Below are 60948 nucleotides of genomic sequence, written 5' to 3' on the forward strand. Positions count from 1 at the left end.
TTCTTGATAAAATAGCCCTTACACAGCCTGGAGGTGTGTTGGGTCATTGTCCTGTTGAAAAACAAATGATAGTCCCACTAAGCCCAAACCAGATGGGATGGAGTATTGCTGCAGAAGCCATGCTGGTAGCCATGCTGGTTAAGTGTCATGTATTGTCATGTTATGTCTTGTTCCTGTTCTTTCTCTTCACTTCGTTTCCCCCTGCTGGTCGTATTAGGTTACCTTCTCTCCCTTTCCTTCCCCCAGCTGTTCCTCATCTCCTCTAACTACCTCGTTTACTCTCTCCCACCTGTTCCCTTTTTTTCCCTCTGATTAGGTCTCTATTTCTCTCTCTGTTTCTGCTTCTGTCTTTGTCAGATTCTCGTTTGCTTCACCCTTGTCCCGTTCTGTCGTAATCTGCCTCTTCATCAGATGCTACGTGTGATCAGGTACCTCTGTCCTCTACAACCCGCGCCTACCCGGAGAGACCAGCAGTCTGTTGCCGCTAACCCTGCTATTCTCCTCTGCTGCTAGAAGGGGACTCTCCTGTAAAGATCAGAGGACTTTATGATTTATTTGTCGCCCTCTCTGCGGGTTGTCTATTTTGTCAACAGATACATCTGAAGAGGATTTATGTCTTCCCTGTGTTTGGACATTAAAAGACTCTGTTTCTGTTAAACCGCTTTTGGGTCCTCACTCACCTGCATAACAGAAGAATCTGACCAAGAATGGACCCAGCGACTTCGGATCCTCTCCACTCAGCCGTCGAGATCCAGGGAGCGATGCTAGGCAGACACGAGCAGGAATTGTCTGCTGCTCGACATGCCGTTGAGACCCTGGCCGCCCAAGTCTCCGACCTCTCGAAACATATTCACCATCTCCGCCTCGATCCACCGGCTACTTCCAGGGCTTCCGAGTCTCCGGAGCCCAGAATTAATAACCCGCCGTGTTACTCTGGGGAGCCCACTGAATGCCGCTCGTTCCTCACCCAGTGTGATATTGTGTTTTCTCTCCAGCCCAACACGTACTCCAGGGGCACAGCTCGTATCGCCTACGTCATATCTCTCCTTACTGGACGGGCTCGTGAGTGGGGCACGGCAATCTGGGAGGCGAGGGCTGAGTGTACTAACCAGTATCAGAACTTTAAGGAGGAGATGATACGGGTTTTTGATCATTCTGTTTTTGGGGAAGAAGCTTCCAGGGCCCTGTCTTCCCTATGTCAAGGTAATCGATCCATAACTGATTACTCTATAGAGTTTCGCACTCTTGCTGCCTCCAGTGACTGGAACGAGCCAGCTTTGCTCGCTCGTTTTCTGGAGGGTCTCCGCGCGGAGGTAAAGGATGAGATTCTCTCCCGGGAGGTTCCTTCCAGCGTGGATTCCTTGATTGAACTCGCTATTCGCATAGAACGACGGGTTGATCTTCGTCACCGAGCTCGTGGAAGGGAGCTCGCGTTATCCGTTGCCCCCCTCTCCGCATCACTACCATCTTCCTCCACTGGCTCAGGTGCTGAGCCTATGCAGCTGGGGGGTATTCGCATCTCGACTAAGGAGAGGGAACAGAGAATCACCAACCGCCTCTGTCTCTATTGCGGTTCCGCTGGTCATTTTGTCATTTCATGTCCAGTAAAAGCCAGAGCTCATCAGTAAGCGGAGGGCTACTGGTGAGCGCTACTACTCAGGTCTCTCCTTCAAGATCCTGTACTACCTTGTCGGTCCATCTACGCTGGACCGGTTCGGCAGCTTCCTGCAGTGCCTTGATAGACTCTGGGGCGGAGGGCTGTTTTATGGACGAAGCCTGGGCTCGGGAACATGACATTCCTCTCAGACAGTTAGGGGAGCCCACGGCCTTGTTCGCCTTGGATGGTAGTCCTCTCCCCAGGATTCAGCGTGAAATGCTACCTTTAACCTGTTAAGACTCTAGGGGCAGTATTTCATTTTTGGATAAAAAGACGTGCCCGTTTTAAGCGCAATATTTTGTCACGAAAAGATGCTTGAATATGCTTGGAATTGATAGTTTTGGAAAGAAGACAGTCTTACGTTTCCAGAAATGCAAAGATTTTCACTGTGAGTCCCTTAGAACAAATGCTTCGGGCAAAACCAAGATGTATGACCGACCAGGAAATGCACAGGATTTCTGAGGCTACGTTTTCCATGATCGCCTTATATGGCTGTGAATGCGACAGGAATGAACGGACTCTTTCTCTTGTTTCCCCAAGGTCTTTGCAGCATTGTGACGTATTTGTAGGGATATCATTGGAAGATTGACCATAAGGGACTACATTTACCAGGTGTCCCGCTTGGTGTCTGCGTTGCAATCGGTGCGCAAAAGTCAGGTCCCGGTATTTTTCCATTCAAATCTCAGAACAAACCAGGCTACAAGGACGGTGCTTTCAATGGAGAGAAATATGACAAACCACCTTCAGGATTGATTCAAACAACGTTTTCCATGTTTCAGTCGATATTATGGAGTTAATTCGGAAAAAAGTTCGACATGTAGGTGACTGAATTTTCGGTTAGTTTCGGTAGCCAAATGCATAGTAACAAAACAGAACGATGTGTCCTACACAATAATCTTTCAGGAAAAACTGGACATCTGCTATGTAACTGAGAGTCTCCTCATTGAAACATCTGAAGTTCTTCAAAGGTAAATTATTTTATTTGATTCCTTGGCTGGTTTTTGTGAATATGTTGCGTGCTAAATGCTAACGCTAATGCTAAGCTAGCTATCACCACTCTTACACAAATTAGTGATTTTCTCTGGTTCTAAAGCATATTTTGAAAATCTGAGACGACAGGATTGTTAAGAAAAGGATAAGCTTGAGAACAGGCATATTTATTTCATTTCATTTGCGATTTTTAGAAATCGCTAACGTTGCGTTATGCTAATGAGCTTGAGGCTGTAGTTACGCTACCGCATACGGGTTTGGTCGGACTATGAGGTTAACCCTCACTGTCTCTGGTAATCATAGCGAAACCATTTCTTTTGTAATTTTTCGTTCACCTTTTACACCTGTTGTTTTGGGCCATCCCTGGCTAGTGTGTCATAATCCTTCTATTAATTGGTCTAGTAATTCTATCCTCTCCTGGAACGTCTCTTGTCATGTGAAGTGTTTAATGTCTGCTATCCCTCCTGTTTCCTCTGTCTCTTCTTCACAGGAGGAGCCTGGTGATTTGACAGGGGTGCCGGAGGAATATCACGATCTGCGCACGGTGTTCAGTCGGTCCAGGGCCACCTCCCTTCCTCCGCACCGGTCGTATGATTGTAGTATTGATCTCCTTCCGGGAACCACTCCCCCGGGGTAGACTATACTCTCTGTCGGCTCCCGAACGTAAGGCTCTCGAAGATTATTTGTCTGTAGCTCTCGACGCCGGTACCGTAGTCCCTTCCTCCTCTCCCGCCGGAGCGGGGTTTTTTGTTAAGAAAAAGGACGGGACCTTGCGCCCCTGCGTGATTATCGAGGGCTGAATGACATAACGGTTAAGAATCGTTATCCGCTTCCCCTTATGTCTTCAGCCTTCGAGATCCTGCAGGGAGCCAGGTTTTTCACTAAGTTGGACCTTCGTAACGCTTACCATCTCGTGCGCATCAGGGAGGGGGACGAGTGGAAAACGGCGTTTAACACTCCGTTAGGGCACTTTGAATACCGGGTTCTGCCGTTCGGCCTCGCTAACGCTCCAGCTGTCTTTCAGGCATTAGTGAATGATGTACTGAGAGACATGCTGAACATCTTTGTTTTCGTTTACCTTGACGATATCCTGATTTTTTCACCGTCACTCCAGATTCATGTTCAGCACGTTCGACGTGTCCTCCAGCGCCTTTTAGAGAATTGTCTTTATGTGAAGGCTGAGAAGTGCTCTTTTCATGCCTCCTCCGTCACATTTCTCGGTTCTGTTATTTCCGCTGAAGGCATTAAGATGGATCCCGCTAAGGTCCAAGCTGTCAGCGATTGGCCCATCCCTAAGTCACGTGTCGAGCTGCAGCGCTTTCTCGGCTTCGCGAATTTCTATCGTCGTTTCATCCGTAATTTCGGTCAGGTGGCAGCTCCTCTCACAGCCCTTACTTCTGTCAAGACGTGCTTTAAGTGGTCCGTTTCTGCCCAGGGAGCTTTTGATCTCCTCAAGAAGCGTTTTACATCCGCACCTATCCTTGTTACACCTGACGTCTCTAGACAGTTCATTGTCGAGGTTGACGCGTCAGAGGTGGGCGTGGGAGCCATTCTTTCCCAGCGCTCCCATTCTGACGACAAGGTCCACCCTTGCGCGTATTTTTCTCATCGCCTGTCGCCGTCGGAACGTAACTATGATGTGGGAAACCGCGAACTGCTCGCCATCCGCTTAGCCCTAGGCGAATGGCGACAGTGGTTGGAGGGGGCGACCGTTCCTTTTGTCGTTTGGACTGACCATAGGAACCTTGAGTACATCCGTTCTGCCAAACAACTTCATGCGCGTCAGGCTCGTTGGGCGCTGTTTTTCGCTCGTTTCGAGTTCGTTATTTCTTATCGTCCGGGCTCTAAGAACACCAAGCCTGATGCTTTATCCCGTCTCTTCAGTTCTTCAGTAGCCTCCACCGACCCCGAGGGGATTCTCCCTGAGGGGCGTGTTGTCGGGTTGACTGTCTGGGGAATTGAGAGGCAGGTAAAGCAAGCACTCACCACACTCCGTCGCCGCGCGCTTGTCCTAGGAACCTTCTTTTCGTTCCCGTTCCTACTCGTCTGGCCGTTCTTCAGTGGGCTCACTCTGCCAAGTTAGCCGGCCACCCCGGCGTTCGGGGTACGCTTGCTTCTATTCGCCAGCGTTTTTGGTGGCCCACTCAGGAGCGTGACACGCGTCGTTTCGTGGCTGCTTGTTCGGACTGCGCGCAGACTAAGTCCGGTAACTCCCCTCCTGCCGGCCGTCTCAGACCGCTTCCATTCCCTCTCGACCGTGGTCTCACATCGCCTTAGACTTTATTACCGGACTGCCTTCGTCAGCGGGAAGACTGTTATTCTAACGGTTGTCGATAGGTTCTCTAAGGCGGCTCATTTTATTCCCTCGCTAAGCTTCCTTCTGCTAAAGAGACGGCGAGAATGTTTTCAGAATTCATGGCCTTCCATCAGACGCCGTTTCGGACAGGGGTCCGCAATTCACGTCTCAATTTTGAGGGAGTTTTGCCGTTTGATTGGGGCTTCCGTCAGTCTCTCTTCCGGTTTTCACCCCCAGTCTAACGGTCAAGCAGAACGGGCCAATCAGACTATTGGTCGCATCTTATGCAGTCTTTCTTTTCGTAACCCTGCGTCTTGGGCAGAACAGCTCCCCTGGGCAGAATACGCTCACAACTCGCTTCCTTCGTCTGCGACCGGGCTATCTCCTTTTCAGAGTAGCCTCGGGTACCAGCCTCCTCTGTTCTCGTCCCAGCTCGCCGAGTCCAGCGTCCCCTCCGCTCAGGCTTTTGTCCAACGTTGTGAGCGCACCTGGAAGAGGGTCAGGTCTGCACTTTGCCGTTATAGGGCGCAGACTGTGAGAGCCGCTAACAAGCGTAGGACTAAGAGTCCTAGATATTGTCGCGGTCAGAGAGTATGGCTCTCCACTCAAAACCTTCCCCTTAAGACAGCTTCTCGCAAGTTGACCCCGCGGTTCATTGGTCCGTTCCGTATTTCTCAGGTCATTAATCGTGTCGCAGTGCGACTTCTTCTTCCGCGACATCTTCGTCGCGTCCACCCGGTCTTCCATGTCTCCTGTGTTAAGCCCTTTCTTCGCGCCCCGTTCGTCTCCCCCCCATCCTTGTGGAGGGCGCACCTATCTACAGGGTCCGTAAGATTTTGGACATGCGTCCTCGGGGCCGTGGTCATCAGTACCTAGTGGATTGGGAGGGGTACGGTCCTGAGGAAAGGAGTTGGGTTCCATCTCGGGACGTGCTGGACCGTTCGCTGATCGATGATTTCCTCCGTTGCCGCCAGGTTTCCTCCTCGAGTGCGCCAGGAGGCGCTCGGTGAGTGGGGGGGTACTGTCATGTATTGTCATATTATGTCTTGTTCCTGTTCTTTCTCTTCACTTCGTTTCCCCCTGCTGGTCGTATTAGGTTACCTTATCTCCCTTTCCTTCCCCCAGCTGTTCCTCATCTCCTCTAACTACCTCGTTTACTCTCTCCCACCTGTTCCCTTTTTTCCCTCTGATTAGGTCTCTATTTCTCTCTCTGTTTCTGCTTCTGTCTTTGTCAGATTCTCGTTTGCTTCACCCTTGTCCCGTCCTGTCGTAATCTGCCTCTTCATCAGATGCTACGTGTGATCAGGTACCTCTGTCCTCTACAACCCGCGCCTACCCGGAGAGACCAGCAGTCTGTTGCCGCTAACCCTGCTATTCTCCTCTGCTGCTAGAAGGGGACTCTCCTGTAAAGATCAGAGGACTTTATGATTTATTTGTCGCCCTCTCTGCGGGTTGTCTATTTTGTCAACCGATACATCTGAAGAGGATTTATGTCTTCCCTGTGTTTGGACATTAAAAGACTCTGTTTCTGTTAAACCGCTTTTGGGTCCTCACTCACCTGCATAACAGTTAAGTGTGCCTTGAATTCTAAATAAATCACAGAGACTGTCACCAGCAAAGCACTCCCAAATCATAACATATCCTCCTCCATGCTTTACGTTGGGAAATAAACATGCGAAAATCATCCGTTCACCCACACCGCGTCTCACTAAGACACACATTTCTCCAATTTGGACACCAGACCAAAGGACAAATTTCCACGGTTTAATGTCCATTCCTCGTGTTTCTTGGCCCAAACTAGTCTCTTATTATTATTGGTGTCATTTAGTAGTGGTTTCTTTGCAGAAATTCGACCATGAAGACCTGATTCACACAATCTCCTCTGAACAGTTAACTTCTGTTACTTGAACTCTGTGAAGCATTTATTTGGGCTGCAATTTCTGAGGATGGTAACTCTAATGAACGTATCCTCTCCAGCAGAGGTAACTCTGGGTCTTCCATTCCTGTGGATCTCCTCATGAGAGCCAGTTTCATCGTAGCGCTTGTTGGTTTTTGCGACTGCGACTGCACTTGAAGTTCTTGAAATTGTCCATATTGACTGACCTTCATGTCTTAAAGTAAGGACGGACTGGCGTTTCTCTTTGCTGATTTGAGCTATTCTTGCCATAATATGGACTTGGTATTTTACCAAATTGGGCTTTCTTTGGAATCTGGGATCATCAGTGACCGAACTGAAATTTGTGATATTTTTAATAAGCAATTTATTTCTGCTAGTTTCTTTTTGAAAGAGAAAATGGCCAACATGATCCTGAACGGTCTATTGTTTCAGCCCCTCGGCCTTCAGCTGATGTGGAAAACAGTAAGCCGGTTTTTAATTTCCAAAAGTCACAGAAGATGAGGTCTTATCTGCACTAGCTGCTATAGATTCTAACAAATTGTTAGGCACTGACAATCTGGAGCCATATTTACTCAAGTGTGCAGCACCTGTCAACGCTAGTGCAGTGGCGTACATCTTCAATCAAACATTAGTCGTAGGAAAGATTCCTAAAGCTTGGAAAACCAGATATAATTTAATTTCTAAATGTGGGAACTAATTATTGTTAATATTACAGTTATCTAGGTACTCCATTCCTAAACCTGAAGCCCTCTGTCCCCAGAAGGAAAGACCAGGAAAAAGTGTTGGCTTAAGGTACAACGTCCTAGTTTAGTTTAGTTTATTTTATTTTTACAGGGACAGTGCACATTAATCAACGTTTCAGTAAAAGTGCCGGTTTTAGCCAGCCGGCTAATTTTCAACCGCAGTCCCTGGGCAGGTTATTAAAAACAATTACAATATAGACAATAGCACCATAGAACAAGCAAGACATAGCAACATAGGACAAGCAAGACATAGCATACAGACAGAGCAACATAGAACAAAAAGCAGCAAGACAAAATTCATAAAAGCAACAAAGTGTTTCCACACCTCACAAGCTACAGACAACAGACAACATGGAAAGCGGCAACACACAGCTAGGGACCATGTTCACAAATCTGATTGACCTTCAGCCAGGTCTTCAAGCATTTTGTGAAAGTGTGATATGTGGTGCAGTTATGTGTGTCTGATGGCAGTGTATTCCAGACATGGGAAGCTCTCACAGAGAATGCAGATTTACTAAAGGTGCTTTTCCTTAGGGGAACTATACAGTCACCTCTCATGGCAGACCTTGTGGATCTGCTGCCATATGTCTGGGTTTTCTGTTTAACAAAAATATTGAGTGGAGGGGGAGCCAGGCCATTAAGGATCTTGAATACAAGACATGCGTCGGTGTATTGCACAAGATTTTCCCAACTCAAGAGCTCATGCTTTCTAAGGATGTGACAATTATGATGGCTATTGGGCTTCCTATCAAGCACTTTGAGAGCCTGTTTGTAGACAGACTGAATAGGTTTTAATGTTGTACAGCAAGCTTGGGCCCAACTAGTCAAGCAGTATGTTAAGTGGGGAGTATCATAGATTTGAAGTACAGTTTTGCTACCTCTGTAGTTAAACAATTTTGTATAAATCGGAAATTAGCTAGATTGAATTTAGTTATTTGAATTACCTTTTTCACATGCTTTTTAAAAGAGAGGTTGGAATCAAGTATGATGCCAAGGTACTTAAAATTGGATACCACCTGGAGCTTCTCCCCTGACACATAGACATCTGGCTCAGTAGCATCTGTTGCCCTCTTTGTGAAGAACATGCAAACAGTTTTTTTCACATTGAGATGCAAACACGAGTCACTGAGCCACTTTGTAACCTGGACCATTACAGTAGTGAGTTCTTGTGCAGCTTGTTGTTTTCTCTTTGCATGCACATATATCACTGTATCATCTGCATACATTTGAACTTCAGACCCAGTACAGACAGAAGGCAGATCATTAATGTACAGGCTGAACAGGAGGGGCCCCAGTATTGACCCTTGGGGCACGCCCACATCATAGCTACGAGTGGGCGACAGCTCATTGCTCACTCTGACACACTGAGTTCTGCCTTCAAGGTATGATTTCATCCATCTCAAGGCATCAGGGGAAAAGTTGAACTTGGACAATTTTGTGATGAGAATCTCATGGTTAACAGTATCAAAAGCCTTCCTTAGGTCCAGAAACACAGCCCCAACAGCACCCCCTTTGTCCATCTTGGACTTCACATTTTCCAGAAGAAAGCAGTTGGCCGTTTCTGTGGAGTGTTTCGCTCTGAAGCCAAACTGCATGGAGTGTAATGTGAAGGGGCTGTTGTTGAGGTGGGCAATCAGTTGTTCTGCTACACACTTTTCCTCCTATTGAGGAAATGTAAGATAACTCAATGTCGTATTTAGAGTTACTGACATGAATACAAGCATATACAAGCAATCAATCAAATGTATTTTATAAAGCCCCTTTTACATCAGCAGTTGTCACAATGTGCTTATAGAGATACCCAGCCTAAAACACAGAAGAGCAAGCAATGCAGATGTACAAGCACAGTGACTAGGAAAAACTCCCTAGAAAGGCAGGAACCTAGGAAGAAACCCAGAGCCAGGCTCTGAAGGATTGCCATTCTTCTTCTAGCTGTGCTGGTGGAGATTATAAAAAAGGTACAGCCATTTAGGCCAGATCATTCTTCAAGACATTTAAATGCTCATAGATGACCGACAGGGTCAAATAATAATCACAGTTGTTGTAGAGGGTGCAATAGTTCAGCAGCTCAGGAGTAAATGCCAGTTGGCTCTTCATAGCTGAGAATTTAGAGGTTGAGATAGTGGGTCCGGTAGAGAGAGACAGGATCAAACAGAAGGTCTGGGACAAGGTAGCACTTTCGGTTATCCCTGAGCAGGTCCGCGTCCCATAGCCGCAGCAGACAAAAACAGCAGAGACTGGATCAACAGCATGACCAGTTGGACTGGGGACAGGGACAGCCAGGAGTCATCAGGACAGATATTCCTGAGGCATGTTCCTAGAGCTCAGGTCGTGCATCCTTTATTAGTCCATGTCCTTAGTAGAGTGACCTTCAAATGTAATATTTTACACTTGTTCTCTGTGTATGTAAACCATTATTGTATGGCAAAACAGCTGTCACCTAAGTGTAACATACAGTGGGGCAAAAAAATATTTAGTCAGCCACCAATTGTGCAAGTTCTCCCACTTAAGAAGATGAGAGAGGCCTGTAATTTTCATCATAGGTACAGAAAATCACATTGTAGGATTTTTTATGAATTTATTTGCAAATTATGGTGGAAAATAAGTATTTGGTCACCTACAAACAAGCAAGATTTCTGGCTCTCACAGACCTGTAACCTCTTCTTTAAGAGGCTCCTCTGTCCTCCACTCGTTACCTGTATTAATGGCACCTGTTTGAATTTGTTATCAGTATAAAAGACACCTGTCCACAACCTCAAACAGTCACACTCCAAACTCCACTATGGCCAAGACCAAAGAGCTGTCAAAGGACACCAGAAACAAAATTGTAGACCTGCACCAGGCTGGGAAGACTGAATCTGTAATAGGTAAGCAGCTTGGTTTGAAGAAATCAACTGTGGGAGCAATTATTAGGAAATGGAAGACATACAAGACCACTGATAATCTCCCTCGATCTGGGGCTCCACACAAGATCTCACCCCGTGGGATCAAAATGATCACAAGAACAGTGAGCAAAAATCTCAGAACCACACGGGGGGACCTAGTGAATGACCTGCAGAGAGCTGGGACCAAAGTAACAAAGCCTACCATCAGTAGCACACTACACCACCAGGGACTCAAATCCTGCAGTGCCAGACGTGTCCCCCTGCTTAAGCCAGTACATGTCCAGGCCCGTCTGATGTTTGCTAGAGAGCATTTGGATGATCCAGAGAAGATTGGGAGAATGTCATATGGGTAGATGAAACCAAAATATAACTTTTTGGTAAAAACTAAACTCGTCGTGTTTGGAGGACAAAGAATGCTGAGTTGCATCCAAAGAACGAAGGAAGGAATTTATGGGGCCATGTCCAGCATGACAATGATCCCAAACATACCGCCCGGGCAACGAAGGAATGGCTTCGTAAGAAGCATTTCAAGGTCCTGGAGTGGCCTAGCCAGTCTCCAGATCTCAACCCCATAGAAAATCTTTGGAGGAGTTGAAAATCCGTGTTGCCCAGCAACAGCCCCAAAACATCACTGCTCTAGAGGAGATCTGCATGGAGGAATGGGCCAAAATACCAGCAACAGTGTGTGAAAACTTGTGAAGACTTACAGAAAACTTTTGCCCTCTGTCATTGCCAACAAAGGGTATATAACAAAGTATTGAGATAAACTTTGTTATTGACCAAATACTTGTTTTCCACCATAATTTGCAAATGAATTCATAAAAATCCTACAATGTGATTTTCTGGATTTTTTTCTCATTTTGTCTGTCATAGTTGAAGTGTACCTTTGATGAAAATTACAGGCCTCTCTCATCTTTTACGTGGGAGAACTTGCACATTTGGTGGCTGACTAAAGACTTTTTGCCCCACTCTATGGATGAATGGGCAATAATTGTGCACTTCACAATGACATTTAAATTACTCCCAACTGAATGATGAGGGTGAAGAGGTTGATTTAAAACAACAATAGTTTAAGAACCGACACTTGGAGATGAGAAGCAGGTACGGAGAGGTGAACATTTAATTAGAACAGACATAGAACAGGACAGGAACAGTGTCAGAACCGGGTAATACAGGCAAATTACAAGAAATGCAGAAGCAGGGAACAGAGCTGGGGAACAGACAGACATAGGGGAGGAAAGACATAGGTGATTGAGTCCAGGTGAGTCCAATAAATCGCTGATATGTGTGACGAGGGAAGCAGGTGTGCGTAATGATGGTGGCAGAAGTGCGTAGTTGCCAGCGAGTGTATAAGAGGCGAAGTCAAGTGCAGGAGAATAGTGTGATGTAAACAGGCTCACTTTTATTTTAGTTCCATAACGAGAGCACAACATAAATCAAATGCGCTCAAAACACGGATCATAACAAAAGTAAAGTGCGTAATAAAACACCACAAGAACATGAAACAATTACACACAAAACATGATGGGAAACAGGGTTAAATACAAGTAGATTGATTGGGGAAATGAAAACCAGTTGTGTATGGAAACAAGACAAGACAAATGGATATATGAAAAATGGAGCAGCGATGGCTAGAAAGCCGGTGACGTCAATCGCCTAACGCCGCCCGAACAAGGAGAGGAGTGACAGTACCCCCCCCCCTTGACGAGCGGCTCCAGCGACTCGCCGACACCGGCCTCGAGACGACCTGAGGACGAGGCGCAGGGTGATCCGGCCGGCGACGGTGAAACTGTCATGTATTGTCATGTTATGTCTTGTCCCTGTGCTTTCTCTTCTCTTCGTTTCCCCCTGCTGGTCGTATTAGGTTACTATCTCTCTCTCTCTCTATCGTTCCGTTCCTGCTCCCAGCTGTTCCCCATTCTCCTAACGACCTCGTTTACTCTCTCACACCTGTCTCCTCTTTTGCCCTCTGATTAAGTCTCTATTTCTCTCTCTGTTTCTGCTTCTGTCCTTGTCGGATTCTTGTTTGCTTTGCCCTTGTCCCGTCCTGTCATCCTATCTGCCTCTTCATCAGATGCTGCGTGTGAGCAGGTGTCTCTGTCCTCTACGGCCCGCGCCTACCCAGAGGGACCTGCAGTCTGTTGCCGCTAGCCCTGCAATTCTCCTCTACTACTAGAAGGAGGACTCTCCTGCAAAGATAGAGGATTTATGTTTTCCCTGTTTGGACATCTCCTGTAAAGATTGAGGATTTATGTTTTCCCTGTTTGGACATTAAAAGACTCTGTTTCTGTTGAATCGCTGTTGGGTCCTCACTCACCTGCATAACAGAAACTCCTGCAGTAGTTCAGGATCCAAAACATCTGCAACCGGAACCCAGCACCTCTCCTCCGGCCCGTATCACTCCCACTCCACGAGGTACTGAAGGCCCCCCACCTGACGCCCGAATCCAGGATGGAACAAACTATGTTTGCCGGGGCTCAATCGATCTCCAAAGGGGCGGAGGGACCTCCCGCACCTCAGATTCCTGAGAGGACCAGCCACCACCGGCCTGAAGAGACACATGGAACGAGGGGTTAATACGATAATCAGAGGGAAGCTGTAATCTATAGCATACCTCGTTCACCCTCCTCAGGACTTTAAATGGCCCCAAAAACAGCGGACACAGCTTCCGGCAGGGCAGGCGGAGGGGCAGGTGACGGGTCGAGAGCCAGACCCGGTCTGCGAACCCCGGGGTCTCACTGCGGTGACAGTCCGCGCTGGCTTTCTGGCGACGCGCAGCTCGCTGGAGATGGACACGGGCGGTCTCCCATGTCTCCTCTGCATGCCTAAACCAGTCGTCCACCGTAGGAGTCTCGGTCTGACCCTGATGCCACGGTGCCAGAACCGGCTGGTACCCCAATACACACTGAAAGGGGGAGAGGTTAGTGGAGGAGTGGCGAAGCGAGTTCTGTGCCATCTCGGCCCAGGGCACAAACGCTGCCCACTCTCCCGGCAGGTCCTGGCAATAGGACCACAGAAACCTGGCCACATCCTAGTTGACTCTCTCTACCTGCCTGTTTCTCTCGGGGTGAAAACCTGAGGTAAGGCTAATCGAGACCCCCAGACATTCCATGAATGCCTTCCAAACTCTTGACGTGAACTGGGGACCCCGATCCGACACTATATCCTCAGGCACCCCGTAGTGACGGAAGACGTGTGTAAACAGGGCATCCACAGTCTGTAGGGCCTTAGGGAGACCAGGCAGAGGGATGAGACGACAGGACAAGATCCGTTAGGAAATCCACTGACAGATGTGACCAAGGTCGTTGTGGGATGGGTAAGGGATGTAACTTACCTCTGGGCAGGTGTCTCGGAGCCTTACACTGGGCACACACTGAACAGGAGGAGACCTAAACCCTCACGTCCTTAGCCAAAGTGGGCTACCAGTACTTCCCAGTCAGACAGCGCACCGTCCCACCAATCCCCGGATGACCAGAGGAGGAAGACGTGTGGACCCAAGAGATCAACTGCTCATGGACAGCAGACGGAACGTACATACACCCAATGGGACAATGGAGGGGAGCGGATTCTGCATGCAACGCCTGCTCAATGTCCGCATCCAGATCCCACACGACCGGCGCTACCAGTCGGGAGGCCGGGAGTATGGGAGTCTGATCCACGGGCTGCTCCTCTGTGTCATACAGCCGGGATAGTGCGTCTGCTTTCTTATTCTGGGAACCTGGTCTGTAGGGTAAACACAAAATGGGTAAAGAACATGGCCCACCTTGCCTGAAGAGGATTCAGTCTCCTCGCTGCCCGGATGTACTCCAGGTTGCGGTGGTCAGTCCAGATGAGAAAAGGGTGTTTAGCCCCCTCAAGCCAATGTCTCCACACTTTCAACGCTTTAACAACTTTGGGACTGGGGGGCAGTATTGAGTATTGAGGCCCAGAAGCAAAAATATGCATATAATTAGATTTGGATAGAAAACACTCCGAAGTTTCTAAAACTGTTTTAATGATGTCTGTGAGTATAACAGAACTCATATGGCAGGCAAAAACCTGAGACAAAATCCAACCAGAAAGTGGGAAATCTGAGGTTTGTAGTTTTCAAGTGATTGCCTATCCAATATTGTCACGTCCGTTGTAAGGAGGAGACAAGGCGCAGCGTGGTATATGTACATTCTTCTTTTATTAAAGAAAGAACACTGAACAAACCAACAAAACAACAAAACAAACTAAACGTGAAGCTATACGAATAGTGCAGACAGGCAACTAAACATAGAATAAGAACCCACAAACACAAAAGGGAAAATGGCCACCTAAATATAATCCCCAATCAGAGACAATGATAAACAGCTGCCTCTGTTTGGGAACCATATCAGGCCACCATAGACATATAAATACCTAGATCTACAAAACCCCTAGACATACAAAAACCCTAGACATACAAAAACCCTAGACATTACAAAAACTAGCATACCCACCCTCGTCACACCCTGACCTAACCAAAATATAAAGAAAACAGAGATATTAAAGGTCAGAGCGTGACAAATATACAGTGTCTATGGGGTCATATTGCATTTCCTAAGGCTTCCACTCGATGTCAACAGTCTCTAGAACATTGTTTCAGGCTTCAACTATGAAGGGGGAGCGAATAAGAGTTGTTTGAATCAGGGGTCTGGCAGGATGCCATTAGTTTAGTCACGCATGCGGCCGTGAGAGCGAGCTTCGTTCCCTTTCATACCTAAAGAAGGAATTGTCCGGTTGGAATATTATTGAAGATTTATGATAAAAACATCCTAAAGATTGATTATATACATTGTTTGACATGTTACTACAAACTGTAATGGAACTGTTTTTACTTTTCGTCTGGACTAAGTGCCCGCGCCTTGTGAATTTGGATTTCTGAACTAAACGCGCGAACAAAAAGGAGGTATTTGGACATAAATGATGGACAAAACAAACATTTATTGTGGAACTGGGATTCCAGGGAGTGCATTCCGATGAAGATCATTAAAGGTAAGTAAATATTTATAATGCTATTTCTGACTTTTGTGACACCTCTCCTTGGTTGGAAAATGGCTGTATGTTTTTCTGTGGCTAGGCACTGACCTAAGATAATTTCATGGTGTGCTTTTACCGTAAAGTTTTTTTGAAATCTGACACAGCAGTTGCATTAAAGAGAAGTTTATCTTTAATCCTATGAATAGATGATCTTTATCGAACAAAACACACATTTATTGTCCAACATGGAGTCCTGGGAGTGCCATCCGGTGAAGATCATCAAAGGTTAGTGATTCATTTTAACGCTATTTCTGTCTTTTGTGACACCTCTCCTTCTTTGGAAAATGGCTGTATGGTTTTCTGTGGTTAGGAGCTGACCTAACATAATCGCAAGGTGTGCTTTCGCCGTAAAGCCTTTTTGAAATCAGACACTGTGGCTGGATTAACTTCTTGGTGACAGGGGCAGTATTTTCACGTCCGGATGAAATGCATGCCCAAATTCAATTGCCTGCTACTCATCCCCAGAAGATAAGATATGCATATTATTAGTAGATTTGGATAGAAAACACTCTGACGTTTCTAAAACTGTTTGAATCATGTCTGTGAGTATAACAGAATTGATTTAGCAGGCAAAACCCCGAGGACAAACTCAGATTTTTGTGGTCACTCTTTTCAATGGTGATTTCATTGGGAATCCAGATTTCTAAGGGACCTTCTTGCAGTTCCTACCGTAAAGCCTATTTGAAATCGGACACTGTGGTGGGATTAACAACAAGATTACCCTTAAAACGGTATAAGATACTTGTATGTTTGAGGAATTTAAAGTATGAGGTTTCTGTTGTTTTGAATTTGGCACCCTGCACTTTCACTGGCTGTTGTCATATCGATCCCGTTAACGGGATTTCAGCCCTAAGAATTTTTAATGTCAATTGGGCACATGATCTAACATTGTAAAATATAATTACCTGCCAGATCTCCAGGTAGTGGACAATGTTCTTTTATTTATGGGTGGCTACCACACAGTCAGAGCAAAATATTTTCTAAGTCCCACAGTCAGTGCATATTCTTTCTGGCTCGATCCCACAAATGGAGCAGATGGATTTTACTGGGGGAGCCATGTTCTCCTCAATATGTTGTGCAGCTGCTAAATGTTCTCTCTCCATGCAGCCACTGTATCCCCGTCCCTCCTCTGAGCACTGATAGTCTAGTTATCACTTGTAGCCAGACTGTGGTCCTCCCTTTGGGGCTTGAGGTGTCATGATTCCTCCTGGTACCAGAGGGCGGTAGAGACCGCCCAAGAGACATTTATTGGACTCAGATGTGTCTTAACCCTGTTAAAAGAGGTGTGTTTTCTGTGGTCCTTTGCAGAAGTTGAAATTGTTTACTGTGTGACCGTTTGTTTCCTGAGTGAGTTTGAGACTTAGTGTTTGTTGTTTTTCAAGTGTACTGTGATTCTCCGGCCACCATATCTCAGTAAAGTATTATCCTTAACCTTTCGACAACATTCCGCTGAAAAGGCAATGTAACTTTCACACATTAACAAGTCCAATACAGCAAATGAAAGATAAACATCTTGATTCCAAAACATCCGGTGATTTTGCAGAAATATTCATAATAAACATTGATAAAAGATACTAGTGCTATTCACAGAATTAAAGATAGACTTCTCCTTAACCTCTAGTGACACCCCATCCCGTGAACGGGACCGTTGTCATCATCTGACACTAATTAGCATAATGCAACGGACATAAATCTTCCTAGAAAATATTCCTATTCATGAAAATCACAAGTGAAATATATTGGAACACAGCTTAGCCTTTTGTTAATCACCCTGTCATCTCAGATTTTCAAAATATGCTTTACAGCCAAAGCTAGACAAGCATTTATGTAAGTTTATCGATAGCCTAGCATAGCATTATGCCCCTTGCTAGCAGCAGGCAACCTTGTCACGAAAATCAGAAAAGAAATCTAATTAAATCGTTTACCTTTGATGAACTTCGGATGTTTTCACTCACGAGACTCCCAGGTAGATAGCCAAAGTTCATTTTTTCCCAAAATATAATTTTTGTAGGCGAAATAGCTCCGTTTGTTCTTCACGTTTGGCTGAGAAATCGACCGAAAATTGCGGTCACGACAACACCGAAAAATATTCAAAATTAGCTCCATAATATCAGCATCAGGTGACCACTTGCGCAATGAAGCCGCCTACAGGTATTCTTCAACATAAATGCGTAAAACTACGTCACAATGCTGTAGACACCTTGGGGAATACGTAGAAAGCGTAATCTGGTTGATAGGGCATTCACAGCTCAATAGGGATGCATCGGAACGCAGGGCTTTCAAAAGATGAGTCACTTCCGGATTGGATTTTTCCCAGGCTTTCGCCTGTAACATCAGTTCTGTTATACTCACAGACAATATTTTTACAGTTTTGAAAACTTTAGAGTGTTTTCTATTTATATGCATATTCTAGCATCTTGTCCTGACAAAATATCCCATTCAATTTGGGAAAGTTATTTTTCCAAAAATGAAAATACTGCCCCCTAGTACCAACAGGTTAATGCAACCGCTGTGTCAGATTTCGAAAAAACGTTTTGATGCCCAAAACAGCCAGAGGAATATCCGCCATTTTGGAATCAAAAAAGTTAGAAACATCACCATAAATATTCACTTATCTTTGATGATCTTCATCAGAAGGCACTCTGACAATTAATGACTGATTTGTTCCATAAAGTTCCATCATTTATGTCCAAATAGCCACTTGTTGTTAGCGTGTTGAGCCCAGTAATCCATCTTCATGAGGCGCAGGCACTTCATCCAGACAAAACTCGAAAAGATCCTTTAGAAACATGTCAAACAATGTATGGAATCAATCGTTAGGATGTTTTTAACATAAAACATCAATAATGTTCCAACCGGAGAATTCCTTTGTCTTCAGAAAAAGCACTGGGACGCGAGGTAACCCTGTCGGGAGCGCGTGTCAAGAGACCAAGGCTCTCTGCCAGACCACTGACTCAAAGAGGTCTCATGAGCCCCTCCTTTATAGTAGATTCTTCATTCAAGTTTCAAAAGACGGTTGACATCTAGTGGAAGCGCTAGGAAATGCAACCTCATCCATATCTCAATGTGTATTCAGTAGGCCAAGCTTTGAAAAACTACAAACCTCAGATGTCCCACCTCCTGGTTGGATTTTTCTCAGGTTTTCGCCTGCCATATGAGTTCTGTTATACTCACAGACATCATTCAAACATTTTTAGAAACTTCAGAGTGTTTTCAATCCAATACTAATACAAATATGCATATATTAGCATCTGGGACAGAGTAGGAGGCAGTTCACTCTGGGCACGCTATTCATCCAAAAGTGAAAATGCTGTCCCCTATTCCAAAAAAACGTTAACCACTAATTCCTTGTCTGGTCTCTTCTCTGCACCTGGGTCCAACCTTACCACATCACAGCAAGCTTATGCCTCCACATGGACCAAGCAGAGTTTACCTAGATCCGAAAAGTGGTAGCCCTCCAAGGAGTATTACCTTTGAAGATCTTCCTCTGTTTGCAATTCCAAGGGTCCCAGAGTTACACTGTTAGCACTGAGGTGGTGTGCCCTAGTAGGAAGACCACTTTGTGCAGCTCACCCTGCACTATCAAGTCTACTTCTGATAAGCTTCCCAGTAAAGCATGGTTTTTAATCAAGCAACCCAGAAAATATCTAAAACTGCTCATATTAACATATGCAACCTGAGAAACAAGGTCCATGAAGTCAATAATTTGACATTCATATTCTGATCTCTGAAACTCACTTAGATAATACCTTTTATACAGTGGTAGCAATGCATGGTTATAACATTTACAGACGGGGGTGGTGTTGCGGTCTATATATAGAACCACATTCCTGTAAAGCCTAGAGAAGATATCATGTTAAATACTGTTATAAGAAGTAATATGGCTACTGGTTCATCTGGCTCACCTAAAGCCCATTCTTGTGGGAAGCTGCTATAGACCACCAGGTGCTAACAGTCAGTATCTGGATAATATGTGTGAAATTCTTGATAATCTATGTGATATCAACAGAGAAGTATATTTTCTGGGTGATTTTAAATATTGACAGGCTCTCATCAAGCTGCCCACTCAAGAAAAATGCAAACTGTAACCACTGCCTGCAACCTGGTTCAGGTTGTAAGTCAAACTACCAGGGTAGTTACAAACAGCACAGGAACTAAATCATCAACATGTATTGATCACATCTTTACTAATGCTGCAGAAATGTGCTTTAAAGCAGTATCCAAATCCATAGGATGTAGTGATCACAATATAGTAGCCATATCTGGGAAAACCAAAGTTCCAAAGGCTGGGCCTAATATAGTGTATAAGAGGTCATACAATAAGTTTTGTAGTGATTCATATGTTGATGTAAATCATATTTGCTGGTCTGTGGTGTGTAATGAGGAGCAACCAGAAGCTGCACTTTACACATTTATTAAACACCTACGACAACATCTGGTGAAATTGCAGAGCACGAAATTCAAAATACAAAAATCGTAATATTAAAAATTCATGAAAATATAAGTGTCATACATCATTTAAAAACTGAACTTCTTGTTAATCCAACCGGGTTGTCAGATTTCAAAAAGGCTTTACAGCGAAAGCATACCATGTGATTATCTGAGGACAGCGCCTCACATCAAATACTTTTTCAACCAGCACCAGCAAATAGCGATGAAATAAATCACTTACCTTTGAAGATCTTCCTCTGATTGCAATCCCAAGGGTCCCAGCTACACAATGAATGGTTGTTTTGATCAATAATGTCCTTCTTTATATTCAAACATTCTGTTTAGTTGGCGCCAATGATCTCAGTCGTTCAACATGTATGCAAACGAATCCAAAAAGTTACTGGTACAGTTCGCCCAAACAAGTCAAACGATGTTTCTAATTAATCCTCAGGTACTCTAATATCTAAATAAATTATAATATTTAAGACGGAGAATAGTATGTTCAATAAGGAAGATAAATAACAAAGAGCGCACACCTCATTCACACGCCAACAAGACTACTTTTCTAATGAGAGACACCTTGTAGTTTTTCCAACTACTTGCTCATTTTTCAAAAAACAAGCCAGAAACCCTTTCTAAAGATTGTTGACATCTAGTGGAATCCATAGGACCTGCAATCTGGGTCCTATCTATTTGTATTTCCCATAGGCTTGCACTGAAATGGCCTGTGACCTAAAACAAAACATTTCCGGATGGATTTTCCTCTGGTTTTTGCCAGCCATATCAGTTCTCTTATACTCACAGACATTATTGTAACAGTTTTAGAGACAGAGTGTTTTCTATCCAATGCTACCAAGTATATGCATATCCTAGCTTCTGGGCCTGAGTAACAGGCAGTTTACTTTGGGCACGTCAGTAACCCGAAATACTCAACAAAAACCAGTCTCTAAAACAGGTTGAGAAAATAAGTGTAAAAACTGCTAAATTTCCTTTGATTGATGAGGAATTTAAAAATTGAATGGTTGAGAGGGATGAGGCAAAAGGAATGGCTCATTAGTCTGGCAGCCCAACGGATTGGCAAACTTACTGCAAATTAAGAAATCATGTGATTAAATAAAATAAAACGAAACTAAATCAAATCAAATGTTATTGGTCACATACACATGGTTTGCAGATGTTAATGCGAGTGAAGCGAAATGCTTGTGCTTCTAGTTCCGATAGTGCCGTAATATCTAACATGTAATCTAATAATTCCACAACAACTACCTAATACACACAAATCTAAACATATGAATGAGAATATGTACATAGACTTATATGGATGAGCGATGGCCAAGAAGCATAGGCAAATGTGCAATTGTTACGCGGAGTGGAACAGGGGAATCAAAGAGCAGACTCAGGCGAGGAGACGGATGAAGTAATCAATGTATTTATTGAAACGCAGGGGGAGATGGAGTGCAGATCAGGGGAAGCTCGGGTGGGTTGCTGGAAACCAGGTGCTGAGTTTGGATCGAGGGTGGTTGAGACAGGGTAAGCAGGTGGGGAATCCAAGGGAGTAGCAGAGTGGGGAATCCAGGACAGAGTAGCAGGATGACGAGACGTGGACTGGAGACAGGGACCAGAGTCAGAGCGGGCAGAACTGTAGCAAAGAGGAAAACAGCGTCAGGCAAGGAGAAACAGGCACAAACGGATAACAGGGTCTGAATAGTAACAACCGGCTAGGAACGTAGACTGACTGAGCATAGATTACGATCTGGCAGTGTGGAAGTGGCAGAACTGAGTATTTGCAGAGGTCTTGATTATGGAACATGTTGCAGCTGGTGTGGATCTGCTCTGACTCCAGCACACTGTTTCCGCCCATACAATCACACACAGAGAGAGCGAGGGAGGGTGTACTGGGGGAGTGGCGGCAGGTCAAGGAGACACAGGATGAGCAGTAGAGGGCGTTGCAGGAGCAGATGTGGCAGCAATAGATGGTATAAAATACAGTATATACATATGAGATATGAGTAATGTCAGATATGTAAACATGATTAAAGTAGCATTGTTTAAAGTGACTAGTGATCGATTTATTAATGTGTCCAGGGATTGGGTCTCAATATAGGCAGCAGCCTCTCTGTGTTAGCGATTGCTGTTTAGCAGTCTGATGGCCATGAGATAGAAGCTGTTTTTCAATTTCTCGGTCCCAGCTTTGATGCACCTGTACTGACCTCGCCTTCTGGATGATAGCAGTGTGAACAGGTAGTGCCTCGGGTCGTTGATATCCTTGATTAACTTTTTGGCCTTCCTGTGACGTCAGGTGCTGAAGGTGTCATGGGGGGCAAGTAGTTTGACCCCGGTGATGTGTTGTGCAGACCGAACCACCCTCTAATAGCTTTGTGGGATGAGGACATTGCAGTTGCCGTACCAGGCTGTGATACAGCCTGACAGGATGCTCTCGATTGTGCATCTGTAAGAGTTTGTCAGGGTTTTGGGTTACAAGCCAAATTTCTTCAGCCTCCTGAGGTTGATGAGGCGCTCTTGCGCCTTCTTCACCATGCTTGTCTGTGTGGGCAGACTATTTCAGTTTGTCTGTGACGTGTACACCTAGGAACTTAACTTTCCACATTCTCCACTGCTGTCCCTTTGATGTGGATATGGGGGTGTTCCCTCTGCTGTTTCCTGAAGTCCACAATCATCTCCTTTTAGTTGATGTTGAGTGAGAGTTTGCTTTCCTGACACCACACTCCGAGTGCCCTCACCACCTCTCTGTAGGCTGTCTCGTCGTTGTTGGTGATCAAGCCCACTACTATTGTGTTGTCTGCAAACTTGATGATGGAGTTGGAGGTGTGCGTGTACATGCAGTCGTGGGGGAGTACATGAGAGGGCTGGGGCCCCTGTGTTGAGAGTCTGTGGAGTGGAGATGTTGTTTCCTACCTTCACCACCTGGGGGCGGCCTGTCAAAGTCCAGGACCCAATTGGACAGGGCGGGGTTGAGACCCTGGGCCTCCAGCTTGATGATGAGCTTGGAGGGTACTATGGTGTTCAATGCTGAGCTGTAGTCAATGAACATTATATAGGTATTATTTTTGTCCAGATGGGACAGGGCAGTGTGCAGTGTGATGGCGATTGTGTCATCTGTGAACCTGTTGGGGTGGTATGTAAAATGAAGTGGGTCTAGGATGGTAAGATGGAGGTGATATGATCCTTGACTAGCCTCTCAAAGTACTTCATGATGACAAAAGTGAGTGCTATGTGGCGGTAGTCATTTAGTTCAGTTATCTTTCCTTCTTGGGTACAGGAGGAATGGTAGCCATCTTGAAGCATGCGGGGAATATGAATATTGAATATGTCCATAAACACACCAGCCAGCAGGTCTGCGCATGCTCTGAGGATACGGCTAGGGATGCTGTCTGGGCCAGCAGCCTTGCGAGTGTTTACACTTTTTAATGTTTTACTCACATCGGCACGGAGATGAAGATGGGGATGGGGCGCAGTCCTTGTTAGAGAGCCGCGACGGTGGCACTGTATTATCCTCAAAGCAGGCAAAGAAGGTGTTTAGTTTGTCTGGAAGTGTGACGCCGGTGTCCGTGACTTGGCTGTTTTTATTTTTGTAGTCTGTGATTTCCTGTAGAACCTGCCACATATGTCTCGTGTCTGAGCCGTTGAATTGCTACTCCACCTTGTCCCTGTATCGGCATTTCGCTTGTTTGACTGCCTTGTGGAGGGAATAACTACACAGTTTATATTCAGCTATATTTTCAGGCCACTTTCCATGGTAAAATGCGGTGGATCGCGCATTCAGTTTTGCGTGAATGCCGCCATCCATCCATCTATACTATGAAACAAAGGTAAATGATAGTAAAAAGCTTTGGAGCACCTTAAATGAAATATTGGGGGAAAAAGCCAACTCAGCTCCATCATTCGTTGAATCAGATTGCTCATTTATCACAAAACCCACTGATATTGCCAACTACTTGAATTACTTTTTCATTGGCAAGATAAGCAAATGTAGGGATGACATGCTAGCAACAAAAGTTGACACTACACATCTAAGTCTACTTGACCAAATTATGAAAGACAAGAATTGTACTTTTGAAATACTGTAAAGTGAGTGTGGAAGAGGTGAAAAAATGATTGTTGTGTTATCAACAATGACAAGCCACTGGGGTCTGACAACTTGGATGGAAAATTACTGAGGATAATAGCAGACGATATTGCCTCTCCTATTTGCCACAACTTTCAGCACACATATAGGGAAAGACACTCAACAAGCATGGCACTTACACAAATGTCTGAATGCCTCAGAAAAATTAATGATAAAATGATTGTTTGGGCTGTCTTGTTAGACTTCAATGCAGCTTTTGACATTATCGATCATATTCTGCTCTTGGAAAAATGTATGTGTTATGGCTTTACACCCCCTGCTATAATGTGGATGAAGAGTTACTTGTCTAACAGAACAGAGGGTGTTCTTTAATGGAAGCCTCTGAAACATAATCCAGGTAGAAGCAGGAATCCCCCAGGGTAGCTGTTTAGTCCCCTTTCTTTTTTCAATCTTTACTAACGACAGACCACTGGCTTTGAGTAAGGCCAGTGTGACAATGTATGTGGATGACTCAACACTATACACATCAGCTACCACACCGACTGAAATGCCTGCAACTCTTAACCAGTTGAAGCTATGGGGGCGCTATTTCATTATTGGATAAAAAAACGATGCTCGACTATGCATATAATTGGCAGCTTTGGAAAGAAAACACTCTGACGTTTTCAAAACTGCAAAGATATTATCTGTGAGTGCCACAGAACTCATGCTACAGGCGAAACCAAGATGAAACCTCAAACAGGAAATGAGCACAATTTTTGAGGCTCTCTTTTTCCATCGTCTCTTTATATGGCTGTGAATGTGCCATGAAGGAGCCTATGCTCTCTGCCGTTCGTCCAAGGTGTCTGCAGCATTGTGACGTATTTGTAGGCATATCATTGGAAGATTGGCCATAAGAGACTACATTTGCCAGGGGTCCGCCTGGTGTCCTTTGTCTAAATTGGTGCGTAATTTTCAGCTGCAAGCATTTTCCCATGGGATACAGAGGGGAAAGCACACTTCCACGAACGATATATCTTTGAAGAGATATGTAGAAAAACACGTTGAGGATTGACTCTAAACAACGTTTGCCATGTTTCAGTCGATATTATGGAGTTATTTTGGAAAAAGTTCGGCGTTTTTATAACTGAATTTTCTGGGTTTTTTGGTAGCCAAACATGACGCAGAAAACGGACCGATTTCTCCTACACAAATAATCTTTCAGGAAAAACTGAACATTTGCTATCTAACTGAGAGTCTCCTCATTGAAAACATCCAAAGTTCTTCAAAGGTAAATGATTTTATTTGAATGGTTTTCTGGTTTTTGTGAAAATGTTGCCTGCTGAATGCTAATGCTAAATGCTAATGCTAGCTATCAATAGCTATCAATACTGTTACACAAATGCTAGTTTTGCTATGGTTGAGAAGCATATTTTTGAAAATCTGAGATGACAGTGTTGTTAACAAAAGGCTAAGCTTGAGAGCTAGCATATTGATTTCATTTCATTTGCGATTTTCATGAATAGTTAACGTTGCGTTATGGTAATGAGCTTGAGGCTGTATTCATGATCCCGATTCCGGGATGTCTCGCCGCAAGAAGTTAACTTCTTAAGGTATAGGGGGCAGCATTTTCACTTTTGGATAAATAGCGTGCCCAATTTCAACTTCCAGCTACTCATGCCAAGAATATAAGATATGCATATTATTAGTAGATTTGGATGGAAAACACTCTGAAGTTTCTCAAACTGTTTGAATCATGTCTGTGAGTATAACAGAACTTATTTGGCAGGCAAAACCCCGAGGACTAACCGTTCAGATTTTTTTTTTTGAGGTCTCTGCCTGTTCATTGTGTTCTCATTGGGAAACTACATTTCTTAGGAACCAGCTTCCACTGGATGTCACCAGTCTTTGGAATTTGGTTGAGGTTATTCCTTTGTGCAATGAAGAAGTATGGCCATCTAGGAACTGCGTAACACTGTTGAGAGTTGCGCAAGACTTGAAAAGTAGCTTGGTTTGTTGTCTTCCTGTATTGAACACAGATAGACCCGTCTTCAATTTGATCGATTATTAACCAATTAGGCTCGTTATTTAAGAATGTTATTCATATTTACGGATGGCATACACAAGTTTGTTATTGAGGCACATGAAAGTTCACATGTTCGAGAAGGCATTTCTGCCCAAAAAATGCAGTGTGATTTAAAAAAAAGTTTTACCTTCAAACGGCTGTCCTGTGAAGTAGTGACCTGCGACAATATGCCTAGTTTCCTGAAATGGGTCACATACTGTATAGTGAATACCTTTTGAAAGTATTGTTTTTAAGGGGACAGGGATTTGCTGGCTTCTTGCTTTCCTTGGGTTTGTGATCAACTGTATGTATTTTATCTAATTCATCTGATTCTTGATAACTTTACTTGGTTCATAATTATTGAACAATACCCAAATTTTGGAAAACAAAAATGTTTATCCTGAGAAAGGAAATTCTATTGAAAGGCGAAAGGGGCACATTGTCCCTCAGTGCTGCACCTCTTGCTCTGAACCTCCTCATGTGACGTGGGAAATGTGGACCCAGGTGCAGAGAAGAGACCAGACAAGAAATCAGTGGTTAACCTCTTAGAACTCTCACTCTATACTGCCCCTGTTGGAGAAAGTGCGTACCCATAGTAAACTGAAAATATTTTTTCCAAAAATTGCTAATATATGCATATAAAAATTATTATTGAATAGAAAACACTCTAAAGTTTCTAAAACCGTTTAAATTATGTCTGTATGTAAAGCAGAACTCTCAGGAGAGCCATTCTCCCAAACACTCTGTCAACAATAGAAAAGTTGGGTCTACTTTGACGTCATCGCCAACACCCTTCCCAGGCAGCTACGGATCCAGGAACAGTCTCTATCAGTTCAGCGCGATGTCTGCTTTCAAATGGCGCGTTCACTGTGAGAATCGCACGAGCCCTGCACCTTTGGCGTGCGAAATTCCGCGTGTCCCTCTCAAACCGGGCACTCTATTGCGCGCGGCCGATTTGGAGTACGTCTTTTTCCAACATGCAGCATTTGAAGTCGGTTTGTCTGTTAGCGCTGTCCTTTGTTCTACATGCTAACAACAGCATAAAGCTCGATTTTGCACATCGTTTGACCAGTTTAATCGACATATAATATGTAAATTGGAAGTTTTGGTGCGCAAGAGTGCTGGACCAGAAGTCATTTTTGATGCATTTCAGCTGAAGCAGTTAGCATATGCTAATACAGGGACACGCAACGTGAAACCAAACGATTTATTGGGTAAGTATGACTCCTTCTACGTCTTCTGATGGAAGAACATCAAAGGTAAGGGAATATTTATGTGGTTATTTTGGGTTTCTGTGGACTCCAAACGTACTGCTAATATCTGAGCGCCGACTCTAGTATAGCCAAGTGAACGATGTCTGTAACGTTAAAAATAAATGTAATACAGCGGTTGCATTAAGAAGAAGTGTATCTTTGTAAATATATGTAGAACATGTATATTTAGTCATGTTTATTGCTTGTTATCTGACGTTATCTGTCGGAGCTATCATCATTTCTCCTGACATTTGAGTAGCATGTTTTTTTTTTAAATGTCGTCAACCGAGATTTATGGATATTATATAGCATATTATTGAAAAAAAATTAAATGTACTGTGTAACATGTAATATTACTGTCATCTGATGAAGATTTTCAAAAGGTTAGTGAATTATTTATTTTTTAATCCTACTTTTACATTTTATTTTTTCTGGGACAAAATGGCCGCCGCTTGCCTTTTGTTTCGGTGGTGATCTAATATAAATATGTGCTATGTTTTCGCCGTAAAACATTTTAGAAATCTGACTTGCTGGGTAGATAAACAACTTGTTTATCTTTCATTTGAGCTATTTTACTTGTTAATGTGTGGAGGTTAAATATTTTTAGGAATATTTTTTCGCATTGTGCGTTATGCTAATGAGCTTGAGCCGTAGTCACGATACCGGATCCAGGATGGGTCGGACTATGAGGTTAAGGATCAAATTAATACTTTACTGAGATACGGTAGCCGCAGGATCACAGTACACTTGGAAAAAACAACAAACACTATGTCTCAAACTCACTCAAGAAACGAACGCACACGGTAAACAATTCAAGGACCACAGAAAACACACCTCTTTTAACAGGGACAAAATCATGAAATAATAAGACACTGAGTCCAATAAAAGTTTCTAGGGTGGTCTTAGCCGCCCTATGGTGCCAGGAGGAACCATGACAGCACCCCCTCTCTAGGAGCGGCTCCAGCTGCAGAGCCATGATGACCAGTTGTTTGAAGTCTCTAACAAGACCCAGGTCCAGGATGTCCCGGGCAAGCACCCATGCCTGCTCCTCGGGACCGTAGCCCTCCCAGTCCAGCAGGTACTGCAGGGTCCCTCGGACCCGACGAGCCTCCAACAGACGCCGGACCATGTCAAGGGGGCGGAGGAGCAGGTGTGGGGGGAGAGAATTGACTGGTCCTTACCAGCTTGAGACGGGAGACATGAAAGGATGGACAGACCGACCCTCATGGACCTGGGAAGCTGGAAACGATAGGTGATTGGGTTGATGCGACTCTGGATCTGGAATGGTTCTATGTAGCGAGGAGCGGGCTTCTGCGAGTTTGGCAGTGTGTTATGAGCATACTCCGCTCAGATGAGGAACTTGCTCCAGTTGCTGGGCTGGTAGGCCCGCTCAGTTTGCCCATTTGACTGAGGGTGGAACCCCCGAGGAGAGACTCACCGATGCCCCCAACAGGGAACAGAAGGTCTTCCAATACCGTGCGACAAACTGGGGCCCATGATCTGAGACAATGTCATGGGGAAGCCCTTGTAGTCGAAGACATGGACAATCATGAGATCAGCGGTCAGCTCTGCTAGGGCGAGTGAAATGGGCTAAAGCTTGAGATGATTCTTATGGCATTGCACACGGTCAGTGTAAACCAGAGTGACTTGACACAACAACGGACCAAGCAACGGAAACAACACAGGACGTCTTATTTAATGAAAGGGGTTGCAGTCTGCCGTGAAATATTCATCCATTTATACAGGTAAGAGTCTAGCTATATTTTCAGATATTATACATTTCTAATTTGGTCAGAAAGTTGTTTCCATTGCAAGTCAAAGCATACTGTTAGATAGCTAGCTGACGTTAGATGGCTGGCTCACTAGCCAACATTACGTTTATGATCTGTGTGTAGTAATGTTCTCAAAATGCCATATTGCATTGCTAGTTAGCTTACTAGCTAACATTGAAACTATTTGGTTATCTTTAGCTAGTTACGACAATCGCTGTGTATTGCTAGTACTCTATGGATTAGGACTATGGTTCATTGTTTAGCTAGCATGTCTAAACAAGACTCCGCTTCGCCAGATGATCAAGTTGGCCAGGTGTGTCTGACAATGATTACGGCTATGTATTGTAAAGTAATGCCAAAATATTTGTATCTGGAATTTGTCTTTCAGCATCAGTAGAACACTCCCGACTCTCCTCCACCAGTCATACAAGGAGAATGGTCTAATGCCTTCCATCAAAAAGAGAGCTGGCCCAAGCAAGCACAGGTTACACCTGAAGCATGAGGGCTTGCAGCGAGTGGTGAATTTCATCAAAACCTTTGCAGAGGATAGTGTTACCAGGACGCCACCCAGGAATCAAACACTTTGGTGGAAAGCTGATGCCATCCCATGTGACAAAGCAGCAGTGTGGCATCTCTACAAGGAATTCATGACAACACTTGGTATGTAAAGCACAAACACCACGTTTTGATTATTTAAATTACTTCCAACATGATTAACACTACTTTTATTGTTACTTTTATTGTTATTGTTATTGTTATCATTTTAACTTCCAGTTTCCAAGATGATCTTTCTGTATGCAGTGCTGCTGCTCTGCACATGTGTACCTACAATACCAGTTTGTGCCCTGGTATTGTGCCTGCCTGCATAAGCTCCACCACATTCTGGAACCACACCAAGTTTGACCCCGACTGGTTCTTCGGCCTCATCAAGCAGCACTTCAGAAAGACCATAGTGAACACTTTGTCTGAGATTGCTAGTGTTGTGAAGGACAGCACTGTGACAGGGGTCAACCTCCCACAGCTGGTTGGACTGGAGGATGGTACAGTGCTAGTGGAAAGCTATGGCTGGCAACAACACCTGCCGCCGTACTTCACTGCAACAGTTCAAGCAATACCAGCACTTCAGGTGAATATCATTTTCATTGCATTGTATGAGGTTATTCTTCTTATCCTAACTTTGGAGGTGAATTGATGTTGTGCAAGGTTGTAATGTCTTCTCAATTGTTTTGTTATTTCCTGTTTTACAGCTTCGATGCTCTGGAGCCTGTTGTTGTTGCCAATGAGTGTTCGGACTCAGTCAGGATCAGGATTCAGCTGTTGCGCAACGCTGACATCATTCCTCCCATAGATGGTTTTCTTGTACAAGCACCACCTGGACTGGACACAGCAAGACAAACTTATGTTTTTGAGAAGATCAGGGAATTTTCCAGACAAAGAGGCTATGGACATCACATGCCCTGCACCAAAGTCAAGGGCACGACAGAAACAGGCTCTCCGAATATAGATTCCCTTGTTCATGCGTGGTTCGGACGGACCAGTCAACAGCACTATATGCAGTGCCTCTATTCAAATGATTCTCTCCTAACACACACGCCATACATTGCTGCTACAATTTTTATCCTGCTGCTCAGCCACTTTACCCCTGATTTGCATGCATATAACTACCTCATCTATCACTGATATGGTTATGTATATTGTTCTTGTACATACTGTATATTTTATTTATATTGACACTATTTCTGATATTGCTACTATGCAAGTAACCATTTGGCTGTACCGTTTACACCTTCTGTAGAGACCCATCCTCTTGGCAAGATGTGGCTGGGGGTTATACTATTTCTTTCACGTCTAATATTCAGAAAATATTTTTATCTGGACACTTTGTTGACCTGGAATTTTTCCTTAATGTAGGCTACTACTTTGACCACATTTAGTCTTAATCTTAACTTTTAGCACATGACCTCACATGTGAATCATTAAAGAGATGGGTGGGGCTGGCTTAAGAGGGTGTAAGGAATGCTGAATGGGTGTAGACAAAGAGGCGCTCCCCACTAGGTACCAAAACATTCAAAGGCCATTTTCTCAAAAGTGAGTTTACAAGTTTATCAACTTTCCTGTTCCTCAAAAATGCAGTGTATAATAAACTATTTAGACTATCGAGTCTCTACTTTTATCCAAAGTAAAAAACTACATTTCAAATTTTGCTACATACTGTAAAACCGATTTGAGCCTGTTGGGCACATTTGGTCTCTGCTTCACAAATCATTTGATATGGATTATGCAACATTTAGGGTGTATTTACTTGGAACCACCGCATCCAGTAGTTGGAAGCAACACACCTTTTTGGGTTGTGGTCTGCCATAAAACCCCACTGAAGAAAAAAAAACAGGACCTGAATCTGTGCAATAGAAACTCTAGTTTCTGTTGCAAAACCCCCCCGATTTTAAATACATCCCAACCTGTGAACCCATGTAGCCAAGACGGAAAATGGAAGCCTAATAATTCCACTTGATTGTGAGAAAGGACAGTTTCTCGCAAAACCCACAGATTTGGACAATTTGAACATGTGCACTGTCTCAGTTGAAATTGTCCAAAATAACCATTGAATGGTCGCGTATCACACAGTACAACGTGTGATTCAAAGGCACCATTCAAAGGCGTGTGGCGTACCACATATCACCATTATGAATGGTGTAATTGGTAATAAGATTTCCACCTTTTAACCTCAGTCTAAGCCGGTGGTGGAGGGGTACTAAGCTAAAATATGGAATTGTTTTAAGACTGTCATACAATGGATCATTTAGCTATTTGATTTTGAATAAAAGACCCCTGTAGCTACAGTACCAGTCAAAGGTTTGGACATACCTACTCATTCAATGGTTTTTCTTTATTTTTACTATTTTCTACATGGTAGAATAATAGTGAAGACATCAAAACTATGAAATAACACATATGGAATCATATAGTAATCACCCACGTACACACACACACAGACTAGTTTACTTTATTAGAATAATTGGTTAGATAGATTAAATCAAATGTTATTTGTCACATGTGCCGAATACAACAGTGAAATGCTAACTTACAAGACAATGCAAATAGTCCATTTAATTAGCAGATATCAAAAGTGAATGGTAAACAGCAGTTATAAAAATACCAATAATCCTAAAACATTGTAAACATTACACAAGTACCCAATCTGCAGTTAGGCCCAGTTGAACTCAGTGAACATTGCTAAAGGATAGTATTACCCATAGTATTACCCATAGTATTATTCATAGTATTATTCATAGTATTACCCATAGTATTACCCATAGTATTATTCATACTAGACGCTGCAGGTAAAGAAACAAGACGTGTAACACCGAACCACCTGATGCATTAAGTCCTAGCTAAGAGGATTGGAGATTTACAGGCTCCACAAACACCAGCTGGAAAGGCTTCAGAGATCTGATCTTCAGACAGAAAGCAGGTAGACCCAGGTTGTATGATGGAGAGGAAGAGGGTAGAGGTGAAATAGATTGTGTATGAAGAATAGAAAGAAGTGGAAATGAGAGTGTACGGGTGTATAAACAGATGATATAATGGAGAAAAAAAATGTAATTGGGCAAACCAGGAGTATTTGATCATTTAGGGAGAGGAAGTGTTGTCAATTCTTGTCCTGCAACTATGCTTTTCAACACGTTCGAATAGCATTGATTGGGAAGCAAATGAATCCAGAACCTCTGAAGATTTCTCTCACTGCACCTTTCCCCTAGCCAAGGTACTGACAGACTTTGTGTGCATGTGTGTACTGTGTTTGCATAATGTGTGCCTGTGTGTCACCTGTCTGTCCGTCTGTCTGCCTGCCTGTCTGTCAGTCAGTTTGTCTGTGCCTATTAAGTTAATCTCAACACTATGCTCAGGAAGTTGAAATGGACCCGGGGGGCCCATCGCCCCTCATGCATTTTGTGGTGGCGAAGAAGACTATCAACTGTATATTTGATCAGTTGCTGGAGTACGTCAAAGAGGGCTCAGAGTTTGTGGACGGTGAGCCTACATAGTGTTACTTAACAAAAAGTGTGTTTTGTAGATTATTAGCATCAATAGTGTCTTACAGTTTGAATAAAGATGTATACACAATATCATAGGTATAGATGGTTTTATGCTATAATCTGCATCTAAAAGGGCACCCTTCAGACAATTCCCTTTTTTGCGTGGTTTCCTATTACATATTAACGCGTACACATGGTGGGCTACCTTACACTAGTGTGGGGGTTTTAGTTGTCATTTACCACAATATCCATTCTTGTCTATCTGCTTCTATGATGCCCAGAGACATGGCGAAGTGCGGATCTGGAGCAGGTCGCAGTTGAGGAGCAGTGCCTTGAAATCCAGACCTGTGCTAGGAAACTGGCCACCATTCGGGAGGTGCTGGCGCGTAGGCACATGAAGGTAGCCTTTTTTGGGAGGTGAGAGTCAATGGTTTATTGGAAATAGACTTGAACCCAATATTCAACACAGATGCATTACTGAGGGTCCATATGTAAAGGACATTTATATTATACAGTTTGCTGCAGGATTGGTATAATTAAGGAGTCTCGCTGTTATTCCAGATGCTTTTCATACTACCTAGATAGTATGGTGTAACTATTGATACAGCATAAGTAAATATTAGTACCATAATTTTGGATGTGCAGAATGATTTTCCCAAAAGTTAGTGTAACGGAGGTGGAATATTTGTGCTAGCTCACTGAGCTACCTAGGCTTTATCGCAGCATAATTACTGTGGTGGCAGGAGACCCAGGTTAGAACAAAGACGTTCACATTAGCCTTGTGACCATAATTGTAAACATTTTGTCAAAGGAGTAAAGAGTCATTTCCTTTCTCTCTCCCTGGCAGGACGAGTAACGGTAAAAGCACAGTGATCAATGCCATGCTGAGGGACCGGGTGCTGCCCAGCGGCATTGGCCACACCACCAACTGCTTTTTGAGGGTGGAAGGCACAGACGGGGACGATGCCTACCTCACCACCGAGGGCTCTGATGACAGAAAAAGCGTCAAGGTCTGGGGTCAAACCAGGGGGCCGCAGACTTATCTAGTGGGGCAAAAAAGTATTTAGTCAGCCAACAATTGTGCAAGTTCTCCCACTTAAAAAGATGAGAGGGGCCTGTAATTTTCATCATAGGTACACTTCAACTATGACAGACAAAATGAGAAAAAAAATCCAGAAAATCACATTGTAGGATTTTTAATGAATTTATTTGCAAATTATAATGTAGACGGAGGCTGAGGTATGGCAATACACAATTCTTATCAATGATATTTCCCTCTGTTCTACTACTTTATGTATGTCTCTGCATCTTTTTCTTCCCCCTTCCAGTCAGTCAATCAGCTGGCCCATGCCCTGCATATGGAGCGCAGTCTAGACTCAGGCTGCCTAGTGAAGGTGTTCTGGCCCAAGTCCAGGTGTGCCCTGCTGAGGGATGACCTCGTTATTATGGACAGGTACGCGCTAGGGTTTAATGCCAGTGACCGGTATCTCAGGACTTCCCAACCATGCTCCTTCCAATTTCCTGAGAAAAAAAATGAAAAAAATATATTTAGAATTTCTATGCCACCACAAAAAAAAATAAAAAAATGTGCAGGTGCAAATAGCTGAAAATGGCTTCATTCATACATTCGACCAGTCATCACAACATTAGTAGCCTGCCATATTTACTCACCATTAAGTCCCCTATAGAACATAATACTTTTTTTCATGGCTTGCATTGCTAACTATCATGAATAGGCTACACACAACCTGTCGACACAATTATGGTAGACAATCCCCAAACTAGCTGTGTGGCACTGGAAGAGGCTCAAAATGTGCTATTCACTGTTAACAAAATGTCTGATACACTGGGTCCGAAATAGCCTAGACATTCGCAACATTGTACAATGATGTTACACTACAAAAGTGAGAGCAAGGCGGGCTTAATCAAATTCGCAGGTAATTGATTAATCTCAGCGTTATCCATGGTGCATGTTCTATGGAGTGATTTCAGTGCCAACAGAAATTGTGTTTGAATTCCATAATTTGTATTTGTATGAGGATATTTAATTTTTCTTTAATATTTATTTATTTGTGAAGCACAAATGTAATTATTGAATTTATAAATTTAACATGTATTTCATGATTTGAAATTGAAGTGAATGAACACTGGATTTCAATTTAATATAATGTTCAATTTCAATATTTATATATTCCGTTTAAATATAGCAGATATTTAATTAATTGTTTGTCTATCAAACTTTTAATTTCAAGTTGATCAAATAGTAAACTTCTCAGATACAAAAGTATGTGGATACCCCTTCAAATTAGTGGTTCGGCTATTTCAGCCACACCCGTTGCTGACAGGGTATAAAATCGAGCACACAGCCATGCAATCTCCATAGACAAATATTGGCAGTAGAATGGCCTTACTGAAGAGCTCAGTGACTTTCAACATGGCACCTTTCCAACAGGTCAGTTTGTCAAATTTCGGCCCTGCTAGAGCTGCCCCGGTCAACTGTACATGCTGTTATTGTGAAGTGGAACCGTCTTGGAGCCACAACGGCTCAGCCGGGGAATGGTAGGCAACACACGCTCACAGAACAGGACTGCAGAGTGCTGAAGCATGTAAAAAATATCTGTCCTCGGTTGCAATACTCACTACCGAGTTCCAAACTGCCTCTGGAAGCAACGTCACCACAATAACTGTTCGTCAGGAGCTTCGTGAAATGGGTTTCCATGGCTGAGCAGCCGCACACAAGCCTAACATCACCATGTGCAATGCCAAGTGTCGGCTGGAGTGGTGTAAGTAAGAAAAGTAAGATGGTGCTGACGGATATGGCAGCTCTGCCTCTTCCTCCTAAACAACTTTGCACTATTTCATTTTTTTGTGTGTTATTTCTTACATTATTAGCCCAGAATTTTTTGGTGTTAATACATACAGCCAGAAATAACTTTTGGATATCAGAGCAGCGGTAACTCAACAGCATTACAACCAGGAATACGACTTTCCTGAATTGGATCTTTTGTTCGTACCCCCCAGGGCAATTGAACTTATTCCAGAGTCTGCTCCAAAACACAACCGGCAGAGAAGAGGTATTCGGAGTGAACTTCTAGTCCGACTCTAGTCCATCCACCACTTCTGAGTATATTACTCGCTAACGTTCAGTCTCTGGATAAAGTAGATGAGCTCAGGGAGAGGATCTCCTTCCAGAGAGACATCAAGGATTGTAACATGCTCTGTTTCACAGAAACATGGCTCTCTTGGGATATACTGCCCCCGTCCATTCAGCCATCTGGGTTCTCAGTACATCGTGAAGACAGGAATAAAGAACTCTCCAGGTAGAAGAAAGTCGGGGGTGTATGTTTCATGGTGTGATTGTGATAACATACAGAAACTCAAGTCCTTTTGTTCACCCGACCTAGAATACCTCACAATCAAACGGTGACCGTATTATCTTCAAAGAGAATTCTCTTTGTTTATTGTCAAAGCCGTGTATATTCCGCCGCAAGCCGATACCACAACAGCCCTCAAAGAACTTTACTTGACTTTATGCAAACTGGAAACCACATATACTCAGGCCGCATTTATTGTAGCTGGCGATTTTAACAAAGCAAATTGGAGGAAAACGCTACCGAAGATCTACAAACACATAGACTGTAGTATTCACGCTGGTAAAACATTGGACCACTGCTACTGAACCTTTTGAAATGCCTACAAGGCCCTCCCCTCTGCAAATCTGATCATGACTCCATTTTGCTCCTCCGTTTCTATAGGTAAAACTCAAACAGAAAGTACCCGTGCTAAGGTCTATTCAACGCTGGTCTGACCAATCGCAATCCATGCTTCAAGATTGTTTTGATCACGCGGACTGTGACATGTTCCGGGTAGCCTCTGAAAATAACATCGACGAATACACGGATACGGTGACTGAGTTCATCAGGAAGTGAATAGGAGATGTTGTACCCACTGTGACTATTAAAACCTACCCAAACCGGAAACCATGGATAGATGGCAGTATTCGCGCAAAACTGAAAGTGCGAACCACTGCATATAACCATGGCAAGGTAACTGGGAATATGGCTGAATACAAACAGTTTAGTTATTCTCTCCATCAGGCAATCAAAGAGGCAATAGTCAGTACAGAGAAAGTCGAGTCGCAATTCAACGGCTCAGACATGAGACGTATGTGGCAGGGTCAACAGACAATCACAGACTACAAAGGGAAAACCAGACACCTTCTTGGCCTGCTTTGAGGATAACACAGTGCCACCGACGTGGCCCACTACCAAGGACTGTGGACTCTTCTTTTCTATGGCCGACATAAGTAAGACATTTAAATGAGTTAACCCTCGCAAGGCTACCGGCCCAGACGGCATCCCTAGTTGCGTCCTCAGAGCATGCTCAGACCAGCTGGATGGAGTGTTTACGGACATATTCAATCTCTCCCTATCCCAGTCTGCTGTCCCCACTTGCATCAATTGTACACCATTGTTCCTGTACCCAAGAAAGCAAAGGTAACTGAACTAAATGACTGACTATTGCCCCGCACCACTCACTTCTGTCATCATGAAGTGCTTTGAAAGGCTAGTTAAGGATCATATCACCTCTACCTTACCTGACACCCTAGACCCACTTCAATTTGCTTACCACCCCAAGAGATCCACAGACGATGCAACCGCCATCGCACTGCACACTGCCCTATCCTATCTGGACAAGAGGAATACCTATGTAAGAATGCTGTTCATTGACTATAGCTCAGCATTTAACACCGTAGTACCCTCCAAGCTCATCATTAAGCTCAAGTCCCTAGGTCTGAACCACGCCCTGTGCAACTGGGTCCTGGACTTCCTGGCGGGCCACCCCCAGGTGGTGAAGGTAGGAAACAACACCTCCACTTCACTAACCCTCATCACAGGGGCCCCACAAGGGTGCGTGCTCAGTCCCCTCATGTACTCCCTGTTCACCCATGACTGCGTGGCCACTCACGCCTCCAACTCAATCATCAAGTTTGCAGATGACATAACAGTAGTAGGCCTGATTACCAACAATGACGAAACAGCCTACAGGGAGGAGGTGAGGGCCCTGGGAGAGTGGTGCCAGGAAAATAACCTCTCATTCATTGTCAACAAAACAAAAGAGCTGATTGTGAACTTCAGGAAACAGCAGAGGGAGCACTCCCCTATCCACATCTACGGGACCGCTGAGGAGAAGGTGGAAAGCTTCAAGTTCCTCAGCGTACACATCACTGACCATCTGAAATGGTCCACCCACACAGACAGCGTGGTGAAGAAGGCGCAACAGCACCTCTTCAACCTCAGGAGGCTGAAGAAATTTGCCTTGGCCCTAAAACCCTCACAAACTTTTACAGATGCACAATTGAGAGCATCCTGTCGGGCTGTATCACTGCCTGCTATGGAAAATGCACCACCCGCAACCGCAGGGCTCTCCAGTGGGTGGTACGGTCTGCCCAACGCATCACCGGGGGAAAACTACTTTCCCTCCTAAACACCTACAGCACCCGATGTCACCACGCTATCATCCAGAAGACAGGGTCAGTACAGGTGCATCAAAGCGGGGACCGAGAGACTGAAAAACAGCTTCTATCTCAAGGCCTTAAATAGCCATCACTAGCCGGCTTCCACCCAGTTACGCAACCCTGACCTTAGAGGCTGCTGCCCTGTATACATAGACTTGGATTCACTGGCCACTTTAATAATGGAAAACTAGTCACTTTAATCATGTTTACATACTGCTTTACTCATCTCATATTCTAATCAACTGTATTATAGTCAATGCCACTTTGACTTTTCTCAATCTAATATTTACATATTTCTTAATTCCATTATTTTAATTTTAGATGTGTGTGTATTGTTTTTAGATACTACTGGACTGTTAGATACTACTGCACTGTTGGAGCTAGGAACACAAGATTTCACTACACCCGCAATAACAACTGTTAAATATGTGTATGTGACCAATAAAATTTGATTTGATGTAAAGCTTGCTGCCATTGGACTGTGGAGCAGTGAAAACTAATTTCCTGGAGTGATGAATCACGGTTCACCATCTGCCAGTCCGACGGATGAATCTGGGTTGGACGAATACCAGGATAACGCTACCTGCCACAATGCATAGTGCCAACTGTAAAGTTTGGTGGAGGAGGAATAATGGTCTGGGGCTGTTTTTAATGGTTCGGGCTAGGCCACATAGTTCCAGTGAAGAGAAATCTTAACGCTACTATATATAATGACATTCTAGATGATGCTTCCAACTTTGTGGCAACAGATTGGAGAATGCCCTTTCCTATTTCAGTATGACAATGTCCCCCTGCTTAAAGCGAGGTCCAAACAGAAATGGTTTGTCGAGATGTGGATAAATTTGACTGGCCTGTACAGAACCCTGACCTTAATCCCATTGAACACCTTTGGGATGAATTGGAATACTGACTGTGAGCCAGGCCTAATCGCCCAACATCAGTGCCCGACCTCACTAATGCTCTTGTTGCTGACTGGAAGCAAGTACCCACTGCAATGTTCCAACGTCTAGTAGAAAGTTCTCTTCCGAGAAGAGTGAAGGCTGTTATAGCAGCAAAGGGGGGACCAACTCCATATTAATGCCCATGATTTTAGAATGAGATGTTCAACAAACAGGTGACCACATACTTTTGGTCATGTAGTGTAATTTGACGCCATACCTGAAAGTTAAGACCTCTGGAACATGGGCATGACTTCTGTTCCCCTCTTTGATGATCACATGCAGCACAGGACACATTAGAAGAAAGTGTCACAAAAAGCATGATTTGGCCCCTATGAGAATATACACTAAGCATACAAAACATTAGGAACACCTTCCTAATATTGAGTTGCACCCCCTTTTGCCCTCAGAACAGCCTCAATTTGTCCGGATATTGACTACAAGGTGTCGAAGGCGTTCCACAGGGATGCTGGCCCATGTTGTCTCCAATGCCCCCCCACAGTTGTGTCAAGTATGCTGGATGTCATTTGGGTGGTGGACCATTCTTGATACACACGGGAAACTGTTGAGTGCGAAAAATCCTGCAGTATTGCAGTTTGTGACAATATCAAACCGGTGCCTGGCACCTACTGCCATAGCCTGTTCAATGGCACTTAAATATTTTGACTTGACCATTCACCCTCTGAATGGCACAGATAAACAATACATGTCTCAATTGTCTCAAGGCTTAAAAATCCTTCTTCCTTCTTTTCTCCTTTCCTTCATCTACACTGATTGAAGTGGATTTTACAGGTCACATCAATAAGGGATCATAGCTTCCCCTTGTCAGTCTATGTCAAAGAAATAGCAGGTGTTCCTATTTAGCCAATAGAACCTAGAGTCTTCTTCATTGGAAGCTTCTCTAACATCGGATATGTACAGTGCGGTGTCCCTCAGGACAGTTGATTTGTGCCGTTACTCTTCTCTATTATTACAAAGGATTTGACACTGGTCTTCAACAAAGCTAGAACGACAATGTATGTGAATGATTCCACACTCTACATGTCAGCACCCAAAGTCAGTGAGCTCACTGAAATTCTAAATAAGGAGTTACCGTCAGTATCAGAATGGGTGATTAATAATAAACTGGTCTTAAATACAGCTAAAACTAAAATAATTGTATTTGGTTCAAAACATTCTCTAAGACCTAAACCTCAAATGGAGTTGTGGGTGTGACCATTGAGCAAGTTGAGGAAGCTGAACTCCTAGGTATAACATTGGATGGTCAATTATCATAGTCAAATCATATTGACAAAGTTGTTGTGAAGATGGGGAGTGGTATGTCTGTTATAAAAAGATGTTCTGTGTATTTGACACAAAAATCAACTGTACTAGTTCAGGCTCTGGTCTTGTCCCATCTTGATTACTGTCCGGTAATATGGTTAAGTGCAGCAAAGAAAGACATAGCAAAGCTGAAGATGGCTTAAAACATTGTTTTTGTGAGAAATATTGTGTTAAAATGTCCAAATTGTCTGTATAATCAACTTACGTATAGCTCTGACAGATATACTTACCCCACCAGACATGCCACCAGGGGTCTCTTCACAGTCCCCAAATCCAGTTAGAATTCAAGGCAACGCATAGTATTATATAGAGCCATGATCATATGGAACTCCCTTCCATCTCAAATTACTCAAGCAAACAGCAAAATTTGCTTTAAAAAACAAATTAAACAACACCTCACTCCTATCTGACCTAGTTTTAATGACTAAAATCAATTCAACACGCCACTTTGGCTTCAGAAACCTCCAGAAACGTCTCTTTTAACACAGAGAGCATTTGTTCTCTACCTTTCCTGGCTGGCAAAGTACCAGGATGTTGTCTCTGGTTTGGAATCTGAATTTGAGATCTGAATTTGAAAACATGCACCTGAGAAGTTGAATATACCTACCTTTGATATACTTGAAATGAGTTTATAAACTTGATACACAGACAATTAATTCAATATCTACCATATTTAAAAAAGTATGAATATATAAGTTCAGTTTATAAATGCAATGATTCAATATGTCCAGTACAAATGATACAAATGATACAATATTAAATTTTATTATACATATAATTTTATTATACATTATATATACAATATTCATATCCAAATACAAATGATAAATTATGGGATTCAAATAAAATGTATGTTGGAACCAAAAAGGGTTATTCTATGGGAACAGCCCAAGAACCCTTTTGGAATCCGTTTTTCTAAGAGTGTAATGTCCTCAGAAAGTATTCACACCATTTCACCCTTTCCACATTTTGTTGTGTTACAGCCTGAGTTTAAAATGGGTTAAATTGAGATTGTGTGTCACTGTCCTACACACAATATCCCATAATGTCAAAGTGGAATTAGATTTTTATTTTTATTTATTATTAATTAAAAATGAAAAGCTGAAATGTCAAGTCAAGAAGTATTCAACCCGTTGTTATGGCAAGCCTATATAAGTTCAGGAGTAAAATATTGCTTAAAAAGTCACATAATAAGTTGTATGTACTCACTCTGTGTGCAATAATAGTGGTTAACATGATTTATTAATGACTACAGAAGTGCGGAGTACAGAGATGAGGTAAAGTCCCTCAGTCGAGCAGTGATGGGTATACAAGGCAGACATTGAATATCCCTTTAAGCATGGTGAAGTTATTAATTACACTTTGGATGGTGTATCCATACACCAAGTCACTACAAAAATACAGGTGTCTCTTCTAAACTGCCCAGGGATTTCACCATGAGGTCAATGGTGACTTTAAAACAGTTAGAGTTTAATGGCGGTGATAGGAGAAAACTGAGGATGGATCAACAATATTGCAGTTACTCCACAATACTAACCTAAATGACAGAGTGAAAAGAAGGAAGCCTGTACAGAATAAAAAATATTCAGAAACATCCTGTTTGCTTGAAGGCACTAACAATAAAGTGCAAAGAAATTAACTTTAAGTCCTGAATACAAAGCGTTATGTTTGGGGCAAATCCAACACAACACATCACTGAGTACCACTGAGTTCAAGCATGGTGGTGACTGCATCATGTTATGGGTTTGCTTGTCATCGACAAGGACTAGGGAGTTTGTGGGATAAAAAGAAATGGAATAGAGCTAAGCACAGGCAAAATCCTAGAGGAAAATCTGGTTCAGTCTGCTTTCCAACAGATACTGGGAGACAAATGTACCTTTCAGCAGAACAATAACCTAAAACACAAGGCCAAATATACACTGGAGTTGCTTACCATGACAGAGTTGAATGTTCCGAGTAGCCTAGTTACAGTTTAGACTTAAATGGGCTTAAAAATATATAGCAAGACTTGAACATTAGCCATCGACAACCAACTTGACAGAGCTTGAAGAATTAAAACAAATTATGTGCAAATATTTTACAATCCAGGTCTTCAAAACTCTTATACTTAGCCATAAAGACTCACAGTTGTAATCACTGCCAAAGGTGTATTGAATCAGGGGTGGGTAGACTAGATATTTCTTTATTTCATTTTCAATAAATTTGTTACATTTTCGAAAAACATGTTTACACTTTGTCATTATGAGGTATTGTGTGTGTATATTGGTAAGAAACATGTTTTTAATTAATCCATTTTGAATTCAGGCTGTAAAACAACAAAATGTGGAATATGTCAAGGGGTATGATTACTTTCTGAAAGAACTGTACAATATACAACCCGGACTGGCTCTGTTACGCTGGGTTGTCCTGACTTGTCTGTGCAGTGTTTGTATATTTTGTATTTCATGAAAACTGTGTTCAATTTGTATGTGTTCAAAATGTATTATTTGACTTCCTCTTATCAATCAATTCTACTTATATGTTGCATTATGCATGCGCACACGCAGCCCAGGGACTGATGTGACCTCTTACCTGGACAGCTGGATCGACAAGTTCTGTCTGGATGCTGACGTCTTTGTGTTGGTGGGCAATGCAGAGTCCACACTGATGAACACAGTGAGAAAAAAAACTAAACCACTCTTTTAACTCTTTAGCATTAACACTAACATGCATGACCATTAATTGACAGAAAACTTTAAGAATGTTTTTTGCCATTCAAATATATTTTCTGCATTTTTATACTATCTTACAAAATTCACCCCGTTCCTACTGGAAATTACGCCTATGCACACCACTATGAGCATAATCAATTATTATATTGTATCTAGATATTTCAGTGTGTCCCATGATGCAATTTGCACTTGTTTTTTTTTGTTCATTTAAAACTCATATATATGTGTTTCTTGATGTGTCTATTACTCTTTAAAGGAGAAGCTGTTTTTCCACAAAGTGAGCGAGCGAATATCCAAGCCAAACATTTTTATCCTGCACAACCGCTGGGATGCCTCTGCATGGGAGCCCGAGTACATTGATGAAGTGAGTTTGACTGTGAAACTACACTGCGAGCATAGTGCAAGCATTTCATAAGCGTTGTTTTTGCCATGCTACACCAGAAGCAGCAAAAGGAGATGCAATCAATAGTGAAATCCGCTTGTTGGGAAAGTAGGAGTGAAATACTTGAAATAGACACTTAAGCAGCGCAAGATCGCTTCTTTGACTTGCTGCTTGCTCAGCTGGAGTATCATTTCTCTTTGCTCACAGTGGCTCAGTGTCATCCACGCTTGCGCTTTGTGGACACTATGCTTACATTACATGTCTTGTGTAGTTTAGCTGTGAGAAAAACAAGATGGGTCCCTCTTATAAAGGGCTTATGGTGCACTTCATTGAGCCCTTCATTCGATTTGCCTACTTTTTGAGTGACCAAAATGTCAAACCTAATGGATAATGAGCTCCCTCAGGTGCGTAAGCAGCACATGGACCGCTGTGTGAGTTTCCTGGTGGAGGAGCTGAGGGTGCTGAGACAAGAGGAGGCTCCAGGCCGGATATTCTTTGTGTCGGCCAAGGAGGTGCTCAGCTCCAGGATGCACTGTGCCCAGGGCATGCCCGAGACAGGTGAGATCGGTGAGGAGGGACCAAAGGCTAGGTGGGCGAGGTTGCATGACGCTGATTGACTGGCTGGGCTGGCTCGCTGATCAGGTTTGGGAACAATAATCATACGATATTGATATGGTTATGGTAATTTAGAAGGCAAAACATCCATTTACTTGAATACATCGGCATTCATAAGAAGTTGACTAGCAGTTGCTAGCACACTCCTGACAGATTTTCCTCCATCGGCCCTGTAAGAGGCATCTCTCTCCTGTTACTGTCTCGCCTCAAAAACATTGCTATCTTAAAGCTTTGAACTGCTCACCTTACCCGGCCATCCATGAATGCCCACATTAACTATAACTTAATATGCTGGTGGTCCCCGGTTATTATTTTTATTTGGACTTCTGCTGGTCTTTCTAGGTGGCGCTTTAGCAGAGGGATTCCACGAAAGACTGAGGGAGTTCCAGAGATTCGAGAGGACTTTTGAGGCAAGCACTGAAGCATAACTGATTGTCATGGTCCATTGTAATATCATTTTCAATTTCACGTTGAGTGGCATCGTCACACTAACTTACTGTATTTACGACTGCACAGGAGTTCATCTCACACTCTGCGGTCAAGACCAAGTTTGAGCAACACACGCTCAGGGCGTGGCAGATCACAGAAGCAATCAAAGCAGTCATGGACGCCATAAATATCGCATCCGCCGAAAGGAAGTGAGTTTCTCCCTCATTTTTTTATAGGAGCATTGGTAATGTGCTACTGCCATACGCACCTAAACAGTATTGATTATTAATCATTAGATTAAAGGGATACTGTGATATTTCAAGATTTAGACCGTTTATCTACTTACCCAGAGTCCTATGAACTCATGGATACCATTTTTATGTATCTGCATGCTGTTTGGAAATGATTGAAGTTAGCATATCGTTAGTTCCCTGAGTACAGTAGCTAGCTCCTCTCAAAAGCAAGGGAATAGACCTTCTAAATACTCCACAACTGGCTAGTTGGTCATTTATAGTCTTACGAAGCTATTCATAGTAATGGATAAATAGATTGAAGACCTAAATATCGCAGTATCCCTTTAAAGGTCCAAACGCTAGATCTGTGCATCCAAACCTCCAATTTTCACACTAACTTCCTACTAACATCCATGTACTGTATGAATTGCGCAAAACTCTGACTCAAATCAGCATAGGATTTAGCCTTGAAAGAGAGAACCTTTCCAATTTTCTCCTAACTATGACAGCCTTTGCTCTTTCCCCTTTGACCTCTCCGTGTGCAGGATATTTTCCCTGGAGGACCGAGAGGACCAGAAGGACCGTCTAGAGTTTGTCAGAGGCCAACTTAACCGTCTGACCGAGAACGTCAAAGAGAAGATCAACACCATAACAGATGAGGTGGCTGCCAAGGTAGACATTCTCAATCACCCACGTACAGTTGTATAAAAAGGGAGGGACTGTCTGTTAAGCCAAATGACAAAGGGGAATAGCCTATCATTTACTGTAGGCCTGATTCAGAGTTGAGATAAGCACACACATATTTCACTCTTGACCTAAATAATGAATTGATGTTAATGGGAGAACATTTTCATTAAGCACACAGATCTCAAATCAAAATAATGCAAGGATAGCGGTGCGTAAATGTGTGAGTAAATGATTGGTTTAGGATTAACAGATGAACAACTCTCTCATACAACACATATGTTTGCCTATAGTTGGGCTGACAAGCAGTTTGTGTTCAAGATTTTGTGTTCAATGATATTTTGTATATTGTTAGCCACATATAAATAGTGTAGGCAATGGACAGATTAAGGTTAGTAAATGATCTGTTGGTTTATGATTTTACTATACATTTTTGTTTAGGTGACCGTTGCCTTGGTGGAGCAGATTCGTGGTCTCCCAGCGCAGGTTGATGAGTTCAGTGCTGATTTTACACCACATGCATTGCCACTCTACAAAGCAGTGAGTTCTGCTTATGGATCCCATATCCTAGCAATATTAACCCATGATCAACAGTTAAACTCTATCTTAATTGTTACATGTGGCCTACAGGCCTAATCCCAACAACACACTTTTTTTTTCAGGACAGAAAAAGTGGCATTAAAATTGTAATCCCTTGAACTATTTCACCCTTTCTACACTGTCATGTTTTTTTTTTTAAATGTGACATTTAACCTTCACACCCAAAACAACATCTAGCCAACTTGACACAACTGTGGGAAGCATTGGAGTCAACACCGACAAATTGAGGCTGTTCTGAGGGCAAAAAAGGTTGGAGCAACTCGATATTAGGAAGGTGTCCTTAATGTTTTGAATACTCAGTGTATAACTTGGCATTGTACATTGCAAGACAGTGACAGAAACAAAGGAGGATGCTTTTAGGAATCTATTTTTTTATCACAAATATCCACTGAGAAACCATGGGAAACCCTGGCTTTTCAGTCCACTCCCCACAACTTCGACAGCATAAATTATTTAGTTATACCAAGGGGCAGCCTACATATTTCAGGTTCATCAATAGTTGTTTCGCAAATTGAAGGAAACGTCTTCTGAGTCCTCCAGAACACGTTAATTTAATTTTGTGGCAATGCTCCTGCAGCGATAAATCAAATTAACAGGTCTCGGAGCTGATGTCCGCAACCATCTTTCCCTCAGTTAAACTCGCACCATGACAGGACATCCGCCCAAACTTGACGACTCTCGGGTTTTGAATTAGCACTCCACCACTGTGAATCTCCAGCCAATGGATCAGAGGATGAGGTGAGGAAGCTAATGAGGCGGAGTGAGAGATGTGATTATACGTATCATTCACTCACTGTTATGGGCAGTAACTCTGGGCATTGTGTATGAGTGATGCATGGACGAGAAACCAACAGTGGACATCTCTCTTTGTGGAGAAAAAATAGAGCCCATATAAGTAGCCAAATACATAGGAATACAGGGAGTTATGGTAGACACCTCTAGGATACAGCTTAAAGACTGTATCAAATAAGTCTAAAGTTATTTCAATACAAAATGTACATTGAACATGCTTTTAAATCCAGGACACATAGGGCCTGTTTCTTGGGCAAACACTCAGATGTGCGCACAGACCTATGCACACAAACACAGACTAGGGTTTCCGTTAGGAAAATGTGGCGCCAGACAATGTGACCAGGAAGATTTTAATTTACCGGCCATTTGAGAAATTTACCGGACCTATACAGTATATGCATTGGGTGTGTAACCCATTAGAGGGTCCACCCACAGTGCTCAGAATGATAGAACATTTAGATCACATTTCGATTATGGTAGTTCATCTTAACAGATCATGCAACTCCTGTAATGTAGCAGACAATAAAACGTAATTTTCAAACACTTGACAAAATGCAATTCGCAGGAAAACACCATTCTAAACAGCAAACCTGATATGAGTGGTTCCATATGTGAAAGAGATGAAAATCTCTGTTAAAAACCGAGAAAGAGTGGGAATCTAAAGGTGTAACAACTAGGATGCGTTGCTAATATGACTAGGATTGTGCCTTTGGTTTCCGGACAACGGAAGAAAGTTTATATGAAAATCTATAGAACAGGAGAGAAAGGCTGGTAGAGTGCAATAGGACAAGGAAATCCCGGCCGGCCAAGCCCTCCCCTAACCCGGACGACGCTGGGCCAATCCGCCTCATGGGTCTCCCAGTCACAGCCAGCTGCGACACAGCCTGGGATTGAACCCGGGTCTGTAGTGATGCCTCAAGCCTTGCGATGCAGTGCCTTAGACTGCTGCGCCACTCGGGAGGCCATGAGGAAGTTTTTATAAAATAATTGCCTCCACGTTTCTATGGTCCAATTTTGACTAGGCTACTTTGAATCAAATCGAGGTAAGACATGCCTCATAATATGAAGTAAAACATTCAGGTTTCAAACAATTAAATATATGTTTTCAAAATGCGTACTGCCTACAGATCACATTGCAAAGTGGTGGGTGACGCACTGATAGCCTGCCTACTATTTCCTATGCACTTGAATGGTGCGATTCAATTACCAGTAAATAAATAAAAATAGTAGCTCTTTTCAGTTGTGGCCATCAAATGTGTTTTTAACACACGATTGCATTTAGAATTGTTGCGGAATGACTTGGCTTATTAAAGCGTTTGATTCACTCCAGCAGCAACAACAGTCAAACGTATTTACATCGACTGATATTTCCCTTAATTATTTAAATGCAGGGCCTAAAATCAGGGCCTAAAATGTAACTTTTTGTTCCACCATCAACTGTGGTGGGTAGATTAAAAAATATACCAGTAAGAAGTAATGTGGTATATTAATCCATTTAAACATATATATATTTTACCCAAAATATCAGATGAGACAAAATGTTCAGCTGTCCTTTAAGGGCGGGAAGTTACCGTGGTAACGGGGTCACTTGAGTCACTTGTGTGAGATTTGGGATGTGACTAGTAGTAGCGTCTACAGCGTCTCTTCGCTATCAGTTTACCCGCTCAGGTTCAATTTGGCCGGCAACCATTTTAGTTATCTCTTTTCATTATTTTATTTTTTCAGCCAAAAGCCGGCAATTACAGGCTAACGGAATCCCTGACACACACACACACAGTCTCAGTGTACCCTATATGATCAGTATAGCTGGCTGGAGAGTGAGCGATCACGCTGAACAGGATTGAAAGGAAAGCCTCTTAAAGTCCTGCTGGTCAGAGGGGGGTGGATGGGGTCAAAAGACATAGGGTCAATAGGGCATTGTACTGTGTGTGTCTGTATGACTGTGTGTGAATGTAAGCTTTGTTTACATCTATGGATGATAACACAGTGATGTATGAACTTTAAAAGTACTGGTCAGTGTCGTACAAATTGTAGTTTTTTTTTATGGCATTAGCACTTGATTGTGTATGATTGTCTAAAAAATATGATGACGGTAAACCAAATCTTCACTGACATCCTTTTGAGTAATAGGTTGTGTGTGTGACCAACCAGGTTTAAACCCGGGTTGTCTACTCACCACAACACCATTAGCCCGCTGAGCTAAAGCCTGGCCAGAGCTTGGGGAGCTGTCCTAGGTATCCAGGTCTCCGATAAGGTTACTGATCACGCGAGCGTGGTTCACTGAACCACCTCCATTACATGTGGTCTAATAATCTCTTTCTCCTCATTGTTTTCACCTGCAGAAGCTTATGATGCATGTGGAAGAGAGGATGAGTACATGTTTGGCCTTTCGTTGTTCCACTGGGATCATTGGCCACATGCAGTCATGCCAGAAAAACATGATTGGTAGGTATAGTACACACTTTGCTTGAGCCGTGAATGTGTTTCTTGAAATTCCAAAACAGTTTGGTTATCATGGGCATGACATTATTATATTATAGTGAATAGAGGGAGTGGGAATAAGAACCGTGTTGCCTCTGTGAAAGGCAAACAACGGTACACATTAGGGTTAACCCAGTTGGAGGGAATTGTAATGTGGGCTCATTAGTGAGGATTGCTACACTGCCCCGTCCGAACACAGATACGTCTCCGTGCTGGACCATCTTTCAGGTTTACGAAGCACGTCCATCCGTGCATTGCGATGGCTTCACTGGCGTCATCCCAAACCTCTGTCACCAATATAGCAAACGGAGGGATCAACAATAGAACCCAGATCTCTCCTGTGAAAGGGAAACTTGCTACACATTGCTCCAATAGGGTTAACCCAGTTGGAGGGAATTGTAATGTGGGCTCATTATTGAGGATCGCTACAATGTCAATCCATGAATTAGGAAGTAATTGATTTCTATAGATGTATTATTTTTATGTGTAGTTAAACCCATGATGATGATTCTGTATTTCAGAGAATATTACGCCGCTGCTGCCCCCTGATGTCCAGGAGCAGTTCCACATTCACTTACCCAGCAGGAAGTTTGTCCTTACCTACGACCTTAACCTGGCCACCCTCTGCGCCGACTTTCAGGAGAACATCGACTTCCAGTTCTCTCTCGGCTGGACTGCCCTTGTCAGTCGATTTATTGGGCCGAGCAATGCCAAACGTGCCCTGACGGCCATGAACCAGAATTTTCAGGTTAGCCATGGTCAGGGTCTGTATTCAGTCTCTCAGAGTAGAGGTGCTGATATAGGATCAGTTTAACCTTTAAATCATATTTCAAAAATATGGCATGGACATCATCCTAGATCAGCACTCCTACTCTGAGATGCTTAAAAAAAAGTTTACTTTGAAAACAGTAGGATAAATGAGTGATATGCCAGGGGTGGCCAGTCATCCTCTTGAGCTACTGGGGCTGCAGGGTTTTGCACCAACCCTATTCTTAACGCCTGATTCAGCTAATCAAGGTCTCGAAGAACAGCTAAGTAATTTTAGCAGGGTTGGAATGAAAGCCTGTACACCCCGTAGCTCTCGATGAGGAGGACTGATGTAGGTGGCCACCAGTATCATATGCCTTAAAATTCTCTCCAGAATACCTCTCCTACTGCACTCCAGGCACATGGTGGAACCAGCCTACAGGACCACATGGTCTTTTCAATGGCAACAGGTGTTGTGTCACTCACCTCCAGAGCCTCCATGACTGTGCTTGTCATTGGCGGAGTGGTATGTGCACCTTCTCTTCTATTCAAACCAATTATGTTTGCCTTTCATTTTATAATGTACTCTATTTGCTAACAGCTACTGATAAAACTGAAAGGTGCTTGTATTGGCCACCGCTAACACATGCATTGCTAGCCGTTATCTTTTGGCACACTAACGCTTAACGATAATTAATACACTTCCATACATGATTGAAGAAGGCAACGGAGCTCCGCCCGGTCTTTTTTTAAATTGCAGAGGGGGAAGCTAATGCAACTGAGTAATAGTGAAAGGGGGAGGTATGTTGTGTGAGAGCTTTTTTCACCCGATTTGGGCAACATGTTTTATAAAACACTATAAAGAGTTAAAATAATGTGTCATTACATACCTATTTAAAGGTTTGTGGGGCTTTTAGGGCAGCGCTAAAGTAATATTCACATGTAAACTGCGGCTATCACAGCTTTGAGAGAGATGGCTTGCAGTGATGACGCGAAAAATGAATGCATTCAGTTGTATCCCTTTCCCTTTCACTTTCTTGTTTTTAATCTGCGAGAGAAACGTGTATCGTACAGCGTCAGAGGGGTCAGGTTTTCCTATTTTCTCGAAAACTATTGGTCTATTACAATGTCAATCAACGCTTGAATAGAAACATAGTTTATGCCACCGGGATTAGGATACCAACACAGTCACCACAGTCCCATTTGTTTTCATCGCAGCCTCGTTTGAATGCCATGGTACGCAAAATCTGTATGGAACAGTGTTGGCTATCGTTACTTGTTTGTAATGATAACAGATGACTTGCGTGCCAAAACTGACACAGTAAAGCAAACACTGACACATGATTATATTGCTAATTTGCTATTAATACTGACAACTGTTTGTAAAAGCTAATGCTAACACTGATTTTTCTTGCTAGTCTAGCACCGCTATTACAGCTAATGCTAAAGCAGGTGATCTCCTCCCACCCTGTGTGGCAGGTGTGGCGCTCAGTGGGCTGGAGACTCGTCGCCCTCTCCGCAACACTTTATGGCCTGCTCTACCTGTACGAGAAGCTGACGTGGACCAACGCCTCCAGGGAAAGGGCTCTGAAGCAGCAGTTTGTGGAGTTCGCCATCCACCGACTTAGGGCCATCATCCCCTTCACCAGTGGGAGCTGCAGCCAGCAGGTTCACCAGTGAGTCCCAGTTCTAACGTAACAGTTTGAGAGAGGATAGGATTTAATTTCATTTCTGTGGCTTTTGATTGAATTTAAATGAGTGTATGGTAGTGTTACGCAATTAACCAATTATTATTATAAATGATTTGAATTCCATTTCATCCAGTTTTTTTCTGTGAGCTCAATGCACACATTCCTCAATTTCTCTAGAGCTGTGGTCACCAACCTTTTTTGAGCGATCACTGAGTCCAAATGAAAAAGCCATTATTATTTTTACATTACTTAATTAAAAAACATACGATTGTGCAACATGAACCTATTAAAAACAGTACTGTAGTAATGAGGTTTGTGCAGTAAACTGTAGGCCCAAAACATTATCACTGCATACAGTGGTTCCTCCTTTAAAAGTTGCGAGCTTACACTGCAGGACTTAGAGGTACCCAGCGTCATGGCTTCAGTGCTCCAGACAACCGCAAGGGGGAGTTAGAGCACTCATTATGCATTTGGGTCCAAAGGTTTTTATATGACCAATCATATCGAGTGGTTCCAATGACGAATTTGATGCGAGCCACCGGTCCCTGGTGACTTTCTTCAAAGATGGCTGGCAAAACATTATGGTGGAAGCAAATGTAAGTAGTTATAACGAGTCAAGCAAAAAATGTACAATTCAGAGGAATATGTTAGCTAATGTAGATACCAACGTTTGTGCATATTTTTTTGTCATAAAGTAAATTTACAAAATTCGCTATTTAGCAAATTAGCTGACTAGCTTACATTAGCCAGTTAGCTAGTTAGTGTTATGACATGAGTATGAATTTGTAATTCGTGTTGTTTAATGTTTTAGGGACTCCTGAGAAAACCAGCAAACCAGGCTGTCGTCTTGTGAAACAGTGGATGTAATATCTACATTTTCGACCCCTTGATCAGCTCGCACTCTGAAAGTAAAGTATCTTTTTTGTAGATATGAAAACAATAACTGAGATATCACTGTTCAATCTAAAGCAGCAGATCTCATTTTGGGAAATGGGCAATATGCATACCATATAATATACTTACCTTCTTTGAAAATCCATCTATACCGCCAAAGATGACAATGTTGTGTCTTGAAAAAAAGCATTGGAATTAAAAGTGAAATGTTTAACCTATTAACCTGCTTCATTATTTATGTGTTACCAGTTGATCAAGAACAACTCCAATTTCATACATCATTGAAAATTTGTCTACGAATAAGTAAGAATAAAAAAGTTTAAATCAATTCTTATACTTGATGAAGACATTATACATCTTAGTATAAAGGCACAAGGCGAGACCCAGATGCAGACACAGGAGTCAGATGGTTGGAGTCTTACAATGTTTATTAATCCAAAGGGGTAGGCAAGAGAATGGTCGTGGACAGGAAAAAAGGTCCAAACCAGATCAGAGTCCAGGAGGTACAGAGTGGCAGACATGCTCATGGTCAAGGCAGGCGGGTACAAAGTCCAGAAACAGGCAAGGGTCAAAACCGGGACGACTAGAAAAAGATAATAGTAAAAGGAGCACGGGAAAAACACGCTGGTTGACTTGACTAAACATACAAGACGAACTGGCACAGAGAGACAGGAAACACAGGGATAAATAGACTGGGGAAAATAAGCGACAGCTGGAGGAGGTGGAGACAATAACAAGCACAAGTGAAACTGATCAGGGTGTGACACTTAGTACCCTATCAATTTATGATTTGTATCAATGTGGATCAGAGACAGGGGAGCAGGAACAGAGTATTTTTGCCGAGCAATGCAACGAAGCTGGATCATCCTGGCCCATTGCTCTGAGACTTCCTTTGACCATTCTAAAGCCTGCATGGGGCATCCTCGCCTTAATGGCGCTGACTTTCTGGTCTAACTCTTCATCTGACATATCAGAATAGCATTCCCCGACAGACATATTGTGCTCTTTCATCCTTCTGTAAAAAACAAGCTAACCGTTACACTGACATGTAATATGATTATATATCGACTATGAAACAAAGGACATGGACATGGCCTGCTTATGAGTTGCCATGAAATAAAGTTAGATGAATTCAACTGAAAATGGCGAGAACAGGCATTCGTAGCTAAATGTTTTTGGTTAGTTTGAGAATAATAATTGCATGATTTATCATTCTATGTATGTATATATCTATGTAATACAGTAGAATGTTATGAACCGTCCCTGAATCGTAGGAGCTAACTACTAGCTATGTAGAAAATGGACAGAATAATGCCCAGTGCTGCTTACCTGAGATGACATCATCACACAGTCCTTCATAGGTGTCTGCTCTGACTTCCTTTGTGTTGGAAAGAAAGGCTGAACAGTAGCCAAACTGACACTCAAAAAATGGCCAAAATGGAGGGTGGTTGATAGCGAAATTAAATTGGAGTTTTGTTATCAAATACATTTTTTGTTCTCAAAATATTTTGGGGGAATAAAATGCATAACGTTTTGCGCTCTATTACAAAATACTTGATTGCAAAACTTCTTTTTTTTTTACTTTAAAGCCTCGTTATTGCTTTCAGAACAATTATTTTTGATTGAAAATAAAAAAGTTTTGCTATCGACAAAAAGAGAGCAACAAAAATTTCTGCAAGTTGGGGACGGGGCCTAATAGCTGAACAATAGACTATTCAACCTTTACTAAAGAATAGTCTAATAGCTGAGCTAGGTGTGAAAAACCCCTGTCCTATCATAGACCACATTTTCCCTAATGACCGAGGGGGAGTTAGAGCACTGATTATGCTTTTGGGTCCCAATGCATTGCTGTCTCTAACTGACAATGAATGGGCAATACAAACCAAATAATAAACTGATAATTGTGCACGACTTCAAATTAAACAAGCAGGGAGCAGGTTTCAAACCCTCAACCTTCTTGCCCGAAGGCCAGCGCGCTATCAACTGTGCAACAAAAGCATGCTCAAGCCACAAAGTTGATAGAGCATGTGCTCGCAGTAGCTTGCTACTCAATGTAATAAAGTAATGACTTTTCAAATAAGTTACCTTACACATTATGTTGGCTGACAATTTGTTTGCTACGCTGTCCTTACAAACCACATAGCATATCATTACAGCAGTATGTACCGTTATGTCAGCTAGCTAGTGGTATTTTAGCTAGTTACACATCAAACTTGAGAGTATATTAACTATAGGCTAACTACCCACCGTTTATAGACTTGATTATTCCCGTCATTCTTAGCTTAGCTAAATGGCGTAGTCGTTATGCGTTCTCAATAGACATTCGGGTGCTTTCGTAAATTCGCTCTGGCTATCTACTTCGATTTCAAAGCACTCTCATCTGAGTGTAGCAGAGCGCAGAATAATGAATTCACGAGCGCTCAATACCCTTTGAATATAGCTGGTGTCAGGAAACTTGCAATTAAATTGTTTCCAGCAGCACAGTTAGTCACCAACACTCTGGTTAACACAAACTGCCTAACCAGCTAGGGTGAGTACAATGGTCAGAGTGGTGTCATTTGTGTCTGGAAGTAGCGATCAAGCTAGCCAATGTTAGCTTGGGTGCTTGACTGCTGTTGTAAGGCTCAAACCAATCCTACTCCTCAGCCCGAACGTCCAGTGTGCGCTCCTAGAGTGAAACGGTCTGAATTAACCCAGAGGGTTTTTCCATTTTTCATAGAATAGAAACACCATAAAATTAATCTAATTAATTAAGCAAGTACCAATCAAAAATTTGGACACACCTACTCATTCCAGGATTTTTCTATATTTTTACTATTTTCTACATTGTAGAATAATAGTGAAGACATCACAACTATGAAATAACACATATAGAATCAGTTGAGAACAAATTCTTATTTACAAGGACAGCCTACTCCTTCCTCCCTGTCGGGGAATAGAACCCTGGTCTCCCGCGTGCCTGCAATTTGGAAGACTATCAAATGCTTCTCAAAGACGCCCTCTGGTCGTCAAATTAGCAATAACTTGCATTAACAGCAAAAATGTCTGACAATTAGATAACTTGCCACAGAATGCTACAGCAGCCCGCAAGGTGTGTCACAACTTTTAAAGGAGGAACCACTGTATGTGACCGACTGGCTCGATTCGGTCTTATGTAGCATCATTTGAAATTGTGTTTTTTTTTTTACATTAGATGTATATGTAGAGACTGAGAGCTAGAAAATGGCATATTATACACTACAGTTGAGGAACAATGGGAAAGTAATTCTGCTTTGAAAGTTGATAAACTTGTAACCTCATTTGTGAGAAAAAGGCCCTTGAATGTTTTGGTTAACCTACTAGAGAGCGCTTCTTTGTCTACAACCATTCAGCATCGTTCACACCCTCTTTAGCCTTGACCCCACCCATCTCTTTAAGGATTCACATGTGAGGCCATGTAATAAACAGCCAAAGATTTCAAGACTAAAGGCTGGTTTATACTACGTCTATTGACAGTTGTCGCAGTGACATCATGAACATTCTGTTGCCGTCTGACATCAAACATGTCAGAATCTAGCTAGCTAAACAATGAACCATAATCCCAACTCATAACGTTACTACCCTGCTTAAATCTGCAGGTAGCTAACATTAGGCTATAACTAGCAATGCAAATGGCTCTGAGATACTAATAATATTACTACACAGATCATACACGTAACGTTAGCTAGCGAGCCAGCCAGCTAACGTTAGCTAGCTAGCTAACACTACGCTTTAACTTCAAATGAAAAGCTATCATACTCTAATTCCACCGGTCATTCCACTGATTTCAAATCTCGGTCCTCCAGAAAGTGGAGAGCAACAGTTTTTCAGTTCTACTATGTGATCTTTCAATAAAGCCAAGTTAGAAAGGATCCAAGTTAGAAAGGATTACCTACACGTACTGACCAGCTCATGTTATAGACAGAAGCATGCTATATGGCAGACCAATCCAAACTCCTCTCTTGGCATGTCCAGCCAATCCATTATCTCAGACAATCATGGCTATTGGGAAGGTTCCTGGCTTTTTCCACAGCTCAACCAACTAGGCTCGTAATTTAACAATTGTATTCGTATTTACAGATGGCATACAAGTTCGTTGTTGAGGCACATGAAAGTTCACATGTTCCAGAATGCATTTCTGTCAAAAATGGTTTTAGATTTCTTTTTAAGGTTTATGTTAAAATGCCTCTCCTGTGAAGTAGTGACGCGTGACATACGCCTAGTTTCCTGAAACGAGTCACATATTAGTTTTGCTTGAATTGCCTTGCATTTGTGGTTATTCTCAGAATTTTTAAAAAAATGATATTTCAACATTTTATGTTGTGCCTTTCGAGGTCCCTCCGCTCTCCCTTTAGAAGGTGTTGACAGTGTTGCGTAAACTTAAACAGGAACTCATAAAAACAGCAGCTCTTTCTCTCTCTATTCATGGTTTTAAAAGCTTTGAAATCACACATATCAACTTTGCAGTAGCTTTTTTTATATACCTGCTATGTTACTGCAAACAAGAGCCATCCGATTGACAAGTGGTAGGCCTGTAGTCCACTTGATTTGCTACCCCCTACCTTCAGACATATGAAATGGTTCAAAATTGGAACACATCGCCTATCCGACACGCAGGGCAGTTGAATTGGGTGCACCTACCACCAACAACTTGAGACAAATAAATCAAATATGAACACACGTCTTATAGTTAGTTTTTTTTACAGATCTCCATCGACCGGTTGGTGACCACTGTTCTAGAGATAAATCAGATCAAGCCTGAACTGTGCGATGTATTAGGGAGTTGTAGTTGCCAACTGGCTAATATTCTACATAGTTTAGCGCAGAAAACATGGTAATGAACTAAAATGACCATAATCCATTGCACACCTACTTGTCTGGTCTGTGTGTTTATTTTACACCTGTTAAGTTAGGTTAGTGTGGGGTAGACACAGAGAGGGAGAGAAGAGACAGAAGAATGCGCAATCGAGAGGGTTAGAAAGCAGTTGCTTCGCAAGGTATTTCTACCTGAAAATACATGATCAAAATTATTGATAGTTGGTATTCAGCAGTCATAAAAGTCTGCCTTATTTACTTTTTAAGAACTAGTAAAATAGTGATTTTGTCAGGCAGCATAGGCAGCAGCTTTATCGAGATGAGATGATGACTTGAAATTAAATAATAGTCATCAAATAAAACAAATGTAATATACACAACTGAAATATTTGATTCAAGTAATGTGAATAAATGATGGTTAATAAGTGATAAGCTGTAATGGGCAGACACTACCATCATGGGACTTTTTCTCTGTGTTGTTAGAGCATTCAACCCACAGAATGCATAGTGCGTTTATTTATATTTTTTTATAAACGAAATCGAAAACCGTGATTATTTATAATCGAACCGAAACCAAATTGACCTCAAAAAGCTCAGCACTAGTGTATGGTGAGTAGAGTACTAACCTTACAAAAATAATTGCAGTTACAATGCAGTACATTGCAGTTCCACTACTGTGTCTAAAGAAATACAGAATCTATTGTAACTGCAGGGTTACTACAGCTTTATACAGTGCAGTCATTTTGCTATTAACTGTGGTTATTTTACAGTTATACTGTCATGTGTATCCTATGTAGCCTTAATGTGGAATCACTCGCTAATTAGCTGTGCGCTAGTAGTGACAATCTTCCAAGTGATGTCACCCTCTATTTGACCTAGAGTTCGTGTCACCCTTGCTCAACCAAGACCATGTTTTTTGTAGAGCTATTGGTTAGAATGTTGCTTTGTGGGTGATAAGGGTCTCTGAAGCTATGCTGTTACATGTACAGTACTGTATGTGTATTTTCCAGCTCTCATGCCCTCCTAACGTGACCTTTTGGTTGTGGCAGGGAGTTGGCAACGACCTTTGCCCGTCTGTGCCAGCGGGTTGACCTGAGCGAGGTGGAGCTGGAGGGGCACATTCGACTGCTGAGTGGCAGGATCCAGAGACTGGAGAACGTCCAGCGACGCTCCAAGACTCTCAGGTCGAATAGCCACTCTGCCTTGCATTGTTCATCTCAGCTTTTTAATGTCTGATAGTAGGGCTCTCTGAACACATTGTACACACACACACTTCAATACAAACTACTGACATGAAAAGTTAGAAAATAACAGAGTGATACATCTCTTCTGTTTCCTACAGACACAGAGCCACAGATCTGGAGTCTCAGCTGGAGGCATTCTCTGCCCAGTATCTGCAGAATCAGTGCTGAGTGAACAGATCCTCACAAGGAGATACATTGAGGTGTTCAATGGAACTGGTTCTGAAATGGTCTGTGGTACCATGATCATTCTATACAAAAACTACTCAATTTCCAAGAACCAATTTAAAACCAAAAACAGACATTCCCACAACTTCCAAGGAACCAAATGTTCTAGCTAGATAGCATCTGGATGTGTCATTGCATGTGTTATTGCATGGGGCACATCTCACACAGGTACAGTGCATTCGGAATGTATTCAGACCCCTTGACTTTTTCCACATTTTCTTATGTCACAGACTTATTCTAAAATGTATTATTGTTTTCATTTCATCATCAATCTACACACAATACCCCATAACGACAAAGCAAAAACAGGTTTTTAGAAATGTTTGCACATTTATGAAAAACAATGAAAACTGAAATATCAGACCCTTTACTCAGTACTTTGTTGAAGCACCTTTGGCAGCGACACCTGTATTTTGGGAGTTTCCCCCATTTTTCTCTGCTGATCCTCTCAAGTGGGAGTGGGAGTGTAGCTGCACAGCTATTTTCTGGTTTCTCCAGAGATGTTCGATTTGGTTCAAGTCTGGGCTCTGCCTGGGCCATTCAAGGACATTCAGAGACTTGTCCGAAGCCACTCCTGCGTTGTCTTGGCTGTGTGCTTAGGGTTGTTGTCATGTTGGAAGGTGAAACTTCCCCTTAGTCTGAGGTCCTGGGCGCTCTGGGGCAGGTTTTCATCAAGGATCTCTCTGTACTTTGCTCTGTTCATATTTCCCTCGATCCTGACTAATCTCATACTCCCTGCCACTGAAAAAACATCCACACAGCATTCAGGCCAAAGAGTTATATCTTGGTTACATCAGACCAGAGAATCTTGTTTCTCATGGTCTGAGAGGCCTTTAGGTGCCTTTTGGCAAACTCAAGTGGGCTGTCATGTGCCTTTTACTGAGTAGTGGATTCCGTCTAGCCACTCTACCATAAAGGCCTGATTGGTAGAGTGTTGCAGAGATGGTTGTCCTTCTGGAAGATTCTGCCATCTTCACAGAGGAACTCTGGAGGTCTGTCAGAGTGACCATCGGGTTCTTGGTCACCTCCCTGACCAAGTCCCTTCTCCCCTGAGTGCTCAGTTTGGCAGGCCAGTCTGATTGGTTCTTTTAATTTTTAATACATTTGCAAAAATGTCTAAAAACCTGTTTTCACTTAATCATTGTGGGGTATTGTGTGTAGATTTATGGGGGGGGGGGTATTGAATCCATTTTAGAATAAGCTGTAACGTAACAAAATGTGGAAAAAGTCAAGTGGTTTGAATACTTTCCGAATACACTATACAGGGCCAAGCTGATTCAGTAAAACAACAGGCATAGTGCCATACAGTATTTTATTTAGACAGTTGTGAAATGACAGAGGGGTATACAGAGAGATGGGAGTAACAGTATGAAGTTTTAGGTCTCATTTGACGTTTTAGGGCTAGATTCAATCAGCGCTATAGTTCGCTATGAGGTCATTTCCAATTGAGCCGACATACGCAGCATTTACCATGAA

General features: G+C 42.8%; 1 protein-coding gene across 4 annotated transcripts; it reads left to right on the top strand.

Moving 5' to 3' along the window:
* The first annotated feature begins 32593 nt into the window (after positions 1-32593).
* Positions 32594-60616, top strand: mfn1a (mitofusin 1a). Of its 4 annotated transcripts, none has more exons than XM_029642031.2 (18): positions 32594-32861; positions 33004-33127; positions 33414-33549; positions 33980-34142; positions 34461-34585; positions 43458-43566; positions 43879-43986; positions 44400-44562; positions 44962-45029; positions 45136-45257; positions 45827-45953; positions 46407-46505; positions 49700-49802; positions 50360-50586; positions 50980-51111; positions 52065-52261; positions 59053-59187; positions 59346-60616. In XM_029642031.2, the coding sequence occupies exons 2-18, from the start codon at positions 33013-33015 to the stop codon at positions 59413-59415; spliced, it is 2199 nt and encodes a 732-aa protein (XP_029497891.1). In that variant the 5' UTR covers positions 32594-32861; positions 33004-33012; the 3' UTR covers positions 59416-60616. The 4 variants fall into 4 exon arrangements, with proteins under 4 accessions (XP_029497891.1, XP_029497893.1, XP_029497892.1 ...); XM_029642033.2 differs by having other exon boundaries at positions 51004-51111; XM_029642032.2 differs by having other exon boundaries at positions 44409-44562.
* Positions 60617-60948: the final 332 nt, after the last annotated feature.

The sequence above is a fragment of the Oncorhynchus nerka genome, linkage group LG9b (assembly GCF_034236695.1).
Source record: "Oncorhynchus nerka isolate Pitt River linkage group LG9b, Oner_Uvic_2.0, whole genome shotgun sequence".
NCBI classification, from domain to species: domain Eukaryota; kingdom Metazoa; phylum Chordata; class Actinopteri; order Salmoniformes; family Salmonidae; genus Oncorhynchus; species Oncorhynchus nerka.

Bases quoted from the DNA above. Each gene is read 5' to 3' on its own strand.
- mfn1a (XM_029642031.2), top strand. From the start codon at position 33,013: ATGGACCCGGGGGGCCCATCGCCCCTCATGCATTTTGTGGTGGCGAAG. The intron at 44,563-44,961 runs GTGAGATCGGTG...TGGTCTTTCTAG, and splicing joins CCAGGGCATGCCCGAGACAG to GTGGCGCTTTAGCAGAGGGA. The intron at 51,112-52,064 runs GTATGTGCACCT...CCTGTGTGGCAG, and splicing joins TGCTTGTCATTGGCGGAGTG to GTGTGGCGCTCAGTGGGCTG.